General features: G+C 40.4%; 1 protein-coding gene across 1 annotated transcript; it reads left to right on the forward strand.

Annotated features, from left to right (window-relative positions):
- Positions 1 to 26,957: 26,957 nt before the first annotated feature.
- Positions 26,958 to 27,617, forward strand: LOC138883306 (uncharacterized mitochondrial protein AtMg00810-like). The gene has a single exon (XM_070163986.1). It carries the CDS (start codon positions 26,958 to 26,960, stop codon positions 27,615 to 27,617), a length of 660 nt encoding a protein of 219 aa, XP_070020087.1.
- The last annotated feature ends 44,472 nt before the right edge of the window (positions 27,618 to 72,089 follow it).

Consider the following 72,089-nt stretch of genomic DNA (forward strand, 5'->3'; position numbering starts at 1 on the left):
TCATGATTAACCTACTGTTGATAATCTTGAAACCTTCATAACTAGTGAATTAACCCGTTTTGCCAAACCGATTCATTAAAGACTAACTTATGTTATTTTCTCTTATTCCAATTATTATTTAGTAATACATGAAATAGCCTAAATACAATCAATAAAAGGACCAAAGAAAAAGCGAAATTAAAACTTCAAAATTTCATTCTTCATATGTATTCATGCTTCCACATTATTAGCTTGCGATAGCTAGTATTTCAGTCGTGTACATGATATTGGAAGCAAAAGAAAAGGGAGATCAACGAAAATTCAGTAGCATACAACCACAGCAACCCCAACAACCAGTAACAACCAGCAACGAGAAACCAGTGACAAATTTTAAAATCAAGATAAAAATCCAGAAACACCGACAACAATCAACGGACAGAAGCCAAAGGAATCTTTTCAGATTTGAAAGACTAATTAATGTTCAACCCTTAATTTCTGAATCCGTATATCAGAATATTTAAATTGTATATCAGGTGTATACTACTCTCTCTTTTAATTTCCAGAATGCTTTTATTTGTATTTCTTGGAAGTCTTAATATTTTCGGAATTTTTCTCTCTTAAATATTCAGCTCTTTTTTTTTTTCTCTCTCTCTCTCTCTATCTTCTCTTCTTTCTCTCTCTTCTTCTCTTTCTCTTTTCTGTCTGTTTTTTCTCTTTTTTCTGTCCATCCCCTAAAAATCTGATCAAGTCTCTTATTTATTTCCCATCCCAAATCCTTTAATCAATTAATAAAACAACCACTTTCTCCTACCAAACCCGCTACTAGTTAAAAAATACAATTATTATTTATTTAAATAACTTTTCTTGAGCCCCGCAATCCCACTATGTCTTGTTCCCCATGCTTACATTAAACAAATACATTGTTCCCCACCATTATATCTTGTCCCCCCATTATTGATTATTTTAATATTATTTTAATCCTAATTGACAGAACACTCAAAATAAATAATTGTTCAGAATTTTAATTCCAAAAATACCCCCTCTAACCTTACCGAAATTACCATTTTACCCCTGAACATACTACAAATTACCAAACTACCCCCATCAGCTATAACCAATTCACCTAATTAATTTCAACCAAAATACAACAAATATGACCAATTTCTAAACAATTTTCAACAACAAATTCAAACTAAATGATGAACAACAAAGAAACAACTAAAATTATTTTGATTGAACAATATTTTTTAACAACAAACAAACCTACTTTCAGATTCAACAACAACAACAACAAACAAGTATATTCAGATTTCTAAATTCAATAATCATTTGAACTTAAAATTAAATCTAACAACATTACAACCAACAATTTCTATATTAAAACTAAACAAGATCATGAAACAAACTGAAGAAATAATCAAAAATGATAATCAACAAACAAGAAGATCAAACTTATACTAATTTCGGATTCAAGAACAATCAAACAAAGTATGGACATAAATGAAAAGATTCAACAACAATAACAAGCAAGTTTTATTCAAATTCGAATTAAACTCGAATTAAGCTTAAACAAAACAAATAAACATATTCAAATCACTAAACTTCAAATAATCAATTGATCTTTTTAAATTAAATCCAACAAAATTATAACAAAGATACATTGAATCAAAAAACTAAAAACCAAAACATAACTTCACATTAAATCACTGAATTAAAAACGAACTTCAAACAAAATGAACACGAATTAAATCTATATTAAACAACAAATAACGGATTCAAGCGATTTAAACTAACACTCTTCTATATATAATGTAAATCCTCTTAAATTAATAAAACTGAAAAATAATTAATTGAATCTTCAACTTAAATCTAGCAACATTATAATTAAGCTAATCAATTTCTACCTAAAAATAAACAAGAAAAATGAATGAAAACAAACTGAAAAAAATAAAAAAAAACGATAAGCATGAAATTAATATCGAACATATCTAATTTTAGATCCGAAAATATCAAACAAAAATACGAAAGAAATAGAACTTTGAACAACTAACCATAAATGACCAACGACGAATTCGAACGATTTTAAACGAAACCAACGAAACTTTGACATAAACGGACTTGAAGACGACGAAGCAACAAGCAGCAGTCGAGGTGAAAGATGAAGAAGACGCAGCAGCGATGAGGTGAAACAGAAGTAGCAACAGGAGGAGAAGAAGACGCAGCAGCAGTGGTGGCAGAGCAGCTGCGTTGGGCAGCAATGGTGGCGGAACTGGAAGGAGACGAGAAGATGAAGCAAAAGCAGAAGCGTGGTCTGCTTGGTTGACGCAGAAGTAGCAGGAAGCAGAAGCATGGCGTGGTCTGCTTGGACGTAGCAGATGCATCGGGAAGCAGAAGCAGAAGCGTGGTCTGCTTGGTCGACGATGCGCGAAGACGAGGCAACAGTATTGAAGCAGTGGCAGCGGGGTTGTTCGTGGCTGCTCGTTGACGATGGGTTGTTCAACGACTAGTGAAGGGTGGTCGATGGAGGGGTTGTGCGCGTGTGTGAAGGTGAGCAGCCATTGTTGGCTAGGGCAGCCATTGGAAGGGGCTTGGGGAAGCTTTTGGAGAAGAAGAGAGGGGGTGGCAGATGGTTTTTGTTTTTTGGTTTTAGGGTTTTTTAGTTTGTTTTGTGAAAATGTAAGATATGGGGGTGTTGGGTATTTGGGTTATGGAGCAGACCGGGTCGACCCGTGTTGAGATGGACCGGGTCATGGGGAAGGTTGGGTATTTTTTGGGTCTGTGGCTTAAATTTGAAGAAGAGCCCACTTCCGATTTTCTTTACATTTTTTGCTCTCTTTTCTTCTTTTATTTTTCTAAAACTAAATTCTAAAAATCCTTAAATTATCATATAGAACTAAATTAAGTTATGAAATCGCAAATTAACTCCCAATAATAATTAACACACAATTAAGTAATAATTAAGCATGAAATTGTACAATTGGACATTAAATGCTAAAAATGCAAAAGATGCCTATTTTTGTGATTTTCATTTTTTGTAAAACAAACTTAATTACTAATAATTGTAGGATTAAATCCTAAATGCAAATGCGACATATTTTTGTATTTTTTATTAATTTAACAAATAAACATGCGCAGACAAATGCAAATAATTATCCAAAAATACCACAAAATTCAAAAATTGCACACCAAGGAAAATTGTTTTATTTTGAATTTTTTGGGATTAATTCTTTCATAGGGCAAAAATCACGTGCTTACACCTAGTTTCACGATAGGTGCCATCACGACCGGGTCGGTTTATGGCTCGTGACAAGTTGGTATCAGAGCCTAGGTTACATAGGTCTCGCGAGTCACGAACAGGTTTAGCAGAGTCTCGCGGGTCAGTACGGAGACGTTTGTACTTATCCTCGGGAGGCTACAAAACCTTTAGGAAAAAATTCACATTCTTGAATTTTTATCGTGGGACATTGATTCATCTTGAAATGTAACTCTTGAAATTCCTTCCACGCGTTTGTATGCGCGCTCGGTATCAGTTGTACATCGATGGTTTGTAATTCCCTGATTGAGGGACAAGATGTGATTTCTGTATGTTCATGTTGGGCCAATCTGGAGGACTTAAGGCCGGGCTCAGCTTGTAGCTGGAGCACTAAGGTGTTGATTGTGTGAGCGCGTGCTTTTGGAGTTATATGTTCGATAGTGTCCCTATTAGGGGAAGTCATGACTAGATAGCTACGTCGTGAGTATGATGTGATTGCCAGATGTGTTCGTATGATTTAAAGGTGACGAAAAGAGTTTGCTTGAGGGTAGAAAGAACTATCTAGTGCTCGAATTTCATCGTGTTTTGATTCATAGACCCGAGTTGTGAGTGTGTTGAAGGGCCTTTTCGTGTTGTCTAGTTGGGAAGTAAAGTTGATTTTATGTTGTGATATGAGTTCAGACTCAAGAAGGTTAAGTGATTGTATAATGATTATGATTATGGAAGAGTATAGAGAGATACCGGTTTGAGGCTAAGTAGGTGGGCTATCTCCTGCAGGGTGTCCTGAGGGTGTGTGATCCCTATGTTGTTTAGTAGTGAGTTTTCCTTTACCAGTGAACTATGTGTAGTACGATTTGAGTTTGGATCGCTTATGAGAATGGGTTTGACTGTTACGAGGGTGAATGCAAGATTTGCAGATGATTGGAAACACTAAATGGTTTGTGTTGCATGAGCTTATGAAGGATATAGTTGAATCTCACTATGGTACTATGGCAGTAATAGAGTATGGACATTGTGAGTTTTGTGTATTTTGATTTATGGCTTTGAGCCAAATAGGGGAGTCTACTATTGATCTGTTGATTGCACAGTTATGTGCTATGTTGGTTCCAATTTGAGGCATACTGGTAAATTAGTTATGGCTTACAGAGGTTGAGATCGAGGATGACCTGAATAAGGGAAATTTTTGATAGGGGTTGTGTTATGCTTTACGAGCATATAAGAATTTATGAAATGACTTGAGTTGTTATTGGGGAAGGATGTAATGTACATGGAGCAGGAATTTATTTGGTTGCATTAAGGTGGGGTTACTTTCTGCGGTGTCAGAGTGTTAATGGAGCACATGTCGTTCGGTCCATTTGATTAGTATAATTGAGGTTTCAGCAGAGTGGATGACTCTCGAGAATGGTTCTAATGGGTTCAAGATTTTACATGTAATAATTGGGGTTTCGAGTGTGTATTTTACTAGAAACTGAGGTTTACATTAGAGGATGACAAGACTTGTGGCATTTCTGCATCATTATGGATTCTACATACCAGTATCAGGAAGGCAAAGGTAATGGCTTTAGATTCGTAGAAGGTCTCTTTCGAGTGGGTATCTCGGTTGTGGTACTTTTGGGGGTGCTTCAGAAGAATACAATGGTTTATGAGCCTTAGGGCGGTGTAGTTTTACGCTTGGGTCTCGTGTGGTGAGTCTGGGTTGAGGACTTCAGTATCATGGCAAGGAGAAGTATCAATTCGAAGGTAAATCAGAAGAAACTTGGGGAGGATAAGACATCTTGGTAGTAGTTCGGATCGCATGGTAAGGGATATGATTAGTTCTTTGGATGCTTATGAGGTAATGAGTTTCTACAGGTATTTCATGGCAATGCTGTTAGGTTTTTTATGGCTTGTGTAGCTTGGTTGAGATTAGAAGATTCATCCCTATCAGTTTGGTTTTGTGCAAATGGGATTCAGGGAGTTCTTGATGATTTCTACCACGGTTAGAGATGTATATTTTCTACCGGCGTGAAGAGCATGTGATGTATAGTGATTTCCTTCTAGATGGGATCAAATGGAAAGTTCTTGGCTAGTTGAGTACGTAGTATATTGTGGCTCGGAATGGATTATGAAGTACTCATAATTGACATGGGATGGCATGGTATATACGGTATATTGTGTAGGGTTGAGATTGCATGTGTAAGGTTACAGTTCAATTCTGAAAGGAAGGTCATAAATTCTTAGGCAGCAGGGACATTTTTAGATGACTAGATAAATGAGATCACTGATTGGTGTGTCTTGATGAGGGTATACATTTCGGAAAGGGCGAGGTTTTTGAGTTATGGATATTTCCTTGGTATTGCGGCACTCTCTTGTTTGATCTATTGTTGGAGTTCAGATTTTGCCTTGTGGTACAAGAAAATTTCAGGAGTATTCCTCGTAGGATAACTGTGTAATCGGAGAAGTGTGGGTATTCAAGCGGTGGAGTTGAAACCAGAAATGGTGATTCGAATGTCCTAATGGATTTGGGGACTGAGAGTTTGTGTGAGTAGATGGTTTCGTGGTTGTGGACTATGAAGATGTGGGCAAGCTGGTCAGATGATAGTATGTGCTATGATTCAGTCGTGTGAACTTTCGTAGAGTTGGTTATCTTTTATGGACGACCAGAGCTGATTTGGGGTCCATTGGTAGGCCAATATGGATATGCGTTCTGCATCGAGTCGGATAATTTGACTCCAAACTGCTATTGTCGAGAGATATGGCATCTGATTGTTGTTGAGCTTATTCGTGTTTTGGGGTGATCTATGAGTCACTCTTCTATGTTACGAGGAGTTGTGATTTTTGGTTATATGCACATATGGTGCGGTTCCATTTGGGGATTTATAGTAGAGTTGAGTGAGACGGGTATTTGGGTGTTGCATGAATGATTGCGCATTGGATATGTTATCTCGAACTGGTATGACATTGCATCGTTTGCTCTCCGTTGTTATGGTGATTCACTGTTGGTACTAGACACCAAATTGCACGTGGTTATTGATTTTGAGCATAATAACTTGAGGTGATTCATGTGGATCGGTGTTTGGATAGGATCGCGCATTGTAGCAAAGTTATATGGAGGTACGATCCTTTGGGTTAGACTCGAGTGATCTAGTTCTATAGTGAGTGACGGGTTCTTAGCATCGTGTTGTAATGGTACTGGTGAGCTTGTGGTACAACTATCTCATTTGAGTCATTTTTTAGGATTTGAGTACGTTCGGATTGTTGCTTATTGGAGTGAGGGTTACACGGGTTGTGGCTTTAGATTGTATTGATGTGTCAAGTCACCAGAGTAGTCGTATTGGATGAGGTGAGGTCATTGGACCTAGAATGGATACTAACTGATTCGATTTCAGCATATTGGAAGGATAATATCGATATTCGGCTAAGAAATTGCTGAGGTCCTTGCCGAAGGAGAAGGAGCTTCATGAATGGTTGATCTGAGGAATGGTTATGAATTTATGCATGTTTCATTCATCGTTGGCAGTATGAAAGTGTTGGAATGAGGCTTTATTTGATAAGAGGTTTATTATTGGTATTCAGTTGTTTTGAGCAGTTGTTGTGATTTGAAGTTTTCGCTATGAGTGTCCGAGTGGTATGATATATCCTCTGATTTCAATCTTGAATATATGGTTATGGCTTGATACAATGTGTTCAGATTTATTCAGTGTGTAAATGTGAGATTATGATCTTATAGATAATTTCGGAAGCGAAAATTCGGTTCAAAGGTTTATGGGTTAGGTTGGATTGTGAAAGTTCAGTTATGTTGTGCTATCAGACCTATATGAGATAAGGTGATGTGGGATCACCCGCGGGTGTGTGCATAGTTAGGGTACAATGCGATTTGATGGCTTTTGAAACAACTATAGGCACGTTCGAGGACGAATGTATGTTTAAGTGGGGGAGAAAGTAACGACCCGACCGGTCGTTTTGAGCATTTATACTTTGCTCGCCAGTTCTCAGGCATTACTAGCCCCGTATGATGTATTACGACTGATGCAACTCGTCGGTTTTGGTTTTTGGGGTAATCGGAATGGTTTTGGAAGAAAGGTTCTCAGTTTGAAGCTTTAAATTTGAAAGGTTTCACCAAGCTTTGACTTTAGTATTCGATCTCGGATTTGGACTTTTATGATTTGGTTAGCTCCGTTAGGTGATTTTGGACTTGGGAGTGCATCCGGAATGTATTTTGGAGGTCCGCGGTAGATTTAGGCTTGAATTGGTGAAATTGCAAATTTGGCATTTTCCGGTCGGTAGTGGAAATTTTAATATCAGGGTTGGAATGGAATTTTGAAAGTGGTGATAGGTCCGTTGTGTCATTTGTGACGTGTGTGCAAAATTTTAGATCATTCAGATGAGGTTTGGTAAACTTTTTGATTGAATGCAGAATTCGAAAGTTTTGGAATCCTTAGGCTTGAATCCGAGGGTGTTTTGATGATTCGATGTTGTTTTGAGTGTTCCAAAGATTGGTATAAGTTCAAATGGTGATATGTTACTTGTTTGTATTTTTGATTGAGGTATCGGGGGCCTCGAGATGATTTCGGATAGTTTTTGGAAAGGTTGGACTTGAGAAATTTCAGCTGATGTTGCTACTTCTATCATATCCGCACCTGCGGATTAAGGACCGCAGGTGCGAGCTCCGCATGAGCGGAAGAGAGGCACATGTGCGTGGAGGACCGCAGGTGCGGCTTGGTAACCGCATCTGCAATGCCGTAGGAGAGGTGAGGCAACCGCAAATGCGAGGCCTGGTAAGATTAGTGAAATTCTCAGAAGCAGATGCTGTTCCGAATAAGCGGAAGCGCAGGTGCGCTTATGGGATCGCAGGTGCGAAAGTGCTGGGCAGAATGTATAAAAATTCCCCTTCGCGATTTTCAGTCATTTGTTCATCATTTTTGTGCAATTTTGGAGCTCCAAGCTGTGATTTCAAGAGGGAATCAAGCGTTGATAGAGAGGTAAGCTACGTGGGCTTGTATCTTGTGTTTATGGTGATTATTTCATTGTTTAATCGTGAAAATTAGTGGGAAAAATGAGAGAAAGAGTTGGGAAATTAGGGCTTGAAATTGGAGAGTTAAATTGGGGGTTTGAGGTCCGATTTTGATGATTTGGGTATGTATAGACTCGTGGAAGGATGATGATTCTATTGATGTGATTTTTATCGGGTTCTGAGATGTGGGCCCGGGCGTCGGGTTTGACCAATTTCGGGATTTTTTATTTGATTATTTTTGCGTTGTCTTTGTCCCCTTAGCATATATTGATGTTATGATTCTGATTTTGGATATATTCGAGGCGATTTGTGGCCAAGTCGAGCGGCAAGGGCATTGCGGAGTTGATTTTCATCCGGTTTCTAGGTAAGTAATGATTGTAAATGTTGTCCTGAGGGTATGAAACCCCGAATTTCACATCGTTGTGCTACTTTGAGGTGACGCACATGCTAGATGACGAGCATGGGGTCGTGCACCATTGAAAATTGTGACTTCGTCCGTCCCATATGACTGTTAAGTCGCGTATGTGATTGAAAACTGTTTGATATCATTGTGTTTGGAAAGTATTGCTATGTTTTGGGCAGAAAGCCATATTTGGGACTCGTGCCAACTGTTTTGGACCCTTATGGGGCTTTTAACTACTATTCCTCACTGTTTTGACTTAATAATTATGCTCAGTCATGCTGTGTTTTGCTGATTCCCTAACTCAGCCTTATTTACTCAATTATGATACTATAAATGATATTTTGAGTTGAATGCCCTATTTTACTAATAGTTTGAGTGGCTTGTGAGGTTGATGGCTGAGAGAGGCCGAAGGCCTGATTGTGAGGTTAATGACTGAGATAGACCGAGGGTCTGAATGTGAGGTTAATGACTGAGAGAGGCCGAGGGCCTGGTTGTGAGAATTATATATTTATGGATCGGGCTACACGCTGCAATATATATATATATATATATATATATATATATGGATCGGGCTGCAAGCCGCAGCGATATATGGATTGGACTGAACGCTGCAACGATATAGCGCTTGTGTTGTAGGAGCCCCTTCGGAGTTTGCACACCCCTAGTGAGCGCAGTCGACTATATATATGGATCGGGTTGTGTCGCTCCCACTTTTTCCTTCGACGAAATCGGGTTCAAGACATTTGGTTGGGACAACTCTTTCCTTTTGGGAAAGGGGTTTTGTAATTTTGAAGAGTCGCCACCTAACGATTTTAAGGTGCGTTAGGACACCTATAGGGTTCATTCATAACTATGTTGGGTAACCAGAGATAGGGTAAGGGCTTCAAATTATCCTAAGGGGAAGGTATTAGGCACCCTTCAGGATCCACTAGTATGGTTCCCCGCCAGACAATTTTTTGTGAATTTGTGCAATTAGCAAATAAACAAGTATGGATCAAATAGTAGGGGATTTAAGTTTAAATACACAAGTGTTTGAAAACAATTAGTGAAAGGTGAAATTTTGAAAAGAATTACAATCTAAAGCATGCTTATGAATTTAAAGGAGCTTGTTTGTAATATGGATCACATCAATGCAATACCTGGTATGACACTTCTCAAAGAGGGGCTACACGTGCTATTAACGCACCGATCATCATATCCATATCTACTCTTCCCGCCCCATAAAGGTAATTAAAGCGAGGGTTGGTCCCGACCCCTATTGCATATTGTTACTTGTCCCTTCCTATCAGTCCCAAAGGAATTTAGGACTTCTATCCTATGAGGGAGGTTCTAGGAAGACCCTCAGGTTTAAAGGCGAAATGCTAGGCGACAAATAAAAACATATAGGACTGCATTTAAAAGGAGCATGGAAGACAAACGAAATGCTCAAATATACCTCCACATACAGTGCATATAAACAGCATGACTCATACACAGATAAGGCCTGAATTCAGAATTCTAAAGCATGGTATCTAAGTGATAACAGTAGAACCAAATTTATTGCATGACTCAGAAAAGAAGTTCGAATTAGGCTCGCCTACTAATTTTAGCATGCTGGTAATTAAACAAGGATAGTTCTGTTTTTATTTAAGCAATCACCTAAGGCTTGCCTAGGCGTAAAGCAATATGCAGCTGTTATCCAGAATTATTAAAACAGTTTGGAGATGGTTTTTACCTAAGAGCATGTTGTTCTAATTGATACGAATGCGGAGATTATTACCAATTTTATTCGGAAAACATCACAATGTGAGATTATTTTTATTACCTTTTTATGAATCAGTAATTAACAAGGCGTCTTAAACAAAAATGCAAACATGATCCTAGGACATGATATCTAATATGCATATGCAAATGACAGGATTGTCAACAAAACAGAACACCTAAGGCATGATTTCTAAATGCGCACAAGAGTTGCAGAATTATTGAAATATGACTTCTGAAAGTACAAGAGTAACAACTTTTATGCCAATGTTGTTATTGTCCTAGGATCAGGATTTATAAGTGATAGACATAAAATATGGATTAGTGATGGATGAGATGCTGAAGCAAGAAACATGGGTCCTAAGAGCATGATTTCTAATGCATGTATGAACCCTAAGCATAATTTCTATTGCGCAATTAGGAATATAAACCTAATAACATGTTTTCTATCCTTTAACAACTATAGCATGCATATTTACCACATCCCTTTTCATTAGCCAACCCCATTACTTATTTGTAACAAGTTATTACAGACCAACCTTGAAATGAATTACATAAGTAGCAATGAAAATAAGAAGTTACACTATAGGAAGCCTGATTAAACTTCCTCTCTGAGTTGTGCAATCAAACACCTTAAGTGCCAAGGTTGTTTCATAGCTTTTCCTCATATCTAGGTGTGTCAGAGTTTACTAAGGACCTCAAGGGATCCCTGGCAATGCTCACTCCCAGATTGCATAACCAAGACAGAGTAAGTGCAGTGTGGAAAGGCCAACTTTTATGTGTCTAAGTTCAAAGGGAGCTCAAGGGTCTCAAGGCAAGGCTCACACAAAAGGGGCAGAACCTAGTGGTCTAAGAATATATATGAGAGTGCTTGACATAGATTTAAAAGAGTTGAGTTAGAAAACAATTTTGAAATATCATGTTTGAAATAAGTTTGCAAAATAACAGAACAGTTCTGAAAAAAGGAGAAGGGAATAGGAGCAACAATAACTTGGAACAAGACAGCACATACATAGCAAGTTCGAAGGATAGTACAATTTCAACAGTCACAAGCAGGGGAGTAAGGGGTTGGGGACATAGAGGCCCAAATCAGAAACACATAAAACATGGATGAGAAGAGAAGCATTTCGACCAGCAAGCACAAAAACAAGTAGCAACTGATTGACCTACAAACTACTACTTCAAAGAGTTAATAGGGGAATCATGCTTGAAATTAGAATAGTAACAAGACATAGGGATAGGGTATGGGAGTAGTCATGCAGGGGTCTATTACACATAATTAGTCATGACTTAGTGTTAATCAAGTACATTAGGAGGCATACTAGTTGAGGGACATAAACATGAACTCAAGTAGACATGCTGATTACATTTGAACAAGAGACGACAGAACTTAAGCATGCTGAATAAAGCAGTAAATAAGAAGTGCAATTAAACAACATGAGCCATTAGGTCATTGCAGAAAGAGACAAGGGTTGGCAAACAATAGAGCACATAGAGTTGAGTTTCAGAATTGACCTAGAAACATATCAGTTAAGGAAGCAAAGTGCAGAAAAGTAAAGCAAGTAGAGTTCCACAGTCTAACCTTGGCTTTCAGCCGGCTAGACAAGCAGTAGCACAAGTAGTAGAGAAAGAAGAGAGAGTTTGAGTGTGTATGTATGTGTTCTGAACTAATTGTTCGTGTCTTATGCTAAAGAGAGCGTAGAGTATTTATAGTTTGAGAACAGGCAGGAAAATAAGGTAATAAGTACCGGCTAAACATAATTATAGAAATAATATAAATCAGAATCAATTAAAGACCCAAATTCCCTTCAATTAGGGAGTCATAGTTCAAACGGGTACAAGTTGTGTCAAAAGCAGGAAAAAGAATTGATTTTACCATAATAGGAGTAGTAAAGCATGCAACATGTAATAAGGACTAAGTATGGAATATTTTTAAGTAAGGAAAGTATATCAACAACATATTGGGTATCTAAATAAGGTAGATGACAATTTCAATTTTGAAAGTCAGTTCAAAGAATCACGTATGAGATGGAAAATCATAGGGAATCAGCACTAACTAAGAAAAGTGTAACAAAAAAAATAAGGAAGCAATTTCAAAAAATCAGTACAGAATTACAAGAAAAATACACAAAATCACAAATGTAGGTTTAAGGAGATTACACAAAATCAACATAAATTATTTGAACAATCAATAAAACAAATAATTGGACCTATTAAACGATAAATAACACGTGTTTGGACAAAATCAAAGAAACCTTAAGAACAAATTAGAGCAGGAAGCACAAGAGCATATAGAACACACATGAAGCCTAGAATGTTTATGATAGTCCTGCAAACACATCGTAAACAGACTCAAACTTCGAATCGAACCTAGACGTATTAGGGTTTCTTGACAAAAATGAATCGAGCAAAAAGGAAAGACTCAGGTGATGTTTAAACATGCTAAAAATCAAAGTAATTGCTAAAATCACAAAGAAATCATTTTTGCAAAAAGGGTTTTGAAACCCTAGTCTGGAAAATGAAGAAATCGTTTGAAATCGGAGAAATATTTTGAGAAAAACAGGTGAAAACCTAAAAAAACCCATAGATCCATCACAGATCTAAAAAGATCGGAGGATTTATAGCTAGGTTTTTCAGAAAATAGTAGAGATGAAGAAAAAATCGGTTAAAAACTCATGGATATCTAAGACAGATCTAAAAAAAAGTAAAAAATCTAAAGAGTTAGGGTTTCAGAGAACCCAAATAAGATGAGAGGACATTAAAATGTTACCGGTTTTGGCCGGAAAAGTCATGGATATGACTCGAACAGAAATAGATGGCCGGAAAATGGCATAAAAGACCATGTATAGAAGTTGAACAAGATCTAGACTAGATTTCTTCGAGATCTTTCCACTAAATCACAGAAACGAGCAACCAGGAGACGTAGGAGACAAGTATACGTCTCAAACAGCCATGAGAATCTATGGATTGAGTGAGGATCAAATGGATTAGGGCTGGTTTGGGTGGCGGCGACTAGCTTTAGGTTTAGGTCTCAGAGAGAATTGGAGAGGAAAGGGGATTTCTAGGGCGGCGGTTTGGTAAGAATGAATTAGGTTAGGGGGGTCGTTCAGGTTAAAAATGGAAGGGAATAATGGGGACCGTTGATCTAGGAGATTAACGGTCGAGATTAAATAGGTAGGTGGGATTCTGATTTTTGGGTATGGGTTAAAAGGGTGTGGGTCTGGTTTTAATTTGAAATTGGACTAGGAATTTGGGTCCTGATTTGGGCTACAATTGAAAGCCAATTTGGCTATATTTTAATAGCCATTTTTCCGTATTTGATTTATAAAAAATAGTAAATAGTTTTCTGAAAAATAATTTAAAGTGCTAAAATGCTTTATAACACATGATTAGTAATTTAAAAATACAGGATCCAATTTGCGTATAAACATAATTAAATCTTAAAAGGGGTAATATTACAATTATGTGCAATTTAGCTTTAAAAATACCAAATGTAATTATAAAAATATTTAATAATTACTTTAGCTATATTTTGGCATAAATATAGAGATAAAATAGATGAATTATCAAAATAATAATTTTGGAAATAATTATTGGAAATTTTATGGATAAAAAGGGAGAAAATAAATCAATTTAAACCTTTAAAATTATGGAAAAATAATAAAACCCTTGGATATGCTTGTATATGCATATATATGCTATTTTAAAGGTATTTTGCATATTGAACATATATAGGAAAAAATTGGGCATCGACAACTGCCCATCTTCATCCGGGAAGGATGAAAGAGTTTTCGAGTAAAGAAATGATGGCCAATTTTGACCGAGCGAAATGGTTTGGGAGGATTTAGGCCACACCCTGACTTCTGAGTTGCCTACATATCCCTGATTTTATAGGAATCAGGCCGTAAGTTGTTTAGGATCCATTGTCGGAGTATACCGATGAAGACCTTTCAAGAACGGACGCAATATCTAGGGTTGGGTGAGTGAAAGGTTTACGAGAATGGTTAGGTTTGATATGGCTGAAGGAACTGGAGTGGGGATCGCTCCTGCTGGGGTAGCCGTTGCTCGCCATCTTACCTGCAAATAAGCAATACAAGCATATATTGTGCGTAAATTTAAACATGATGCAGATTCCCGTTGGACCATGAATGTTGTCTTTGGACGGTTAGGAATGGCGTCCTCAGACCATGATGTCCTGGTCCATGAAGCGTATGATAAAGGATTCACAGGCCATGAAATGATGTTCGCGGGCTATGGGGATGGTGCCACCGAACGATGATGCCTTTGAATAATGATATGATAAAGATCGAAAGAGATCCTAAGGCCATGACATGGTGTTCTTGGGCTATGAAGATGGTGCCTTCGAATGATGACGCCTTTGGATGAGTTGGCGATATTTCAGCCCATGAAGGATGCAAGAGTATGGTACAAACAAGACAGAGCTTAGTCTTACGAATTCAAGGGCAGAGCTTAGCCCGTAAGAGAAGCGAAATAAATAGTTCTTGGGATAGCGCTTAGTTTAGAAGAAAATAAGAGGTAGAGCTTAGCCTCGGAAGGAAGAATGGTAGCCTTATGCAAGTTGGAACGCAGAATGGCAGCCTTATGCAATGCAGATGCAGATGGAGACATCGTTTAGTTTCGGAAGAAATAAGGGTAGCCTTATGCAAATTGGAAGGCAGAATTGTAGCCTTATGCAATGCAGATACAGATGGAGACAACGTTTAGTCTCGGAAGGCAGAAGGGTAGCCTTATGCAAATTGGAAGGCAGAATAGTAGCCTTATGCAATGCAAATGCAGATGGAGACAACATTTAGTCTCGGATGACAGAATGGTAGCTTTATGCAGATTGGAAGACAGAATGGTAGCCTTATGCAAATTGGAATATAGAATAGTAGCCTTATGCAAAAAAATAAGATTACAATGACAATAGAGTTTTCTTAGCTGACAACAGATTGCGGCGTTGTGATTACTGGGAGCATTGTGACATACGGGACATCACTGGTGTGTGCTGATGGCAGATGTTGGCAAGTGCAACGGTTCTGAGAATCGTATTTTGAACAATGTTCGTCCCGTGGGCGTATAGTATGTTTAATGATTTTGCAATCCTAGTGCCTACATCCAAAGAAAAATCGTGAGTTTTGTAAGGGGGGAGGTTAGTTCGTATCCCCGCTGGCTTTTGCTTGACTCGTTCGGCTTTGATCTAGTGATATCGTCTGTATCATTGGGGTAGCATTGCTAAACAAATTACTTTAGCCATATTTTGGCATAAATATATAGAGATACAATAGATGAATTATCAAAATAATAATTTTGGAAATAATTATTGGGGATTTTATGGATAAAAGGGGAGAAAATAAATCAATTTAAACCTTTAAAATTATGTAGAAATTATAAAACCTTTGGGCATGCTTATATATGCATATATATGCTATTTTGAAGGTATTTTGCATATTAAAAATATATAGGAAAAAATTGGGTATCAACAGGCTGCACGCCGCATCGATATATGGATCGGGCTGCATGCCGCAACCGTTATTATAACGTACATGTTGAGCTTGAGTGTTGAGTGTGAGTGTTGATTGATGAGAGTTGAGTCATGGGTGCCCGAGAAGCTTGCCTTAGGGGATATAAATACATACATACGAGTGATGCTTTACCCGAGGGGCTAGTTTTGTGAAATTACTATTTTCACTCCTCCTTAAGTGAGTCTGTATTGAATATGCTGATTAAATTACTGATTTCACTCATCTTTATGCTGAGCCTCTATTGAAAATGTTAAACAAATATTTTAAACAACTTTCGTTTAAACTGGAGTTTTTACGAGATGTTCGGAATTTAATAACTGATTGGGTTTTGTTATTTCCACTGAGATTTTAAGTTATGAGATGTTTATGAATTCCTATTTGTCGAGGAACTGTAAACGAACTATGTTTTTGCTCGAGGGGCCAATTATGATTTTCATCACTTTCACTATAAATTACATTGAACCTCTACTGAAACGTCTAGAAAGACATTTTTCAAAGGATTTGGAAACATTCTATACTTAATGTGGTGCTATGACGTGGTTTACGTGATTTCTTACCGCTATGTCTTTATTTACTTTTATTACTTACTGAGTTGACATACTCACATTACTCCTTGCACCTTATGTGCAGATTCAGGTATTTTTAAGCTCGGTGGCAGGTTCATCGGAGTTAGCAAGGTAGCTGCCTGGCGATCACAGCCCTGCTTTTCTCCCTCCTTATTCTTCCTTAATGTATTTTTGTGATTTCCCCGGCCATATTTATCTTGATGTTGTTAGACAGTTGTAGTAGATGCTCATGACTAGTGACACCCCGATGTCGAGCTTGTGTATTTATTCCGCACTGTTCATTTAGACTTACATCATGAGATTATTGATTAATAAATGGTATAAAAATGACTTTTACTGAATAATGGTTGATTCGGGGATTGTATCGGCTGGCCTAGTTTCACGATAGGCGCCATCATGACCGGGTCGATTTTTGGGTCGTGACAGGATTATCTCCAAATTCCTTATAGATTTCAAGATATAAGTTTTCAAAGTCAGGTGAGTGACATCGAAAATTTCTCTACGCAATCGTGAAAAGCCTTCCGTGATCGCAATTCACAGGTCAATTTTTCCCATTTTACTTATCGGGATTGCGGCCAATTCTATGCGATCGCAATGCACACTGCTGTAGCCAAAAACTAGCAACTTAAAATGGCCTAGAAATGGTCCCAAACCATCCCGAAACTCACTTGAGCCACTCGGGACCCAGTCCGAACATACCAACAAGTCCCATAACATAATATGAACTTATTCAAGGACTCAAATCACACATAACAACATCAAAATGTAGAATCATACCACAGTTAAAATTTAATGAACTTTCGATTTTTCGATTTCCAAAACTCATGCCGAACTCTAACTATTCAACTCAGAATTAACTCAAATTTTGCATACAAGTCCCAAGTGACATAACAAAGCTACTGAAATTTCCGAAACCATAATCCGAACTCGATATCATCAAAGTCAACTCTCGGTCAAACCTATGAACATTCCAAACCTTCAAATTTCCAGCTTTCGTCAATTAGTGCCCAAACCTTCGAGAAAAATCCAAATATAATTCTGGGCATACGCCCAAGTCCAAAATCACCATCCGGACCCAACGGAATCATCAAAAATCTGATCTGATGTCAAATACTAAAAAGTCAAACTTGATCAACTCTTCCAACTTAAAGCTTGAATCATGAAATTTGTTCTTCCAAACTAATTCCGAAATACTTGAAAACGAAAACCAACGATTCAAACAGTCACAATGCATTATATGAAGCTACTCAACACTTCAAATAGTTGAACAGAGTGTCATTGCTCAAAACGACCAGCCAGGTTGTTACAAATTATCTCCACTTAGCACAACGATACAAGATTCTCTTTATTCCTACCAAAAGAAACCTAACTACTCTCGGTTCAAGTAAAAATTTATTAAGAAGAACCGCAACACAAAGAAAAATCAAGGGAAAATTGTTAAACTGCCTACAAAATTAACAAAACTAAAAGACATATTTTTGTATTTTTCAATTTTTTTGTTGTCGACTTTAATCCCTTAAGAAAACATGTAGGAGATCAGTCAATTTTTTTTCTAAAAATACTAACAAAAAACACAAAAGATAAAAATAAGAAAAAAAACACATATATACATATTTACATCCTTCACCCCATGATTTAAATTGTGGTGTGTCCCTATGTCAGACAAGTAAAAAGCAAGAGGTAAATGAAATTCCCCTAAATTTTTCCGTTTTCGAGAACTTATGAACTCAATGGCTAATTCTGAATTTACTCTTTGTTTTCGCTCTTGGGATTCTTTATAGAACTCATTAGGACAAAGTCCTCTAAGGATATCTCTGCAAGACCCGCTCTTTTCTTTGTTTCTTGGCCTCTATTTGAGCAGTATATTATTCCTACAGGATTATCCTCAACTTGTTCCTGCTTTCTTTCACAGGATTAATCCATGTATATTTTTATAAGTTCCCTAAAATAAAATCCACATGATCAATGATAGAATAATAAATCAAAGAAGAAGGGTCATGTGAATATTCCTTTGATATGTTCAAGACCATTTTTTTCTCTTTCTCTTCTACTATAGGTTGTACATGTGAACATGTACATAGGGGTTTGAACTCTTCTTTTATTGCTTCACAATCAACCAAAGCTTCATCTTCGATCACCTTAACTGAATCAGAGTCTTCTTGTAGAGTGAAAAGTTCTATCTATAGATGCTCATCCTCTTGAGTAGGCTCATTCTCACAGGGTATCTCCTCCATATATTCACCATTATAATGCAATGTGCTTTTTGAAAATATAATATCTATTTGATTCACTTGCATTGTTAAGTTCTTAATGGCTTCATCATTTTGTATAAGTCTATCTTCAACACAATTCATAAACTAATAGATAAGCTCTTGTAAACTACCATTCTTCTCTTGAGGTGGTTGTATCGCTTCGCTGTCATTCCAGACATAATAAGGGTATTCATCTCAACCAGAGTTAAAATTGTGCCTATATAAAACGCCATATCTGTCGGACTAGAAACAAAGTGAGACTTTTCAAAAGATGAACCATAGGAGGAATACTTAGACAGTCAACCCATATATAATTTCCTATACATTTAAAATAAATAGAAGACTTGTGATAGTGCTCAACTTCTAACTGTGCTACTGTTTTCATAGGCTGGTTGTACTCCGTCTTCAACAATAACTAGAGTTCAATATCAAGAATAATTCTTGAAACTTTCTCCCTGACACTTGTTAGGTGCTAAAAAAATTATGAAGACAAGTTAACTAATAAAAATATAAAAAAATTTAATTTCCGAATTAGCACCAAAAATTATTTTGAACACTATTGATTACCAATTTTTAATAACGACGTCAAAATTTGACGATCGCAAAACACAACATAAAATTGATGTTCGCTAGCCAAATATAGTATAGTAAAATTATCATATCTACTGTGATTGAATTTAAACAATGTTCAAATAAATTATGATTTTCTGTTATTTAAGATGATCAATAATTGATTTGAGGTAATTACGAACTATATTAACTTCTAAATTAAGATTAGGAATAATTGAAATTGATCACAGAGAGGAGAGTTGAACTAAATTGAATTGTAAGCAATATCATAAATAAGAGTTGCGATAGGATAAGTGTAAGATAGTTATTCAGGATCTAATTCTGGTTGAATTCGCTTCTAATGTTCTTGTGATTCTCACGAATTCACTCGATGATTAGCTTAAACTTAATTCAAGATTCATCTCTCGATTAAATCTGAAGTCTATAAAATAAACTAATATGAAGCACTGTGAAGATATGCATGAACACGTTAATGGACTAGTCTTTAGGAAAACGTTTCTTGAGTATTCCTCTAACTTGGGTTGATCAACAATTCAAAAAGCTCTCTCCATTACTTAGAAGAATTACTAAATTTAAACAAACCAAATAATGCAAATATAATCACCAAAATATTTCTCTTTCGATTAAATAAATCAGTGAATAATTTTGCAATCCAATCAATGCTCCATAAATGTATTCAAACAATTACACTTGAGTTAAATCTACAAATAACACTCAAAACACCATATCCATCAAAATCCTAGGGAAGAACTATTCCATAGATATGAATAAAGTCATCATAAATAAGTTTAAGAACATACAAAATATCAAAGATAACTTACCGTACAACGAAAGAATTGATGAAATCTTGTGTCTTCAAGCTGTGGTAGCTTTCCAAAACTATCCAGGTCCAATGCCATTCAAAAATCATTTTTACAATGTATTTATATGGAATATGGGCAAACCCGGACTAAATACCCTTTCTGAACCGAAATGGGATTAACTGGGCAAACAATTATACAGACGCACCGCACTGGGCGACGCGCTGTGCGTCACGTTAGTAGCCTTTTTCAGAGACTTGGCCAATTTCATTTATGCTACTTTTTTCTCTTGCCTAATGATAATTTGGCAGCCACCTAGTGTGGACACGTCAACTTGCATGTCACAATTTTAGAGGATTCAAATCCTTAACATGATGAGAATTTTGGAAGCCACCTCGTGTGGCATCTTGCTTGTCACGCCATGATAGGCTTTCTAATTGGCCTTGAGAAATTTCTGCACTTTTTTTCACGTATGTACACGGTCCTCGATCTCCGTAATTAATCTCGGCTACACTTTCAAACTTCTATTCGGACTTTAAAGTTCTCTTCTATTAATTCTAGCTCAAAAAACTATTCTTTACTCGGAATTACGTCCTACATAACAAAAAATACATAATGAGTATAAATTTCCCATATTTTAGTTCAAACAAAATTAAATTGTAGGGAATAATAGATGCAAAGTAGCAAAAAATTCTTAATTGCAGCCTACCATCAAAAGGTCGTAAATGTGAACAAGACTTCACAATTGCGATAACTGCAGTTGGGTAAAATAAAAATAGGACTTAACTCATTTTATATTATCTTTCAACTCTAAACAGTTTAGAGGCAATTTTTCAAGAATTTCTTCTTCCCAAATATATTGGTAAGCAACTCTAATCTACTTTCTTTCAATTACCTATTATATTTTATGTGTTTTTAACATCAAATCTAGGTTTTTATGGTAAAAATTAGGGATTTGGGTAGAATTTAGGGACTTTTTAGACCTCAAATTAAGGGCGAATTTCGAAACAAATCACATAATCAGGTTCGTATGTGAATGGGTAACTGGTTTTGATCTGAATCTCGGGTTTTGACCAAGCGGGCTCGGGGTTGACTTTTGTTGAATTTTTCTAAATTTATTAAAGGTTGAATCTTTTTAATTTTTGAGTAGTTTCTAAAGCTTATTTTGAATTATTTGAACTATATTTAGCTAAATTAGGTTGGTTTGGAGACTTGTTCAAAAGAATCGTAGATGATTGTTGGGTTGGTTGCACAAAGAGGTAAGTGTTGTGTCTAACCTTGAATTGAGATAATTAGGAGGTTTTGAACTATTTGTTATGTGAATTATGTGGGGAAGCAGTGTATATGCAAGGTGACAAGTGTATATCCGCCGTCATGCGATTAAGCATGCGGGATTGGGCTATATACTTCCATGCCTTCATTTATTCCATGTTATTTCTTGTTGCATGTTTTAATTGCTACATGTTCTTACTTGATATCTATGATTTACTTGTTAATTATAATTTAATTGTTACTTGTTTTGAATTGTCCATGTTCACTCTTTTACCCGAAAAGGGAATAAGGAGTTTTTCTGATTAAAGTGACAATAATCGAAACGGGATTATTTATTCAAATTCATAGTCGCCACTTGGGATAATTTATGGTGTCCCAAGTCACCGGTTTAAAATCCCAAATCGAGGAAGTTGACTCTTATTTATGGTCTGTGAACATAAAAATCCGGGTAAGGAATTCTGTTAACCTGGGATAAGGTGTTAGGCATTTCCGAGTTCCGTGGTTTTAGCACGATCGCTTTAATCACACTTGGCTTAATTAAATTGTCTAATTGCATGTTTAAGAACCTATGTACATTTTTACCTTTTACCGCTTTTAATTAAGAAATTATCCTAAAGCGAGTCACGCGTACGTGTACTCATTTTGTTTGGCGCGTCAAGAATCATGTCACGCGTACGTGTCCACAATTAATCACGCTTTATTAATATTAAGAATGTTTGGCCGAAGTTGCGCGAACGCATACCTCGATTTATTTTTAGAATCATAATTATGTCACGCGAATGCGTACACAATCACAATGGTAGATTAATTAAGGGTGTGCCTAAAGCTCCTACCACGTTCAATATAGCTATTAAACATATAACCCAAAGATACTTTTAAATTCTTGCTAATCTCAACCAATCCAAATGCATTGTTCAAACTAATGCCAAAAAGACCTCTAAACCAACTTTAAACTCTCGTACAGAGCCAACATGCATCCAAATCGGTGTATATTCGTAACACTAGATTGCCTCTTCTTTCGCTAACTCCTTAATATGAATAATGGAAGTATGAAAGTATCCTTATTATTGAAAAAAAAAAATTCCATTAGCTCAATAAAAATTCTAGCGTGAACCACTAACTTGCTAAGTTAATTCATCTAACAGTTTTAATACATTAATTCAAGAACAGAGGTCACATACATCACAAATGTCTTAGTCAAAATCACAAATGAACTCAAACCACTGATTAGCTTTCGTATTCAAACCTTATGAAACTAAACAGGGTAAATGAAACCCATGCCCCTCAAATTTCGTTCCATCAAAAGATTTTACATAAAAAACGTTATACTTTCTTTAATAAAGAATTGATGCCAATATCTCATAAAACCAACTACAACTAATAATATTAAGAACTCAAAGCAGACACACATGAAAAATAAAATATTGAAGCAACAATGACATGGATCTAAAATACTCGAATCATAGAGAAATGAATTGGAGTAGTGAAAGAGAGAAAGGGTTAGACCTTAAGTGATAAACCTTCCAATTTATATAGATAAGAAAATCCCAAAATAATCAGCTCGTACAGTAGAGGGGATCAAACCCAATCCAAAACAGAGAACCGGAACTGAAGCTAATGAACGAAAACTCCGACGACCTCGAACTCGACGGCAATCGAACCTTTGAACAATGAGTTTTGCCTCAAACAATGAGAAGTGGAGTTAGTAAACTATGATTAGCTAGATATAGTTAGTTAATCTAATTAATGTGGTTAGTTAGGAAGTTAGTGTATGTTAAAGTGTACAAATACACAATATGAGCTAATGTACAAAGAGGACTTTCATTTTTTCAATAGAACGGTTAATCCCTTTCTCTTCTTATCCTTCTCTCTAAGCTAACCTTCGATCTGAGAACTTCCACAACTATGGAAGCTAACATGGTATCAGAGCTAGTGTCTATGATCAGAGCTTAGTTCCTCGCTCATCTGTGTGTATGTGTGTTACTGAAGTTCAGCTGAAGTGTCTGAAGGTAACAACACCTCTGAGCTAGGGTTTTGCTCAAATTGACCTCTGAAAAGCTTCATCAATGGCGATAGAAGACGAAACAAACGAGAGTGCTCCTAGACGTGCGAATGTACCAGCTGCTCCAGCTATTTTCCCTACGATAGATCACAATCACCCTCTATATCTTCAACCAATAGATACTCCAGGTAGCTCACTCATCTCTCTTCAGCTAACTAGGTCGGATAACTATGCTTTATGGAGTCGATATATGAGAATAGGTCTATTGGGTAAAAGCAAACTAGGATTTGTGGATGGTAGGTACCCAAAATTGAAGTTCGAACCTGAATTTCATGAACAATGGGAAAAGGTAAATGTTGTAGTACTCTCTTGGATTATGAATGCTGTGCGTCCAGGTTTGTTAAGCACTGTAGTGTATGCCTCCAATGCTCACAAGGTATGGGAAGATCTGAGGGAAAGATTTGACAAAGTGAATGGATCTAGGGTTCTGTACTTGCATAGAGAGATCCATACATTAACACAGGGAACAATGAATATAGCTGATTATTTCTCGAAATTAAAAGATCTATGGGATGAGTTTGATGCACTCATGCCTTGTCCTGGTTGTCCGTGTTCAGAGTCAAAGAAATATGCTGAGCACTTTGAATATCATAGGTTGCTTCAATTCCTTATGGGACTGAATGACTCTTATTCTCAAGCTCGAAGTCAAATAATGATGATGACACCAGTACCTAGTATCAACAAGGCATATTCTCTCCTTGTGGATGTTGAAAGTCAGAGAAATCTGGCAAACTTCATGCAAATGATGCAAGTAACAGAAGGTAATGATAGCACTGCTATGTATGGCAACAAAAATCCAAATCCTGGCACTGGACAGTTTAGAGCTCAGAAGAAGACACTAATTTGTGATTATTGTAACTACAAAGGTCACACTAGGGAGAACTGTTAAAACTAATAGGATATCCTCAAGACTTCAAGTCCAACCTTAAGATGAAGAAGAAGGGAAGCAACTCAGGAATATATGCTAATCATGTCAATACCAATTACAGTCCTACTATGCAAAATGCTCATATGCAGATGCAATTTGGAGGTTTGCAGTGTGGGACTTCACCTACATCTGGTTTCCAGCCTCAACAAATACAGATGAATGTTGTACCAACTGGAGTCCAGACTCAGCAACAAACAGTTCCTTACTTTACATAGGAGCAATATCAGCAGATAGTGCAGCTACTTAACAAGGGAGCAGATGAAGGCTCTTCTGCCAGAGCTACAACTGCAGGTAAACTAATAGCTCTGTTATCCAAGGCTGTTAATCTCAATTGGATAATAGACTCTGGAGCTTCAAATCATATGACATCCACGCTAGAAATGCTAAGTTCATGTCAGTCAATTCCCTCTCAAAAGGGAAGTAAAGTTCACTTGCCAACAGGTGATGTTGCCTTTATTACACATATTGGAAAAGCAAGTGTTCTTAACAATCAGGATATCAACAATGTGTTGTACATTCCAGAGTTTAAGTACAATCTACTGTCAGTATCTAAACTGACCAAATAGCTGCAGTGTCTTGTGGCATTCTTTCCTGACTTCTGTATCTTCCAAGATCTCTACAATGGTCAGGTGAAGGGGATTGGTAAGGAGGACAAGGGACTGTACCTATTACAAGGCAAGACATTAGTCGGTGGTATATTCAGTCATGATTCAACTCAACAAAGGAATAAAACTGTGCAGCAAGTATCTGAGGTAAACTCTGTATATAAGTCTACTATGCCTGAGAATAAGTCTGCTTGTATGATTAGTGAACACTTTGAATCTAGTGCACTGTGGCATAGAAGACTAGGTCATGCACCTATAGATATAATCAAGAAGCATACAACTCTAAGTAGTTTGAAGTATAATCACACACATTGCACTATCTGCCCTTTAGCCAAGCAATCAAAGTTACCTTACAAGCTAAGTACTACTACCTCTAATGCTGCATTTGAACTGATTCATTGTGATGTATGGGGGCCATATAGAGTGCCTACATATGACAGTAAAAGGTTCTTTGTTACTATTGTAGATGACTTTTCCAGATTTACCTGGGTTTTCTTACTTGTTTTTAAGTCTGATACAATGATTGTCCTTAAAGAGTTCCTAACAAAGGTGAAAAATGTATTTTCCACAACAGTTAAGACTCTGAGAACTGATAATGGTAGTGAATTCTTTAATCAAGAAGTTCACAGTTTATTGTCATCCTTGGGCATTATTCATCAACGTACCTGCACCTATACACCTCAGCAAAATGGAGTTGCTGAGAGGAGGCACAGAACTATATTAGAAATGGCCAGAGCTTTGAGGTTTCAAGCTGCTGCGCCTTTGAAATTCTGGGGAGATTGTATCTACAGCTGTTTACTTGCTCAACAGACTTCCTTCAGGGGTTATTGGTGGCAAGTCACCCTTTGAGATGCTTTATTTGCATGCTCCCAACCTCACTCATCGCAAAGTATTTGGCTTTTTGTGCTATGTAACTTCACCCAAAGAGCTGGACAAATTTGCTTCCAGAGCAGTACCTGGTGCATTTCTAGGATATTCCTCAACTCAGAAGGGATATAAGGTCTATGATCTTCACTCAAGAACCTTCCTTGTAAGCAGAAATGTGGTGTTTAAAGAAGACATCTTTCCATTCAAATGCTCACAAACCTCTGGCACACCTATGTTCCCTGTTCTAGATCTTCTTCCTGCAGTTACTGAAGTTCATCCTGCACCTCTATCCTATGATACACCTATGAGAACACAAACTGACACATATCCAATTGACATACACCCTTCAGAGGAACCTCTCTCCTTAGTTCCTTCTCTTCCTTCTTCTCCTTTGACAGAAGAACACAATACCTCAGAGGACTCTCAGGCTCCCTCTGTGAGTCTGAGAAGATCATCAAGACCTAGCAAAACTCCTTTGTGGTTGCAAGATTATGTGACTCCTGCTTCCTCTCACACCTGCCTGTATCCTATCTCCTCACATGTATCCTACAATGCTCTCAAACCTGCTCACCTTCATGCCCTATCCTCCTACTCCTCTATTACTGAACCACAGTCATTTAATGGAGCAGCCTCAGATCCCAAGTGAATTGCAGCTATGAAACTTTAAATAGCTACTCTAGAAGCCAATCATACATGGAGTATTGTGGACATGCCTGTTGGAAAAGATCCTATTGGATGCAAATGGATTTTTAAGATAAAGTTCAAGGCTTCAGGAGAAATTGAGAGATACAAGGCAAGACTGGTGGCCAAGGGCTATAGTCAGAAAGAAGGCCTTGACTACTCAGAAACCTTTTCTCCTATAGCCAAGATGGTTACTGTGAGGTCCATCATTGCCTTAGCAGCTGCTAAACAGTGGGTTATCTATCAAATGGATGTGCACAATGCCTTCCTCAATGGTGACCTAGTGGAGTATATCTACATGCAGATACCTGATGGGTTTGCCAGACAAGGGGGAGTCTTACAAGGTCTTCAAACTACACAAGGCCTTGTATGGGCTCAAACAGGCCCCAAGACAATGGAACAAGAAATTAACAGAAGCATTACTACACATGGGCTTTCAACAGAGCTACTTTGACTACTCTATGTTTACCAAACACAATGGCAGTGATCTAGTTGTTGTGCTGGTGTATGTAGATGATCTACTGATCACATGCAACAATATTATGCTATTAAATCAGACAAAAACTGATTTGCAGAAGAATTTCAAGATGAAAGATCTAGGTGAGCTAAAGTTCTTTCTGGGCATTGAAGTTGCTAGATCAAAAGAGGGTATAGTTATATCTCAAAGGAAATATGCCTTGGAGCTTATCTCTGAGTCAGGTCTAGGGGTAGCCAAGCCAGCAGGCACACCTCTAAAAGTGAATCAAAAGCTAAAATCTCAGGAGTATGACAAAGCAATAACAGGCATAGGAAGCTCAGAAGAATCAGATGTTGCACTTAAGGATCCAGGCAGCTATCAAAGGCTTGTAGAGAGATTACTCTACTTAACTATGACCAGACCAGACATAGCATTTGTGGTTCAAGTCCTGAGTCAGTATATGCACAACCCAAAAGTCTCTCATATGGAAGCAGCTTTGAGGGTAGTGAGGTACATAAAAGGAGCTCCTGGGCTAGGACTCTTCATGCCAGCACAGAATGCAAATGAGTTATCTGCATACTGTGACTCTGACTGGGGCTCTTGCCTACAAACTAGGAGGTCAGTCACAGGTTACATAGTAAAGTTTGGAGATGCTTTGATCTAATGGAAATCAAAGAAGCAGGAGACTGCCTCCAGAAGTTCTGCAGAAGCTGAGTTTAGGAGCATGACATCATATATTGCAGAAATAGTATGGTTAAATAGGCTGTTCAAAGAGCTTGGAGTTCATCTAAACTCACCTGTAAAGCTTATGTGTGACAGCAAGGCTGCAATTCAAATTGCAGCAAATCCCAATTTCCACGAAAGAACTAAACATATTGACATAAACTGTCATTTTGTTCGAGAAAGGATACTGCAAGGGGTACTGAAGACTCAGCATGTATCAACTAAGGAACAGTTAGCAGACTTACTAACAAAAGGCTTGGGCAAAGCCCAACATGACTATCTTCTGAACAAGCTCGGAGTGAAGAATCTCTTCAAGCCTTCAGCTTGAGGGGGAGTGTTGAGAGAAGTGGAGTTAGTAAACTATGGTTAGCTATCTATAGTTAGTTAATCTAATTAATGTGGTTAGTTAGGAAGTTAGTGTATGTTAAAGTGTACAAATACACAATAGGAGCTAATGTACAAAGAGGACTTTCATTTTTTCAATAGAACGGTTAATCCCTTTCTCTTCTTAGCCTTCTCTCTAAGCTAACCTTCGATATGAGAACTTCCACAACTATGGAAGCTAACAGTTTTGTATGAAACTAGCTAGTTTTAAGGGTGTTTGCTCATCTGGGTTTCCATGGTTTCATGAATATTATGAAAGAAGAAAGGGCTTTTATTTTAAGGAGAAAAAACCAGTAATTTTTGCTTGAGATTTTCCTATAGCAGCACTGAAAATAGATGTAGTTTATGATGATTTCATGGCTACCCTTTAGGTTATGAGTATAAGAATGTTAGGAGAAGAGACTGTAAAAAAATTAAAGAAAGGTGCGGCCGACTCCTCTCTCTTTTTCTAAATATGTTCGTTCTTTCTTCCTTTGTCTGCTCAGATCCGTTCTTTATTTTCTGCTCTTTGCCGTTTTTTAACCTCTGTTTTTCACTTTTTTTTTGCCCAGCCCCTTTTCTCGTTACTCTCTCTGTTTTTCGTTTGTCTTTCCCCTTTTCATTTTTTGTGCAAAGAAAATCCTCCCCTTCTCTTTTGTTTCTCGTGTTCCCCACTCCCCTTTTTGGTGTGTTCTCCTTCTATCCCTAGGTCTCTTGTGTGCTATCTATATAGGAATATTTGTACAATATTTTTACAGAGGGTCAGGAGTGATGCATGAGCTAGCTTTGGCCAGCTGATAAGGACGGAAAAAAATCGGTTTAGGGAATTCTTGGGAGGGAATCCAACGTGAATGTGCACATGTGGGATAATATTGTTGTGCCCACATGCAAGTGCAAAGTTTGTTATTAAAAAATAATCTTTGTAACTTGGGTCATTTTTAATTGGCTCTTTTTTTGTTTTATTTTTAAATTCCTTTTTTTAGTTATTAATAATATAAGATACTACTTCTACTTGATTAACATAGAAAGATAAAAAAATGCTAACTACTCCCAATTCATTTATTAAAATTCTTAACTTGAAAAGGATAAAGTAGACCCGTATATTTTTTGGAACCTTTTTCTTTCTTTTGAGAATAAGAAGACAATTAATATGTAAAATTGTGACTATTTTTGTTGTTTTCAATTTATCTAAAATAAACATATAAAAAGGTGTAATAAAACTAAAATATTAAGGTTAAACTTAAGAACTATTCAAATACTAAAAAGTGAGTGGAAAAACCAAACATAGTAAAAAATTAGGTACTCACACACTCAATATCTACTTACCTGCTACATGTTCCTACTTGTCATAATTGTATATTCTCATTGTCATATTTCTTTTTGTTTTTATTGTCCTTATATTTCTTGGTGCATTCTATTATATTATTTCAATTACGTGAGCCATTTAGTTATTCTTATATTGATGGATCATCAAGGTTAGGGATTTTAAGTTGTTGGTTATTTTCCATCTATATTGGTAGTTCTTAATGTTCCGTATATTTTTATTCTCTTATGTGTTGATATTTTGTAAATAGAGATGCTGAGTCATTTATGTTAATAAATTGATATTTGGGGATCGGGTTGCACATCGCAACAATATTAAATGGAATTGATATTGGGGGATCGAGTTGTACGCCGCATTAAAACGGGAAAAGATATGATATTGGAAATGAGTTATATGCTGAGAAAGATATTGTGTTAAAATTTGAGATGGGGTTGCACGTCACAACAGATTTGATGTGTGTCACGACCTTAAATCCAGACTCGGTCGTGATGGTGCCTCTCGTGAAGACAAGGCCAGCCTACACTTACCCATTTTAGTTTTAAGCAGTTAACAATGAGAATTAAGTCTAAAACATGATAAATGACCCAATATTTAAGCAGTCAACAGTACAATATGTGGAAAAATAACCCAACACAGCCTGATACCGAGGTGTCATTAGTCATGAGCATCTAAAAATTTGGAATAAGACAAGAAAGTCTACAGAGTTCAATACAAATCCAAAACAAAGAGAAGTAAGTCAAGGGAAGAAACTCTGGGCTGCGAACGTCGGCAGCTACAAAGAGAATCTTCGGATCCGCCTGAGCTGGAATAATCAACACTCGGTAGCGGGAACAGATGCGCCTGAATCTGCATACAGGGTGTAAGGAGTAAAGTGAGTACTCCAACTCAGTGAGTAATAATCATAAATAAACGACTGAGAGCATGAAATCACGCGAGGAACATTATAGGCTATAATGAAGCAGTAAAACAGGTAAGAACAGTGATTCAGTAAAGATATGTAAAATCATATAAGTTCAGTTTAAACTTCAAGATATGCCTATTCAACAATTAAACATGTAAATGACAGACAAATAAGACAGATAAGCACATAAAGGATTGCCCCTCGGGCATAATGTCAACAATACCAGCCCATCGGGCTATATCTCACATCACAATGGGTGTGCAAACTCCTGGATGGGCCCCTTACGGCCCAAGCGCAATATCAAGCCATCTCATGGAATCATCACTAGGCTTTCGGCCTCATATTAACAAGCCACCTTGTGGCGTACACATCTCAGGCCCTCGTCCTCATAATCATAATCAGTGTTTCCTCACAACATAGGCCCTCAGCCTTACTCAGTCAGAATCTCATAGCCACTCGGGCAACATTAAAACATATTGCTCAACCCAAAATATCATTTAAGTGTTAAAGCAGAGTAAACATGGCTGAGTTATGAAACCAGTAGAATACAACATGATTGAGTTCAAGTATAAAGTCAAAACAATGAGGAATATCAATAAAAATCCCCTAACGGTTTAAATAGTTGGCACGAAGCCCAAATATGGCATTCAACCCAAAACAAGATGATAGCAAATAGATTTCAGTCAAATACGTGGTAAAATAGTCATTCAGGACGGACTAAGTCACAATCTCCAACAGTGCACGACCTCACGCTCGTCATCTAGCGTGTGTGTCACCTCAATATAGCACAACAATGTGCAATTCAGGGTTTCATACTGTATGCGGTGAAATCAGAGGGGTCTATTTCTCACCGCTAAGGTGCATTCGGGGAGTCATATCAGCACCTCGAGGCTGCAGGATTACGATCGAGCTCCTTCTTTCGAGATTTGTCCGCGGCCCAGCAAAGATTCCAAGGATGGGGAATTTGTCCGTGACCTAATGAAGGTTCCATGGATGGGGGATCCCCGAGGCGGGCAGCTATAATCAACAAACACTAGCACTGTGCCTAGCCGTCCCATCCTCGTATCTTTGCATTTAATGCACTCTATACTATATTGTATCCCCTCTCCTATATAAGGGGAATCCATGCCACTTTGTAGAGGGCTGATGTTGCTCCAACTATTCCTCCACAAAATCAATAATATCTCTCTCTCTCTTCTCTCTAACTTGCTTGCTCTCACTGGCTCGAGACCACTTTAGCATTTATCGCTTTCTTACTTGTTCTTCATTTATTGCTTGGCCTTGGCCATATAGAGCTTTGTTTGATCATAACCTATCTGTTATCCCTTTCCCGAATATCCCCAATAGCTCGAGCTCGACCCAGATATCGACCCCGAGGTCCCCCATCGACTAGTCCTATACCCGGACAACAGGCCTCTCGGTTTGATTACTGCCTCGTTTTAGCTTGCATTTCATCATTAAACTTCATGTTCCTAGCATCATCTGCTCTAACAGCTAGCATAAAAATAGATCACGTATTTTTAGAATCTCATTTACAAATTTAATTGTTGTTACCATTTTTACGGTAAACAGTTTAGCGCCCACCGTAGGGCTAAAAATAATAGTGATTATTTTCTTGCTGGTTTCATTGCACAATCGCAAGTTACCTTTCACACTTTTTCTTGTCCAAGATATCTTGATTTTAGGTCAAAATATCTGGCTCGGTAAACAAAATCGAGAACGACAACCTCAAAAACCACGGGGAAAATAGTGTGTCTGTCCCGACAGCTCAAGCGTCACCACAGAATCTCGATAACGCGCCCAGACCGATTCTAGCGGAGGCAGATTCAGAGGACGCACAACAAGTCGACGAAACTCCCCACATCGATATGAGCATACGACACAACGACCGACAGGAAGCCCAAGAAACCCCAGCCCGGGAAGAACATAAGTTAGTCTTCATGTTATTTTTGAGATGTTTCAGGCACAACAGTTGGCTATTGCTTAGTTGCAAAGCCATCCGAAGACTCCCAGCACAGTAGCGCCGGAAACAGCTCCCCTCGCTGAGCAAGTGCTCGAAAGATCAAGCAATAACGGGTCCATAGCCGACCCTATCATAGTAAAGATGCTTGAGGACCTCACCAGAAGGATCGAATCGGGTGAGAAAATGATAGTGGCTAATGATAAAAAAGTCGAGACCTACAACTCTAGGGTCGATCAGATCCCGAGAGCGCCCCCGGTCCTGAAAGGTGTAGATTCGAGAAAGTTCGTGCAACGGCTGTTCCCAGAGGAAGCGGTTCTGAAACCCATCCTAAAGAACATCAGAATGCCAAACACTCCCAAAATACAATGGGACCTTGGATCCCAATGAACATATCACCGCCTACACGTGCACGGTGATGGGCAATAATATAAAGAACGATGAGATCGAGTCAGTCCTGCTGAAGAAATTTGGAGAAACGCTCTCGAAGGGGGCCATGATGTGGTACCACAACCTGGCTCCTAACTCCATAGATTCGTTCGCCATGCTGGAGGACTCCTTCGTAAGGGCGCACGCCGATGCCATCAAGGTAGCAACAAGGCAGTCCAAAGTATTCAAGATTAAGCAAAGGGAGAACGAAATGCTGCGTGAATTCGTGTCTTGTTTTCATACATAACGAATGGAGCTCCCCCAGTCTCCGACGACTAGGCAATACAAGCATTCACTCAAGGTCTGAATGAACGAAGCTCGGTGGTATCAAGGTGGCTGAGAGAATCTGATCGAGTATCCCACCGTAACCTGGTCGGACGTCCACAACCGATACCAGTCAAAGACCAGGGTCGAGGACGACCAGCTGGGAGCCCCTTTGGGCTCAGTATACCCGAGCAGGCTCTTGGCGAAAGAGTCAAGATCGAATAAAGAAAGGTACCAGCCATACCCCGATGATCAGAGAATGCTCCAAAGCACAATCTACCCTGTAACGGCCGATTGGTAAACCAAGGACAGAACCCTCAGGGACCCCTCAACAGGGGTGGCTTTGGCAGGTACGCAGGACCAACCGGGGCACCCCGCCTATCAAAGTATAGCTTCAACATCGATGTGTCAGACATCATGTTTGCCATTAGCAAAATCAGAGATGCCAGATGGCCCAGACAGGTACATTCAGATCATTCCTACAGGAACTACAATTCGATTTGCGAGTTTCATAACTCGCACGGGCATCGAACCGCAGATCGCAGGCAGCTCCGAGAGGAAGTGGCCCGATTGCTCGATAACGGGCACCTTCGGGAATTTCTCAGCAACCGGGCTAAAAATCAATCACTAGAAGGAGAAATAGCCAAAAGGAACAAAGCAGACGAGCCCCAACACGTCATCCACATGATTTTTTGATGGTCGCCCCAGACGCATTCAAATAAAGGACCACTTAGCAACCACCGAATAAAGTGCCAAAACTGAAGAAGCGCCGTCGCCACCAAGGTATAATCGCCCATCCCTCTTTCCATCCTCTACTTCACGATAACTCTTATGCAGGTCCACGACCAAAGTAATCAGGACGACACTCCGGCTCGAAGATCGTGAGGCTTCAAAGCGTCTACTGCACTCTTTGCCTTTGATAAGTTTTTTATCCCAGAACGGGTTTTTACTGGTAGGAGTTTTTAACGAGGCAACATCCACGCACTTCCCAAGGAGGATTCAGCGAGCCCACGAGACTTTCTTTACAACCAGCCCACTCCAGGAAATGACGAACGAAGCTCAATAAGAAATGATGCACCGGACTGAACGGTCCAAGGAGCCGAGCTCACAACAACAAAACAACATGTATTTAGGCCAAGCAATAAAGAATATATTTCGGCATCTCGTATTCCAGAAAAGGGGGTTTCAACATGCTCGCGGCAAGGGCCCCTCCACCGAATGTATCCCGAAATACTCGGAGACTTAGCGTCAACAATTTGGCACCCTGCACGGCCCGAGGGTCGGAACTCCAGGCTCATAAAGCCCCAGCAAGATAACTCCGTGCTCACGAATAATGGCCTTCGAGCCTAAGCAAACTCGATGACTCGGAGACTGTCGCCAATCGCCTTACACTGGTAAACCCGAGGCTGTAAGACCCCTAGCGGGCAGACTCGGTATGACCAGATCTATTCTGCATAGCAACACAAACTGTAAGACCTCAACAGGCATAACAAACTATAAGACCACAAAAGGCATGACAAACTGTAAGACCTCAACAGGCATGAAACTTAAAATCCCGAAGTTTAGGCTATACGTCGCATTTGTAAGAATACTGAAAGGGCATACCCTCGGTGTAGACACCTAAACTATCACTCAGGATCGAAAATAGGCTCCAACCAAACGCATATGACTACAGTCAAAACGGCTGGTCCAGCCAAATTAACGCGACTCGGGGACGCCCGACCGTCGCTAAACAAAATTGCAGGCCACTACTTCGAATATACTTCGGAAAAAAATAGTTAAAATAGGCTTCCCTCAACATGCAAATGAGCTTTGACCATGTCAGCTCCAAATCACAAGGCTTCAAGCTACTTAGCCTATGAGCTAAGAACCTTCCGAGGTGCTCGAACATCGCTGCTAACGACTTGAAATCGAGGTTCTTCCAGAACCGACGACGGGTCAGGCAAAATAATTTCAAAAAGACCTTAATGAGTGGAAAATAAAGCCTACAAAAAGCCCACGGGCAAAAGCGAAAGAGCCATTGTCGCCAGCCAAACGAGCCTCCGGTCCGCACATTAAAAGGTCTCAAAGACCAATCCGCGTAAGAGCCATTGTCGCTAGCTTAAAAATAGAAAACTCGAGGATTAAAATGAGCTCGAATCGTAACCTGATTCGGAGACTGGATACAAAACAGTTAACTACACTTGCCTAAGGGCCACATATATAGAAGGTCGCTCTGACCCGAGACATAAAAGCCACTATGTCCAGCCTATGCAAATGCAAAACTCGAGGGTAATTAAGCTCGAGTTGAATCCCGACTCGGAGACTGAACCTGAAGATGGTTAAAACATGCAAGCCTAAGGGCAAAAAATGAAAGCCGCTATCACCGCCTAATAAATATCGGGGATACATTGTAGGTTCGGAGGTTTCTGCCAATCCAAGGTCGAATCGACTCAATTGAAACCCCAAAGAGCGGAAATACAGAAGATACAAATTGCGGAATTCCCCCTCTTATTTTTACATATTGACGGTGGAGCGCAATCTCAACCTACAACAAATAATGAAAGCTATATACACAATGAAGGAGGCAGGGAATAGATGTTCCCCCTTTTCGGCAACTATGGCCCGGTGATCTCCTCCTCATCGTCCTTAGCATCGGACAGAAGGAACTTGGCATCATACTCCTCTCTTTTAGCTTGCTCGATCTCCCCCGAGAGATCAAAACCCCTGGCATGAATATCCTCAAGGATTTCCCTCCGGGTTCTGCACCTCACATACTCCTTGTTGTTTGCACGATCGAGGGTCTTCTTTAGCTCAGCTTTAGTAGCAGCAGTGCTTCTTGAATAAGCCGCCATTTTCTGTCCCTCCCTAGTATTGTTCATCACAACCTTGGTTGGAAATCCACCACCTTGATTTTTGCCCTCAAAAGCTCGGATGAGAGTTTTGCGATCATCTTCGCCCGAGCCAAATCATTCGCGCAGGCAGTCTGGATTTGCGCCTCAAGAGTTGAAGCCCCATCACGAGCCCTCTCTTTGTCCACAAAGTGGGTATTCACATGCGCTTGCAGCTCGGTGAATTCGCGTTTGGATTTGCCAACCTTACCTAGAGTTGTTCCAGCTCATCCGCCTTATCTTTCAACTGAAATAGCAAAACATCAAGGCGACAAGACAAAAAGGGAATCAGGCCAGCGTGAAATGTAGGGTATCTGTTTCTCCAAGAGGGCCTTCTGGGCCCGGCTCTGTTCCAGCTCATGTCGTAAAGAGACAAGCTCGCTTTCCTTTGCCGCACAAAGAAGCTTGAGGGATTTCTCCTTATCCCGAGCCTCCCGCAACAAAGCCTCGCAACGAAGCAGTTCGGCTTTAAGCCTATCAAAGGCCTGAGAAAGGAAGCCAGATAAAAAAAAGGGGTGCGCAGCGCCAGAACATTCTTACAGTAGTCGAAACTCACCATAAGGTCAAAACGCTGAGCCTCGCCGAAGACCGAAGCAATGTCCGATCGTGTACCACTCTCGGAAGGTTGCCGATCGACCGAATTGCTCCTCCTTAACTGCAGCGAAGAAGTCGCCTCACTAAAAGCCTTCTCACACCCCGGAGCATCTTTCCTTTTACCGGCACTCCTTGACCACGGGGCCAGCAACCTCTTCTCCTCCCCCGGAGGACTCGGCCTCGCCTCGAAAGAACTCCCAGCACCTGCAGCAGATAAATCAGATGAACCAGCAAGAAGGAAGCCATCTATTAGGGGGCAGAACACCAGGCACCTACCATGATGCTTCGCCTCCCATCTCCCTTTTGATAGGTCTCGCCACCGGTGCCTATCATAAATCGAGCAAGCTGCCAACTTACGAGACCACTCGACAAAATCAAGGACCTCACCGAGCGACCAATGAGTTGCTATGAACAAAGAACAGAAGGATATTGTTATGGGGCCAACCTCATGTTAAGATAAAGGCAGTTCAAACGAAGCACTTACTTGTGAAGTTCCATTTCTCAGGAAATGGCAAAACTTCTCCAGGGATAACATTGGTCGTTTGGATTCGAACGAACCGATTCATCCATCCATGGTCCTCATCCTCCTCACTGCCGATTACAATATCTCAGGTGGATCTACGCTGAAGAGCAATCAGGCCCCGATAGCGCAATGGCTGGTACAACCTCACGAGGTGGCTGAGGGTAAATTCTATCTCGGCCTTGTCAGCATAAAATCTCATCGTCTGCACTATTCTCCAAAGAAAGGGATGAACCTGCACTAACGTTACTTGATATCTTCTACAGAAATCAAGCACAACCCGGTCCGGGGAACCCGGCGCAAGAACATGAATATACACACTCAAGAATCCCTCAACATATGTCATGACACTCTCTTCGGAGGAAGGTACTTACAAAATTGCACCTTTCCCCCATCCACGTTCTTTTCTAATCATCTTGAGGTTTTCCTCCCTCACCGATGAAATAATCCTCGATACATGCTCTCGATGGCCCGGAACATTGGGAGGTTTCTCTGGTGTGACAGCCCTCCTCGAGGCAGGGTACCCCAAGCCTCTCTCTCCCGACATCGGAGGCGAACTGCTGGTGCCGTCCGAATGTGGAGCATAGGAGAGACTCCCCTTCGACCGATGATAAATCGAAGTAGCAGCCATGACTACGGCAGAATAAGGGGGAGAAGATGAGGATCCAGAAAAAAATTCACTGAAACATGGAAGAGGAAGGACTAGCACAAAGCGCCAGGATCTGCAGAGGAGATAGGCTTATCAAGAACTGCAAAATCACCAATTAATAGACAGATGAGCAAATATATAGAGGCAAAGCGACAACTGCCCGTTTACCCAAGAGGGCCAATTAATTCTGGCCACGTTAACGTCACCCTCTCCTAGGGGAGTGTACTGGCGGAATCACCCCGGCTCCCACATGTATCAGAAAACTGCAGGACCTCGGGAGACCCCCGACTCCATAAACATCGGTTCGAGAGGAGCTGTCGACTCAACCATGGGACATGGCCAGTTTCAGGGCCCCGGTTTGTCCATATAGAAGGCCCCGAAGGGCCAATGCTGGAACACAAAAGCAAAAAGCCAAGGAGAAGGGCTGACAGAATGAAAGCTCCTTTTATACATTGACAAAAGAAAAAACATCTTTACACTGTCCATTTCCAAGGTTGCAGCATACAAAGCAAAAGGGAAGTCATACAAAAAGGGGGGGGGGACTCGGAGACTACTCCTCATCACTATTGTCTTTGCCCTTATCAGGGGCAATCAAAAGCGCCAATCTTTCCTCTACTGCACGGGCCTCCTTAAGATTAGCTGATAGCTCAATGCCTCTGCCCTCGAGTTCCTCCATGGTCTCTCTCTTCGCCTCCGCTTTGTCATGCTCGATAGCTCGGAATAGTTTCTGCTCAGCTGCCATGGATATGTCACGAGCCATTATATGTGCTGTGGCCGCATCCTCTCGATAAGTAGCAGCATCTTGTTCGGCCTCGGACTTAGCCACGGCCAAAACAACAATCTCCTTGCGAGTATCCGTGAGAAGATCTAGGGATGTCACCAATTCCCTGGCCAATATTTCATTTTGCTCTCTCAGACTGGAGATCTCCGCATTCAACTGATTAATCTGCGAGCAACTCTGCTCGAACTACGGGAGAAGGGCAAGTCAATGAATATACGAATACAGAACGTGTGTGAATACATGGTAAAAGGTCGGGTACGAGCAAGGCAAAATACCTGAACAACAAGATTGGCCTTCTCCCGGAGCGCCGTCTCCAAAGCGGCCCAAAGCTCTCCCAGCTCTTTATCTCCCCGGGCAGAGCGGGCCTCCGAATCCTGCAGCTTCGAAATAACTTTCTTATGCTCCTTTTCGTGATAAGAAAGCTCCCTGCGAAGCCGGAGGATGGCATGGTCGTACATCTCCTTACACTGCGGCATAATGGAAAAGTTAGAAAGACGACGAATAATGCCTGAGGACAAAAGAAATGCGCAAGGAATGACTATCACCTGTTGTATGGACTTCTCCGCTGCTTTAACGGCTCCAGCAATATTAAGATCATCTCTGTCGATAACGCCATAAAAAATGTTGACAATAAAGTCTCCCCCTTGGGAGGAGTCCCAGCTGTGGCGCCGATCATCTCGTGGGCATCCCGCAGTTCCCCTGATGAAACCGGAAAGTTCGAAATGAAGTCGTTCAGTTCGTCGATTTCTCCAAGTGGAAACCCATATCCCTGGAAGGCCCCCAGCTCCGGCCCCTCAGGATCGACACCAACGGTCCCCCTAGAAGAAGCTGCATCAAATCCGCCTGCACAATTCGAAGCTATATCAATGTCTTCTTCAAGGACCCTCGGGCCACGAGCCCGGCCAGAGCCAGTCGTTCCGAACTCAGTAGCCTTCGATCGGGGTGCCTGAAAGTCTCTCGCACTTGACCTTGTTCTCCTCCTTAACGGACTTCCATCATCGTCCTCTCCTTCGGTATCAGGATTCAACGCTGAGGTTAGGGTAGCAGTCCCGACAATGGCTCGACGCTCAAGTGACCTAGTTTTTTTTGCCGCAGGACAGACAACGGCTGCCCTACTTTTCCTATTCTTGCTCGTTCCAGGCTTTAAGGCCCCTGCTTCACCATCAGGGGGCAGCCTCATTTGCATATTCTCGCCAAGACCTACGCCAACACAATAATCACGATACACGTTCACTAAGGGCTCAGAAGGAAACACAAAATACGAAGCATAGGCAGTAAAGGAACCTCACCATGATTCTTGGCCACCCAACGCTTCTTATCCAGGCCGGTCCAAGACCGAATGCAGTACGGGAATTTCTCGCTAAATCGCCCGATCCATCCCGACAAATCTAGGAACACCTCCGGATGCCAAGTAGCAGCTGCAGAAAGCACAAAGAGATTATTCTGTCAAATGGAAGAGTAGTCGAAAAGCGGCTAAAGGGAAAATCACTTACGTTGGGTGTTCCACCTCTCCAGAAAGGGCATCCTCTGGGCCGAGATGATATCTGAGGTCCTCACTCGGATAAACCTGCTCATCCATCCTTGGTCCTTTCCCTCATCGACGCTCGTGAAAAAAGATCTTTTAGACCGATGGAGGAGCTTGATTAAGCCTCGATACAGTCGAGGTCTGTACATTCCTATCAGATGATTAAGGGTAAAATCCTCACCTTCAACTCCTTTGGTGAAATGTCTAAGAATCAACACTATCCTCCAAAAAGAAGGGTAGATCTAACCAAGTGTCACCTGATATCGGTCGCAAAAGTCAAGAATAATCGGGTCGATCTCAAGGGGAGGAGACTCGATGGATTTATTAAGGCCCAGGGTGAATGGGTAAGTGTATACATAAAGGAAGCCAGCCTTGAAGTCAGTAATATTATCGTTGGGACCGGGAATCTCCACCTCTACTGCCTTGCTCCATCGGCAGTCCTCCCTCACCTTGCTAATATCGGTCACAACGCTAACGTATCGGAACACGTGCTCTCACAGGCCTAGCGTAGATGAGGTAGTATTGACATCGAAATCCCTTGACGTGTAGAGATTAGGTGGGGTATATTGTTCCAAAGTGGGAATCGATCTGGTTTCTTCCTTAGGTGATCGGGACGACGATGCAATGTCGTTCCGTCGGGGGACCGTCCTAGAAGTCCTAGCAATGTCAATGGTAAAAATCCTTCTATGAAAAGATGAAAGAGTGTCAAATACAAAATTCTAACTTGCGGGCTTGTAAATGGGGTAAAAATGGGAAGTATCTAGCAACCAGTGCATTTATAGGAATCGTTGGGGAAGCAGAAAGGATGAGCCGATGGCAGTTCGTGGGTTTTCTCGATTACCGCATCTGATGGTGGCCTTGCACGATTCTTTAGGGCATGGCATTTAATGCTCTTAGACGATTGACGTCACGTTAATGATGACCTCGAGACAACGATTCAATATCGTTTCCTATTACTTCACTCTAGGAAACGCAGAGACTATCTATATGCGGTGAAATAAGAGGGGTCTATTTCTCACCACTAAGGTGCATTCGGGGAGTCATATCAGCACCTCGAGGCTGCAGGATTACGATCAAGCTCCTTCCTTCGAGATTCATCCACGGCCCAGCAGAGATTCCGAGGATGGGGAATTTGTCTGCGACCCAATAGAGGTTCAAAGGATGGGGGATCCCCAAGCCGAGCAGCTAAAATCAGCACACACTAGCACTGTGCCTAGCCATCCATCCTCGTATCTTTGCATTTAATGCACTCTATACTATATTGTATCCCCTCTCCTATATAAGAGGAATCCATGCCACTTTGTAGAGGGCTGATGTTGCTCCAACTATTCCTCCACAAAATCAATAATATCTCTCTCTTCTCTCGAGCTCGCTTTCTCTCACTGGCTCGAGGCCACTTTAGCATTTATCGCTTTCTTACTTGTTCTTCATTTATTGCTTGGCCTTGGCCATATAGAGCTTTGTTTTATCATAAGCTAACTGTTATCCCATTCCCAACTATCCCTGATAGCTCGAGCTCAACCCGGATATCGACCCCAAGGTCCCCTATCAACCAATCCTATACTCGGACAGCAGGCCTCTCAGTTTGATTACTGCCTCGTTTTAGCTTGCATTTCATCATTAAACTTCATGTTCCTAGCATCATCTACTCTAACAACTAGCATAAAAATAGATCACGTATTTTTAGAATCCCATTTACAAATTTAAGTGTTGTTACCATTTTCACGGTAAACACATACCCATAAGACATCATTTAAAATCACTTATCACCTCAATCCGGTCAAATCTCTAGCCCGCGACACCTTTTCCCCTCAAATTGACCTCCACTCGCATCGAATCTATCCAAAATCAGAATCACGACGTCAACATATGCTAAGGGAACGAAGCCCAAGCGAAAATAATCAATATACAACACAAATCCCAAAATTACCTAAACCCGACCCCCAGGCCCACGTCTCGGAATTCGATAATTTTTACATCAATAGATTCCTTATCTCCCCCCGAGTTCATACATATCATAAGTTCTGAAATCCGACCTCAAATGTTCCTTCAAATCCTCAATCGAAGGTCTAAGTTTCCAAGCCCGTTTCCCCAAACTTTGATCCTTAAATTCCATTAATTACAAGTCTAATCCACGAAATAATACCATAGAAACGAGTTTTTAGGTCCAAAATCCTTACCTCAATGAAGTTCCCTTGAATTCTCTCCTCAAAATCGTCCAAAACTCCAGAAATTCGATTTTAAAATGATGAAACCCTCTGAAAATCGCGAAGGAATAAATATATACATTCTAGCCGAGACATTTTTGCATTTGCAGCCAATTTCTCGCTTCTGCGGTTCCGCTTCTGCGGTTCCGCTTCTGCGGTCAAGACCACCGCATCTGTGGTCCTCAGTTAAGTTCCCATTATCCGCATCTGCGATACAATATCCGCACTTGCACCATCGCAGGTCCGGTACGCCCAACTGCTTCTGTAGTTTTTGCCTCCCTAGATCCTTTCCGTTTCTACGACTCCCTTCCTCGCACCTGTGGTCCCCAATCCGCAGGTGCGGAAATACTAGAAGCAGAAAAATCTGCACCTTCAACAAAATCTCAAACTCTTCGTCAACCATCCGAAATCACCCCGAGGACCTCGGGACCTCAACCAAAAGCTCAAACATAACCCAAAATCTTATTCAAACTTATACCAATCTTCAAAAGACCTCAAACAACATCGAATCAACCAAAACACATCGGATTCAAGCCTAAGTTTCCAAAATCTTCCAAATTATGCTTTTGATAAAAACAACCATCCAAACCACGTCCGAATGACCTGAAATTTTGCACACACCTCCAAAATGACATCACATAACTACTGTAACTCTCAGAATTCCATTTTGACCCCTATATCAAAATCTCACCTATCAACCGGAAATCTCCAAAATATCAACTTCGCCAATTCAAGCCTAAATCTACTCCGTACCTCCAAAACTCATTCTGATCCCGCTCCTAAGTCCCAAATCACCTCTCGAAGCTATCCGAACCATCAGAACTCACATCTGATCCCTCTAACACATAAGTCAACATCCGGTTGACTTTTCTAACTTAAGTTTCCTCAAAAGAGACCAAGTGTCTCAAACCTTTCCAAATCCTTTCTGAACTTGAGCCAACCAACCCGATCACATATAGAACCGATAGACAAAGTAATAAGAAGTATAAATGGGGGGAAATGGTGTAGTAACTCATGAGACGGCTGTCCGGGTTGTCATATCCTCCCCTACTTAAACAAACATTCATCCTTGAACGAGTCAAGAAGCATACCTGAAGCCTCAAACAGGTGAGGATATCTGATTTGCATATCCTGCTCGGTCTCCCAGGTAGCCTCCTCAACGGGTCGACCTCTCCACTGCACCTTCACTGAAGCTATATCCTTTGACCTCAACTTTCGAACCTGACGCTCCAAAATAGCTACGGGCTCCACATCATAAGTCAAATCACCATCCAAATGGACCGTGCTGAAATCCAGAACATGGGACGGATCCCCAATATACTTTCGGAGCATGGAAACATGAAATAATGGGTGCACACTCGACAAGCTAGGTGGCAAAGCAAGCTCATAAGCCACCTCCCCAATCCTCCGAAGCACCTCAAAAGGCCCAATGAACTGCGGACTCAATTTCCCTTTCTTCCCAAATCTCATAACACCCTTCATGGGCGAAACCTTCAACAAAACCTTCTCGCTAACCATGTAGCACACATCTCGAACCTTCCTATTAGCATAACTCTTTTGTCTCGACTGCGTTGTACGAAGTCTCTCCTGAATCACCTTCACCTTTTCTAAGGTATCCTACACCAAGTCTGTCCCCAATAGCCTAGCTTCACCCGGCTCAAACCAACCAACTAGAGATCTACACCGTCCCCCATACAAAGCCTCATATGGAGCCATCTGAATACTCGACTGGTAGCTGTTGTTATAAGCAAATTTTGCAAGCGGTAGAAACTAATCCCATGACATTCCGCAATCAATGACACAAGCACGCAACATGTCCTCCAATATGTGAATAGTGCGCTCGAACTGCCCGTCCGTCTGAGGGTGAAAAGCTATGCTCAACCAAACCTGAGTACCCAACTCTCGCTGCATAGACCTCGAAAATTGCGAAGTAAACTGAGTGCCTCTATCTGAGATGATGGAATTTGGGACACCATGCAAATGAATAATCTCCCAGATATAGATCTCTGCCAACCGCTCTGAAGAATAGGTAGTACATACAGGAATGAAGTGCGCTGATTTGGTCAGCCGATCCATAATCACCCAAATAGCATCGAACTTCTTCAAAGTCCGTGGAAGTCCAACTACAAAGTCCATAGTGATACTCTCCCACTTCCACTCTAGAATATCCATCTGCTGAAGCAAGCCACCCGGTCTCTAATGCTCATATTTCAGCTGCTAACAATTGAGACACTGAGCCATAAATCCCACAATGTCTTTCTTCATTCTCCTCCACCAATAGTGCTACCTCAAATCCTGATACATCTTCGCGGCACCTGGATGAATAGAATACCGCGAGCTATGGGCTTCCTCCAAAATCAACTCCCGAAGCCCCCACATTGGGGACACAAATCTGGCTCTGCATCCTCAACACCCCATCATTGCCAATAGTCACATCTCTGGAATCATCATGCTAAACTCTGTCCTTAAGGATAAGCAAATGCAGATCATCATACTGGCGCTCTCTAATGTGATCATATAAGGAAGACCGAGAAACCATGCAAGCCAATACCCGACTGGGCTCCAAAATATCTAACCTCACAAACCGATTGGCCAAAGCCTGAACATTAACTGCAAGAGGTCTCTCCCCAATTGAAATATATGCCAAACTCCCCATACTCACCGCTTTTCGGCTCAAAGCATCGGCCAACACATTGGCCTTTCCCGGATGGTACAATATAATGATGTCATAATCCTTAAGCAACTCCAACCACCTTCGCTGCCTCAAATTAAGATCCTTCTACTTGAACAAGTGCTGGAGACTACGATGATCAGTAAACACCTCACAAGACACACCATACAAGTAATGTCTCCAAATCTTCAACGCGTGAACTATGGCAGCCAATTCCAAATCATGAACGGGGTAGTTCTTCTCATGGGGCTTCAACTGACAAGAAACATAAGCAATAACTCTACCCTCCTACATCAATACATAACCAATACCAACTCTTGAAGCATCACAATACACGGTATATAAACCTGAAGCTGATGGCATAGCTAACACTAGAGTTGTGGTCAAAGCTGTCTTGAGCTTATGAAAGCTCTCCTCACACTCGTCCGACCATACAAATGAAGCACCCTTTTGAGTCAACTTGGTCAAGGGTGATGCGATGGATGAAAATCCCTGAACAAACCGGCGATAATAGCCTGCCAGACCAAGAAAGCTGCAAATCTCTATGGCTGAGGATGGTCTAGGACAACTCTAAACCGCCTCTATCTTCTTCAGATCAACCTGAATACCATCATTGGACATCACATGCCCCAAGAAAGCCACTGAACTGAGCCAAAACTCACACTTGGAGAATTTTGCGTAAAGCTTCTCCTCCCTCAATCTCTGCAATACAACTCTCAAATGCTCTGCATACTCCTCTTAACTATGCGAATACACCAGAATATCATCAATGAAGACTATGACAAATGAGTCGAGGTAAGGCCGGAATATGCTGTTCATCAAATGCATGAATGCTGCTAGGGCATTGTCAACCCAAAAGACATCACCAAGAACTCATAATGACCATATCGGGTCCTGAAAGTTGTCTTAAGAATATCCGAGTCCCTGATCTTTAACTAGTGATAACCCGAACGAAAATCAATCTTGGAGAACACTCTTGCTCCTTGAAGTTGGTCAAACAAATCATCAATACGAGGCAAATGATACTTGTTCTTAATTTTTAATTTGTTCAATTGCCTATAATCAATGAACATCCTCATAATGCCATCCTTTTTCTTCACAAATAGAACCGGCGCACCCCAAGGTGACATACTAGGCTGAATGAACCCCTTATCAAGGAGTTCCTGATGCTGCTCCTTTAACTTCTTCAACTCCGCTGGTGCCATACGATACGGTGGAATAGAGATGGGCTGAGTGCCCGGCACTAGGTCAATACCAAAGTCAATATACCTGTCTGGTGGCATGCCCGGCAGGTCTGTAGGAAACACATCGGGGAAATCCCTCACAACTGGAACAAAATCAATACTGGGAGTCTCTGCACCGACATCCCTCACAAAGGCTAGATACGAAAGACAACCCTTCCCAACCATACACTGGGCCTTCAAGAATGAGATCACGCTACTGGGAACATAATTAGTCAAACCTCACCACTCAATCCATGGCACATCTGGTATAGCCAATGTGATTGTCCTAGCATGACAGTCCAAAATAGCACGATATGGAGATAGCCAATCCATGTCCAAAATAACATCGAAATCCACCATACACAATAATAAAAGATCCACTCAGGTCTTCAGACCCCCAATAGTCACCACACACGACCGGTACACATGGTCTACAATAATAGTATCGCCCACCGGGGTAGATATATACAGGTGAAGCAAGAGACTCACGGGGCATGCCCAAATAACGAACAAAATATGATGACATATAAGAAAAGGTGGAACCGAGATAAAATAATACAGAGGCATCTCTGAGGCAAACTGAAACAATAACTGTAATAACAACATCGGAAGCAATATCATCGGGTCTAGCTGGAAGTGCATAGAAATGGGCCTAACCGCCAACTGATCGACCTCCCTCTCTGGGGCGACCCCTAGCTGACTGACCTCCACCCCTAGCTGGTTGAGCGGGTGGTGATGAAGTAACTGGCGCTGAAGCCGATGACTGACCCCTTTGCTGACATGGACCCACAAGACAATGAGGGCACTGCCTCCACATATGACCCATCTCTCTACACTCATAACAACTCCCAGGTGCTGGAGAAGGGGATTGAAGGGAACCCCTCGCACCGGAATGACTAGCAGATGCACTCAGCATAGAAGAGCCCTGAATTGATGGAGCACGGGACGAACTCTGAGCTGGAAGGGCACTAAGTTATGACTATCCCTAATGAGAACTGTGAGAACCATGAACCAATGACGCTCCACGATAACCTGGGCGAGCTGGCTGAGCATGCCTGAATGGATGGCCTCTGCCGTGCTGAAACTGACCTCTCAAAGGAGCACCACTATAACTACCAAATCCTCTAGGCCTCTTGGCCTCCCTCTCCTCTAGCTACTAGCGACGAGCAGACTCAATCTCACGAGCAATCTCTATAACCTCCTCGAATGTAGCATCAGTCACCCTTTCCCTAGTCATAAGAATACGAAGCTGATAAATGAGGCCATTAACAAACCTCCTAATCCTCTCTCTGTCTGTCGAAACCAACCAAATCACATGACGAGCTAACTCAGAGAACCTCATCTCATACTATGTCACAATCATCTCTCCCCGATGCAACCACTCAAACTGCCTACGCAGCTCCTCTCTGCGAGACTGCGGCACATACTTTTCTAGAAAGAGAACAGAGAACTGCTGCCAAGTAAGGGGTGCTGCACCAACAGGCCTACACCTCTCAAAGGTCTCCCACCAAGTGAAGGCAGCTCCAGAAAACTGATAAGTAGTGAAAGCGACCCCGCTGGTCTCCAAAATACCCGTTGTACGAAGCATCCTCTGACACTTATCCAAGAAACCCTGAGCATCTTCACCCTCTGCACCACTAAAGGTCGGAGGCTGAAGTCTACCAAACCTCTCCAACCTATGCCGATCATCCTCTAGCATGGTAGGAACTACATAGTCCTGAGCAGCCGCAATCGACTGGGCTGGATGTGCCTCCGGTGTTTGAAGTCCCTGCACGACCTGCTCAGGTTTACGAGCGGCGGGAGTCTGATTGCCTCCCCCAGCTTGAGAAGTAGCTGCGGCTGTAGTGGCTGAGACCTCATAAGCTAGGCCGGTGCAAACTTATAGGATTTTAGCCAAGGCCTCCTGAAGACCCAAAATCACAATGGGCACAACTGGTGCCTGAGCTGGTGTTGCTGGAGTGTCCACAACTGGAACCTGATCCTAAACTGGGGCAATAGATGGATCTGCAGGTGTTGCACTAGCTGCTTTGCGGGCCACACCTCTGCCCCTACCGCAACCACAACTGCATCCTCAACCTCTAGTGGTCACAGCTGGTGGTACTGGTGGTCTTCCATCTTGGCCGGTAGCGCGTGTCCTCACCATCTGTGAGAGAATAGATTAAAAGAAGTTTAGTACTCGGATCAACAAATTCGCACAACATGAATTTCAAGGATATGAAGTTTATCCTAAAGGTTTTGCAGCCTCTCGAGGATAAATACAGACGTCTTCATACCGATCCGTGAGACTTTACTAAACCTGCTCATAACTCGTGAGACCTATGTAACCTAGGCTCTGATACCAACTTGTCACGAACCCTAAACTTGGACCTGGTCGTGATGGCGCCTCTCATGAAGACAAGGCCAGCCAACACTTACCCATTTTAGTTTTAATCAGTTAACAATGAGAATTAAGTCTAAAACATGATAAATGACCCAATATTTAAGCTGTCAATAGTACAATATGTGGAAGAACAACCCAACACAGCCTGATACCGGGGTGTCACTAGTCATGAGCACCTAAAAATATGGAATAAGACAAGAAAGTCTACAGAGTTCGATACAAATCCAAAACAAAGAGAAGTAAGACAAGGGAAGAAACTCTGGTTGCGAACGCCGGTAGCTACCTAGAGAATCTTTGGATCCACCTAAGCTGGAAAGATCAACACTCGGTAGCGGGACCAGATGCTCCTGAATCTGTACACAGGGTGTAGGGAGTAAAGTGAGTACTCCAAATCAGTGAGTAATAATAATAAATAAACGACTGAGAGCATGAAATCACGAAAGGCACATTATAGGCTATAATGAAGTAGTAAAATATGTAAGAACAATGATTCAGTAAAGATATGTAAAATCATATAAGTTCAGTTTAAACTTTAAGAAATGCCTATTCAATAATTAAACAGGTAAATGACAGACAAATAAGCAAATAAAGGATTGCCCCTCGGGCACAGTGTCAACAATACCAGCCCCTTGGGCTATATCTCACATCACAATGGGCACCCGCACTCACTGGGGGTGTGTAGACTTCTAGAGGGGCCCCTTACGGCCCAAGCGCAATATCAAGCCTTCTCGTGGCATCATCACTAGGCTCTCAGCCGCATATCAACAAGCCACCTCGTGGCGTACATATCTCAAGCCCTCGGCCTCATAATCATAATCAGTGTTTCCTCACAACATAGGCCCTCGGCCTTACTCAATCAGAATCTCACAGCCACTCGGGCAACAGTAAAACATAGTGCTCAACCCAAAATATCATTTAAGTGTTAAAGCAGAGTAAACATGGCTGAGTTATGAAAATAGTAGAATATAGCATGACTGAGTTCTAGTATAAAGTCAAAACAGTGAGGAATATCAATAAAAATCCTCTAAGGGTTCAAATAGTTGGCATGAAGCCCAAATATGGCATTCAGCCCAAAACAAGATGATAGCAAATAGATTTTAGTAAAATACGCGGTAAAATAGTCGTTCGGGACGGACTAAGTCACAATCCTCAATAGTGCACGACCCCACGCTCATCATCTAGCGTGTGCGTCACCTCAATATAGCACAACGATGTGCAATCCGGGGTTTCATACCCTTAAGACATCATTTACAATCATTACTCACCTCAATCCGGTCAAATCTCTAGCCCGCGACGCCTTTGCCCCTCAAATCGGCCTCCACTCGCGTCGAATCTATCCAAAATCAGAATCACGACGTCAAAATATGCTAAAGGAACGAAACGCAAGCGAAAATAATTAATATACAACACAAATCCCAAAATTACCAAAAGCCAACCCCCGGGCCCACGTATCGGAATTCGATAAATTTTACATCAATAGATTCCTTATCTCCCCACGAGTTCATACATATCAAAAGTTCTGAAATCTGACCTCAAATGGTCCTTCAAATCCTCAATCAAAGGTCTAAGTTTCCAAGCCCTAGTTTCCCCTAACTTTGATCCTTAAATTCCATTAATTACAAGCCTAATCCGTGAAATAATACCATAGAAATGAGTTTTTAGGTCCAAAATGCTTACCTCAATGAAGTTCCCTTGAATTCTCTCCTCAAAATCGCCCAATACTCCAGAAATTCGCTTTTAAAATGATGAAACCCTCTGAAAATTGCGAAGGAAGAAATATATACATTCTGGCCCAGGCATTTTCACATCTGCGCCCAATTTCCCGCTTCTGCGGTCAAGACCACCGCAGCTGCGGTCCTCAATTAAGTTCCCATTTTCCGCATCTGCGATATAATATTTGCACTTGCGCCATCGCAGGTGCGGTCCTCCTAACCGCTTCTGCAATTTCTGCCTCCCTAGCTCCTTTCTGCTTCTGCAGCTGCCTTCCTCGCATTTGCGGCATCGCACCTGCGGTCCCCAATCCACAGGTGCGGAAATACCAGAAGCAGAAAAATCTGCACCTTCAACAAAATCTCAAACCTCTCCGTCAACCATCCGAAATCACCCCGAGGCCCCCGGGACCTCAACTAAAAGCTCAGACATAACCTAAAACCTTATTCAAACTTCTACCAATATTCAAAATACCTCAAACAACACCGAATCAACCAAAACACATCAGATTCAAGCCTAAATTTCCAAAATCTTCCAAATTACGCTTTTGATAAAAAAACCCAACCAAACCAAGTCCGAATGACTTGAAATTTTGCACACACCTCCCAAATGACACCATGGAACTATTGCAACTTTCGGAATTCCATTCTGACCCCTATATCAAAATCTCACCTATCAACCGGAAATCGCCAAAATATCAACTTCGCTAATTCAAGCCTAAATCTACTCCGTACCTCCAAAACTCATTCCGATCACGTTATTAAGTCCCAAATCACCTCCCAAAGCTATCCGAACCATCAGAACTCATATTCGAGCCCGTTAACACATAAGTCAATATCAGGTTGACATTTCCAACTTAAGCTTCCTTAAAAGTGACTAAGTGTCTCAAACCTTACCAAATCTTTTACGAAACCGAGCCAACCAACCCGATCATATATAGAACCTACAGACAAAGCAACAAGAAGCAAAAATAGGGGGAAATAGAGAGGTAACTCATGAGACGACTGGTCGGGTCGTCACAATGTGTTGTAGTTATTTGTAACTGTAGAGCTCTTTCTTGATATTATGATACAAGGTTGGAGGTTATGTTATTCTGGGGCCTTCTGGTAGTTGAACTTCGGGTTCGGTTATATGAGTTTACTACTTTATTTCTATTCCTTTTTTGTTGTTACTATTTTGTACAGGTTATTTGTAAGTGAATCGCCATAGCCTCGTCACTACTTCGTAGATGTTAGACGCGACACTTATAGAGTACGTCGGGTCAGGTTTACTCATACTACACTTTTGCATTTCTTGTGCAGATCCTAGTGTTGGTCCCAGGGGCACGTAGCGGAGACTGTTAAGTTTTAACTATTTTTGGATACTTGAGGTAGAGTTGGTGGCATTCGCAGTCCCTGAAGTCCCCATCTATTCTGTTATTGTTGTTTATCTTATTTCAGAAAGTTGCACTCATTTCAGACCTTATTTGTAGTATTATAGGTTCTCATGTATTCATGACAACAGATTTCTAGAAGTAAATTTAATACTGTGTTATTTATATAAATATTTTGATTCATTTTCGGGTTTATTAATGTTTATCATTATTACTCTATTATGAATTGTTAAAAATAACTAAGCATATAGCTAATCTTGATTTGTCTAGAAAATAGATGTTAGGCTCCATCATGAACTGGAAGTTGGGAATCTGGATTGTGACAAGTTGGTATCAGAGCACTAGGTTTCCTAGGTCTCACAAGTCATGAGCAAGCTTAGTAGAGTCTGGAGGATCAGTACAGAGATGTTTGTACTTATCATCTAGAGGCTATAGAGCCTTAAGAAAATTTCACTTCTTTCTTTCTTTATTGTGCGACTTTATTCTATTACTGAAGTTTGAACCATTCCATTCTTGTTCTCTCATAGACAGTGAGGACACGCACAACATCTACTACAAGATCGGATCCAGAGCCCCGTATTGTAGCCACTACCAGGGGTAAGTGCCGAGGCAGAGCCCGAGCTTAGCCTAAAGCACATGCAGCAACACCCATTCTGGAGCCTCAGATCGAGCATGATGAGGAGATCTCTATTCAGACCCCACCAGGCAGACCTGCTCAAGTTCTGGAGGGATTCATTGCTACTCCCATACTTCAAGATGTCTTAGTCCACTTAGTGGGCCTTATGGAGGGTGTGGTATAGTCTAGAGTATTTCCTATGGCACCAGTTGTCTCTCAGGCTAGGGGAGGAGCCCAGACTCCCGCCACTCTTACTCTAGAGCATATGGATGCCCTGTACGAGACTCTGGCAGTGCCAATGGTTGGAGTAGTTCTGTTGTTGCTACGCAAATTGAGGAGAGCCCCGTGATGACTTCTGAGGGATTGATGAGGTTGGATAACTTCACCAAACTATTTCCTATTCATTTTGGTGGTACACCTTCTGAGGAGCCATAAGATTATTTGGATTATTTCCACAAGGTGTTGCGCAACATGGGTATTATGGAGTCTAATGGATTCGACTTTGTAGTGTTTCAGATGACCAATATTGCCCTGAGGTGGTGGAAGGATTTTGAGTGAGGCAGACCAACAAGATCACGTCCAATCACTTGGGATTAGTTTTAATAGCAATTTTTGGAGAAGTTCATTCTTTTTACTCTAAAAGAGGAGTAACACAGGCTGTTTGAGTGCCTCCAGCAAGGTAGCATGACTTTTACCCAGTACGAGACTAGATTTGTGGACCTATCTCGCCATGAAGCTATCTTGATTCCTACTGATAGAGAGAGGGTAAGAAGAATCATTGATGGTATTACTTTGGTATCAGGCTACAGATGACGAATGAGACGGGGGATAATATTTTTTTTCCAGTGGGTCGTAGAGATTGCCAGACGGATCAAGATGATTCATGGTTAGGGTAGAGATGCGGTATCTGAGAAGTGGCCTCATCATTTTGGTGGTTTCAGTGGTGCCTCATCTGGATGTAGAGGTCCATTTGTTAGATTCCATCCTCAACGTCCGATTTAGTCAGTGCTTCTGGTAGCACACCGTGCTTTGGGTAATCGTGGTTTTTATGGGTCTTGTCTTGAGCAACCAATATTTATTACCTTTAGCTCCTATCAGTGCACCACCATCACATAGTTACTACAGCGGTCATTTGGGTCATTAAGGATCATCTCAGACTCAGTAGTTATACCAATTGCGAGGTTACTTTGAGTGCGACGAGGCAGGTCACATCAGGAGGTACTATCCTAGGTTGATAAGCAACAGACCATAGCAAGGTACTCGTGTCATGATTCTAGCACCGGTTGATGCACCGCCCGCATAGCTAACTAGAGGTAGGGGTCAGGAAGCTAGAGGTAGTGGTCAGGCCGTTAGAGATAGAGACCAGCTAGTTAGGGGTCATCTGAGAGGTGGAGGTCAAAGTGGTGGGGCGCAACCCCATTTTTATGCTTTCCCAGCTAGGCCTGAGGCAGAGTCATCAAATGTCGTTATCACATATATTTTTGTTGAACGACCCGGCCGGTTGTTTCATGAGTTACCACTCTATTTTACCCATTTCTGCTTCTTATTATCTTGTTCAGTTGTATTATGTGATAACGGATTGGTTGGTTCGGATTCGGAGAGGTTGTGAAAAGGAATGAGACACTTAGTCTCTTTTGAGTAAGCTTAGGTTGGAAAAGTCAACCGAATATTGACTTATGTGAAAAAGGGCTCGGATGTGACTTTTGATGGTTCGGATAGCTTCAGGAGGTTATTTGGGACTTAGAAGCGTGATTGGAATGTGTTTTGGAGGTCCGAAGTAGATTTAGGCTTGAATTTGTGAAATTGGAATTTTGGCGTTTTCCGGTTGATAGGGGAAATTTTGATATAGGGGTCAGAATGTAATTTCGGAAGTTGGAATAGGTTCGTTGTATCATTTGTGACGTGTGTGCAAAATTTCAGGTCATTCGGATGAGTTTTGATAGACTTTTTGATCGAAAGCAAAATTTGGAAGTTTTTGGAATTCTTAGGCTTGAATCCGATGTTAATTTCGTGTTTTGATGTTATTTTGAGTGTTCCAAAGATTGGAACAAGTTTTAATGATGTTATGGGATATGTTGGCATGTTTGGTTGAGGTCCCGAGGGCCTCAGGTAAGGTTTGGGTGGTTAAACGGATCAAATTCATGTTTGAAAAGTTGCAGACAGTTGTTCATTGCGATTGCGTAGAGGGGTCCGTGATCGCGTAGGCTTTGTGGGGCATGTAGACACCGGATTTTTGACCCTCCCCGAGAATTTTCACATTTTTTGCGTGAATATGTGAAATTGGGTCTAGTATAGCTATTTTAACTATTTTTACTTTATTTCGTTGCAAAAAGAAAAATTACAAAAATATATATATAAATTTTAGTTTATGTATCTCTCATAAACTTGAAAAATACAAAAATTACACTTTATTTTTGTACTTTATATAATTTCGAAAATTACAAAAAAAAATATAATTCTATTAATGTTTTGTAGTCATTTTAATTTTGGAAAAATACAAAAATATTACTTTATATTTTGTCTTTATTAAAAAAACGAAAATTACAAAAAAATAGTTTTATTAATATTTTGTAGCTATTTTAATCTTGAAAAATTATTAAAAAGATGTAGTTTTGTTAAATATAAGTCTTATTTTGGTAGCTATTTTGCTTACGTAGGACTAGTTAAGCAACGTCGTGTTCTTATTCTCGGATCCGGGCAAAAGAATAATATTCGGGTTCAAACTACCGGTTTTAGGCCTAATTTTCGGACCTAGCCCATAATAAACCGAGTCCACGACACATGGGGAACCCCACCACGCGTGGGGGACACAAGTCTTGAACCCCACCACGCGTGGGGCTCATTTTCCTAGCAAAGTGATATTAAATAGACGGACTTTGGAATTTTTTTTTGGGGGGGGGGGGACTGATTTTAAAATTTTTGGAGGAAGAGACTATTCATCTCCTTCCTCCTTTGAAAGAACGGGAAAGCAAAACCCTACTGTGAAAAACCAAACCAACGTCGCAACCAACTCTCCCTCCCACCTTCACCACCGAGCAACCAGCCCCCCTCGTCGTCATTTCCAGATGACAACCAAACAACCCGTCACCTCCACGTCCAAACACCATCGCCCAAACACCACATCCATCAACACCCTGAAACCACCACCGGACAGTCCCGACCGTAGCGGCTTCACCATTTTTAGTCCGACGAGCAGCTGTTGCTACGTGCCAAGTAGCTGTGGCTGCATTTCTAAGCAGCTGTCGTTGCGCGTCTTAACCTTCCCATTGTGACCCATCTCCGACCTGCTGCATCGTCCAACCAGCTTCCCCCCGTTGTCTCTATCCTCCACCAAACAGACCACCAGACCACCACCAAACAGACCACCAAACATACCACCAGACCACCACCAAACAGACCACCAAACATACCACCAAACAGACCATCAAACAGGCCCGTCGACCCTACTGTCGACCACCTGCCCCGACGACCCATTGCCGCTGCCCAGCTCATAGTCCCGCCACTAGCTCCCTCCGTCGTCACTGCCTACAGGACCACTCCATCTCCTCCAAGCTCCATCACAACCGGAAGAACGAACGAAAAAAAAACCTAACCAAACCCTACCCCAAAACCACCTGCTTCACCCGTTCCAGCCAACATTTCGAAAAATCCAACAGCAGCAACAGTTTCTTGGTCCGAGCTCCCTGCTTCCATCGAGGTCGTCGTTGTTCGTCGAGGTCCGTCTTGAGATCCGTCGGGGTCGTGTTTGTCGTTCCGAGGTTGCCGAGGTTCAAAGGTTATTGTTCTTCATCCTTTGTTTCATTTCGTTCGTTTCGCATATTATGGTTCAAGGCGAATGAGAGTATTTGATATTGAGGAATGTCAATAATGCAACTTTTGTTGTTGTGTTAAAAATGCTTATTCTATGTTTAGTTACTGCATGTTTAAAGTAAATGTGAGCATATGAACGGTTTGTTTGTCATCTTTGTTAAATCATTTTTTTTCTCATTTTTACCATGGATATTATTACCTGTTAGAATCGTTGTTTTTGTTTAACCTCGGATGACTTCATTGGTAGAAAATCGTAGTTGCCTTAAGTTTGCCCTTAAATAATAAAAACGAGACGAGCTTCGCCACATAAAAAATGTACAGATTGCGGAGCCCTCACAAAAATATATGCATTAAATACTTAGATTCCGGGTCGGGCCGTTCAGCGAATTTCACGGCCCTACCCCAAAATAATAATGCGCTAGTTGCTTCAGGCGCGCCTTTAATAATTTAATTTTCCTAAACTCGGGTGCACATTTATGTGACCCAAATCTAAATCTCAACGGAATCGAAATGTGTCTCTAATCACGGGTATATTGATTATGGCGTGGCCCGAGATGCATTTCCATGACGTTGTAAATTCCTTTTAATAATAAATGAGACGAGCCTCGACAAACAAAAATGTAGAAGCTGCGGGGCCCTCTAAATGTATATATATTAAAAATACTTAGAATCCGGGACATGCCGTTTAGCAAATTTTACGGCCTTTCCCAAAATAACAATGCGTTAGTTGCTTTAGGCGCGTCTTAATAATTTATTTTTCTTAATTCAGGTGCACATTTATGTGACCCAAATCTAAATCTCAACGGAGTCGAGATATGTCAATAACCATGGGTGCATTGATGTAACGTGGTTCGAGATATATTTTCACGACGTTGCAATTCTCGTAAAAAATAATAATAAAAGCGGTCAAGAGTTTAAAACTTGCACATAGGTTTAACATGTACAAAATCAGATAATCAAGCCAAATATAACAGTTGAGCGACCGTGCTAGAACCACGGAACTCGGGAATGCCTAACACCTTCTCCCGGGTTAACAGAATTCCTTATCCGGATTTCTGGTACGCAGACTGTAATATAGAGTCATTCTTTTCCTCGATTCAGGATTAAAATTGGTGACTTGGGACACCCTAAATCTCCCAGGTGGCAACTCTGAAATAAATAAACAAATCCCGTTTTGATTGTCCTTTAATTGGAAAAACTCCCCTGCGCCCTCGCGGGTGCGGAAAAAGGAGGTGTGACAGCTCTGGCGACTCTGCTGGGGATTACAACCCAGAACCACTGGTTCAGGGTTAAGAATTCGAGCTTAGAATAATTGTTATTATTTGGCTTTGTTTATTATCTGATTTTATTACGTGTTTTGAGCCTAATGTGCTAAATGCTGCTTTTACCGCTTTGATATTATTTGAACTGTATATAAATTGTGCCGAAACCTTTCTCTTCTTACCTCCGGGGATGTGCTTACTGGTTGAGACTCCCTATTCTGTTAGTGTCATACCCTGAATAAAAGAGGCTCGGAAAGTTTCTAAGCCGGCTGGCCTTTTGGTTCCCGGAAAGGAGCTCCTTCCTCAGCTCGAGTTGTCCGCTCGGGTACACTGTCTAGAACACCGACCCAGGTTTTTGAACCTAGTATAACAAAGCCACATGCCGGATCCCTAGTAGGAACGTTTATTTGCATCATGTGCATTTGACTTAGGGGACTCAACATAGGGGTTGGGTCCGTCTAGGACAAGCAACCTGAAAATAATAGACCATCTTTCGGCATCCTATGTGCTACATGTTGTATTTAGTCAAGGGCGAATGAGTCATTTGGTCATTTCCAACATGGTGTTATTTTAATCAAAGCATGGGGAACATTTGTGGAATCCAAGAAGCCTTGGAATTCCCCTATGTCCCCCACGCTTCATTTTTGGAAAAAGCACATGGAGAACATTTGCGGAATCCAAGAAGTCTTGAAATTCCACTATGTCCCCCACGCTTCATTTTTGGGAAAAGCACATGGGGAACATTTGCGGAATCCAAGAAGTCTTGAAATTCCCTATGTCCCCCATGCCACATTTTTGAAAATATAATAAATATTAAAATATATATATATATATATATATATATATATATATATATATATATATATATATATATATATAAAAACATGGAGATTCAAAAAAGAAGATTGTGTATGTTTTCATCATCATCCACAAAATTAGAAAATAGTGGAAAAGATGAGAAAATAACAGTGTAGAGATATAACTACTTATTGTTAGAAAAAAAAACAAATGTCCAAGTAGTGTCGAAACTCTGCCGAAATTTTGAAAAATAAAAAATATGTCTTATTAGTTTGTTTTATTAAAAGCAAAGGAAAAGTAGGAAAAATCATCACTGCTTTGTCTTGTTTTTCTTAAAAAAAATGAAAAAAAGAGTCTTGTTTTGAAATATGTTTTATTTATTTGTTTATGAAAATGACAAATTTAAAATAATCCAAAAATATTTTCCATTATTGACTTCTTTAGAAAGTCTTTTTAATTGTTTTTAAAAATATATATATATATAAAAAAAAATAATATATAAAAAAAAAACAAATCCGAAAATATTTTGATTCTTCTTTCAAAATTGAAAAGAAAATTCAAAATTCAAAAAACATCTTGAGAAGCATTTCTTTTATTAAAGGTAAAATTACGAAAAATATTTTCTTCTTTTCTTTAGAATAAAAAAAAACGAAAATTCAAAAAAAAAATATCTTAGAAGTCTTTTCTTTAAAAAGAAAATCAATAAAAAAAAATACTTCCTTTCTTATTTTAAAGTAGTTCTTTCGCATATTCAAAAAAAAAAAAAAGAAGTTAGTTCATCTGTTTATTCCTGATTGCCCGAACTACGCGGGTTTGATTCTCACCGGATGTGAGATACGTAGGCAACCCTCATCGGGTCCAACCCCCTTTTGCTAAAAAGCCAAAAACAAATAATAATAATAAAAAAAAACATGTCAAGATTTTTTCATAAATAAGTCGGGTGATGTCCAACTTCCCCTTTTACAAAAAACAAATAGCAAAAATATATATGTCAAATTTCATAAAGAAGTCGGGTGACGCTGTTTTATCAAGACATAGCCGAATGTTCCCGAAAGGGACGCCGGAAGGCTGACTTTGCATAAACAGCCACTTTTGGGTCATTTTTAAGACTTGGTCCAGTTGACCCCCACAGCCTAAAAATCTTCGTCCCCGAGACGTTGAAAGGCCGTGTTTGCAATATTGACTTTTCTAATTTGAAAAACGATGAAAAAGAGTTATAAATAAGTCAGGTGATGTTGTTTTGTCATAAATAACCGAATGTTCCCGAAAGGGACGCCGGAAGGCTGACTTGGCATAAACAGCCACCTTTGGGTCATTTTGAGATATGGACCCACACAGCCTTAAAAATATCTTCGTCCCCGAGGCGCTGAAGGGCCGTGTTTGCAACACTAAGTTTTCATTATAATTTGAAAAAAAAAACAAAGAGTCAGCGGTCAGGTGAATACCGTTTGAATTTTGTCATAATAAGCCGAGCCAGCTTCGGCCGCGTCTTAAACCGTTCTTGCCGAAATAGCCTTAGAGTATCTTTCAGTTGTCGAAAGGTTGTTTTCGTAAAAGAATGGACAAGTTGGTAAAAGTGTCATAAAATAATCCTCCCCGGCCTCAAAATTCATGTGAGAATTGTAAGGGGCCACATTTGCAAAAAATACCATTTGGTTAAAATTAGCAAACGGAGGAAGGAAGTTGGCCATTTGTTTTGAAGTTTATAAATCTTTTGACTAGAATATGCGGGTTGTTTGATTCTCAAGTTTGTGGGTCATCTTTAAATCCTTGAAACCCAGTTTGTTTTAATTTTTTTTTAAAAAAATGTGTTTAGTATTGTTTATCTTTTATTGGTCCGAACTACGCAAGGTCTGATTCATGCGGGGTCATGATACGTAGGCAATCTCCATAAGATTCGACCACCACTAAAAAAAATAAAAAAATAAAAATAATAACAATAAAAAAGGAATAAATAAATAAAGGAAAGTGTGGGAAATTTTCAGAGAGGCACAATTGTCTGACTGCTTAGGTGCATTGTATCCCTGATATATGATTGTCTGTCAAATGCCCTAACACTAACGTTGATGGCTTCCCTTTGCTGTGTTCATATATAGAAAAGTGGTTGGTTGTGGTAACTCCTCCCTGCAAAGCAAAATCAAAGGACAATGGCTCAGAACCGCAGAACCGAGTGGGTCGGTACTGATGACCGACAACAATTGATCGAACGGAACAGCGGGTTGGTAGAAGAAGTGAGAATGCTGAGACAGCATGTGGCAGACATGTATCAGGCATGGATAACGGGAAAAGCACCACCCCCTCCACCGCCAAGTCTCTTGAGCTCGGTCATTTCCCAAGCACCCAACACCATAATGGAAGATCCCCCATACTCTCCATCCCAACCCACTTATGGCAGCTTTCCCAGCTACCCGAGTAGCTCCATCACTCCTCAATGCTTCTCCGCTCCCCAACACCACTTCTTTCCCCGCCATACTTCACTTTCCAGGCACCCGGCTCCACAAAATGCCTACCCACCTACACAAGCCTACCAAAAGCCACCTGGATCAGGTTTCCGGCCCTGTCAACATGCAAGAATGAAGAGGCTATTGAAACGAGGAAAGACTCTCACCCCTATCGGAGTATCTTATGCCAGTCTGTTTGGAAGGCTAAGGCATGCTGGCTTGATTGAGCCACTCCCCGCATGTACTCCAGATCCACTTGCAAGGAACTTTGATCCGGCAGCGCGATGCGCATACCACTCCAATGTCGTAGGGCACAACGTTGAGAGCTGTCGTACTTTGAAAAGGGAAGTGGAGAAAATGATCCAAGAAGGGCGGATTGTGATTAATGACAGTGACATGGAGCACTCGAACCCCTCGAGAACTGGCCGACGGAGGTTGATGAGGTTGAAGCTGGTAATGGTCTCGGCAGTATTGATGCAAAGCTCAGTGGCTAAAATGCCAATTTTGATAAAGTGGGAGGACGTTTCGTTACTTGGTCAGCGAGAGAAAAGCTTGTGGTGGCTCATTTTGTTGTCATTTCTGTTGTTCGGATTATTAGGGTTATAAGTCGGATGTTGTCTTGTCCAGTTTGTTTTAGGATTTATTTCTGATTTGTTTTGTTTGTTTCGTTATTTAAACCATTTCACCGGTAGTCTAATACGAAATCCGGTGTTTTATTATTTCCAGTCATCTTTCTGTTAGTCCTTTTATCATTTTTGTTCAAAGCCGATTCTAGGGACATGACATGCGCACCCAGTTTGGGCCTAATCTTAAAAGTTAATCATAAAACCCTGGGAAGGTGATCAAAGCATTTAAAGGAAATAAGAACGGTTCAAGATTATTTGGAGCCCGAGTCATGTGGAACTGGGGCAAGTAAAACATAAAGAAAACCGTTAAATGCAAGATTCGCCAAATTGGCATGAGGGTCGTTCATAATAATGAGAAAGAGAGTGTCGCCCAACGGTGCTTTAGAAGTGACAAATGAACAAACAGATGTTGAATATAATTGTCAAGTCCAACACCATCGGAAGAGACTATAAATCTATTGTTTAATTGTGTTGTTTGCACTTGGCATCTTTTAAAGACTGGAATGACGAAGGCATTTTGTTCTGCTACCCAAACACTCTATCCTTTGTACCCCTTTTGAGCCTTATTTATTTTCTTTCATACCCCTCGTTCGGAATCAGTAGCAACGAAGAAAAAAAAAGAGAGAAAGAAAGAAAACAACAAAACGAAAAAGAGAAAAAATAAAGAAAAGAAAATGATAACAAAAAAAACAAAAGAAAGTCGGAATGAAAAGAGGAATTGGGAACTACGTTTGACCTGATTCCTCAAAGAGGATACGTAGGCGCTTCACGGCTCGATCATAGTTTTGAAAAATGAAAAGAAAATCAATTAAAATATCCCCAAGCAAGAAACTGGGGCAAAAGTTGCGTTTGTCGTAAATAAATCTAATTCCGAAGGGTGTAACTAATAACCCAAAATTAATGCATTTTTTAGCCTTTTATACCTTTTCTTTCTAGCCTATCCAAAACTCACATTACGGTCCAAAGAAAGACCTTCTGATCAGTCTTCAAAAGATGCCAAGTCAGACAAATGAGAGTCTCACCGGTGAGCATAACATTCTGTTCCACAGCAGAAAGGACTCTGATCCCCAGCGGAAAGAGTCATACCGGCGACACTCCAAACCCCCAGCTGGAAAGTGATACAAATGAGAGAGTCTTATCGGTGAAAACCTTCACAGGCACCATAAGGCGATGAAAGCTGAGAGAAAAACCAGAAATGAGAGAGGCTTGATAGTGAAAACCCTTCGGGCACTACAAGTCGAATAAGATTGAGAATCAGATGGGGAATCGCCAATTGAAGATCTTGAAAGATGATTGACGGTAGAGGATAGGCCACATACGCATGTCATGGCCATTAGAGTCGGTATCTGCATTTGATAGGTTTTTATTTATAGTTTCTTTTGTTAAAGAGTCATTTTTTTCCTTTGTCTTTTTATTCTGTTCCCTTTTATCTTTTTCCTTTCATAGAAAAATCCCCAATAGAGTCTGTCTGGTCAGAACAAGTGAATTGACTTCAAAATATGCCATCAGCTTTCCAATTATGCCAGATGAGATCTGACTAGTACCTCCAAATGGTATAGTCAGCAAAGAACAAGCGCGAGGCCAGTGTCAAAAAAGATATCCCCAGCAAAGGGAATTGACAAAAGGATTGACAAGCGTCAAGAGGGATATCCTTGCCAAAACCAAGGTTATAAACCTCAAAGACAAGGCCCGTGAACAAAGCAAGGAGAGCAGTGAGCATGATTTGGCGAAATCCATACTAGACTAAAAGGTCGGGGAAATGCCAGTTTCCAAGCTATGCCACAAAAGAAGAGGGATATCCCCCAGCAGGAAGGGATTATCCCCAGCACATAATATCATCCCCAACAAGTTGTTGAACGCAGAGCAAGGAAGGAGAAAGGGAAAGCCATCCCAGTAGGAGTATCACAACCAACCACCATGTTTTAAACTAACAAATTTTGTTTGATTTGAAACAGGTAAAGGAAATGGCATTGATGCAGAAACGCATGCCACAAGGGATATTATCAAACTGGGGCAGAAAATTTTCCTTCCATTTAGAAAATTTTCTGGAAGTCAGGTACCCCCAGCTGATAACATTTTACCCCCAACAGGTAAGTAAATAATTCCTCAACAGTGTTATCCCTAGCAGTTGCGAGGGGTCCAACACAAGGTTGGAAAGTCGGTATCCTCAGCGGTTCCTTTCGGGGAAAGGCAAAACGACTCTCAAGGGAGGTAGTATTTGAAGGAAGAAGCTATGCAAAAAAAAAAAGAATAAAAAAAAAGAATAAAAAGATAATAATGAAAAAAAGGGTAAAAAGTCATCCCCATCTAAATAATCCCCAACAGTTTCGAGGGAGGACAACACAGGTAAGTAAATAATTCAAAAAAAAAAGAAAGCGAAGGTTTCATTAATAGGAGACGCACTTCCTAGTTTGAAATCATTAGAGTTCTACCCATAGGAGATGCATTTCCTCCTAAGTTCGTTTTAGTTTCACCCATAGGAGATGCATTTCCTCCTAAGTTTGAGTTTTACCCATAGGAGATGCATTTCCTCCTAAGATTGTTTTAGTTTCACCCCATAGGAGATGCATTTCCTCCTAAGGTTGTTTTAGTTTTACCCATAGGAGACGCATTTCCTCCTCGGTTTGTTTTAGTTTCACCCATAGGAGATGCATTTCCTCCTAAGTTTAAGTTTTACCCATAGGAGACGCATTTCCTCCTAAGTTTAAGTTTCACCCATAGGAGATGCATTTCCTCCTAAGTTTGTTTTTACCCATAGGAGACGCATTTCCTCCTAAGTTTATGTTTTACCCATAGGAGATGCATTTCCTCCTAAGTGGTTGTTAAAGATAAAAAAAAAACAAGACCTAGTCTGATGAACCTTCTCCTAGGATCAAAATCTTAGTCCGATGAATCTTTCTCCTAAGATAACCAAAAAACAAAAAATGACCTAGTCTGATGAACCTTCTCCTAGGATCAAAATCTTAGTCTGACGAATTTTCTCCTAAGATAGAGACCTAGTCTGACGAACCTTCTCCTAGGATCAAAATCTTAGTCCGATGAATCTTTCTCCTAAGATAACCAAAAAACAAAAAATGACCTAGTCTGATGAACCTTCTCCTAGGATCAAAATCTTAGTCTGACGAATTTTTCTCCTAAGATAGAGACCTAGTCTGACGAACCTTCTCCTAGGATCAAAATCTTAGTCTGATGAATCTTTCTCCTAAGATAACCAAAAAACAAAAAATGACCTAGTCTGATGAACCTTCTCCTAGGATCAAAATCTTAGTCTGACGAATTTTTCTCCTAAGATAGAGACCTAGTCTGACGAACCTTCTCCTAGGATCAAAATCTTAGTCTGATGAATCTTTCTCCTAAGATAACCAAAAAACAAAAAATGACCTAGTCTGATGAACCTTCTCCTAGGATCAAAATCTTAGTCTGACGAATTTTTCTCCTAAGATAGAGACCTAGTCTGACGAACCTTCTCCTAGGATCAAAATCTTAGTCTGATGAATCTTTCTCCTAAGATAACCAAAAAACAAAAATGACCTAGTCTGATGAACCTTCTCCTAGGATCAAAATCTTAGTCCGATGAATTTTTCTCCTAAGATAGAGACCTAGTCTGACGAACCTTCTCCTAGGATCAAAATCTTAGTCTGATGAATCTTTCTCCTAAGATACCAAAAAAAAAGGAAAAGAAGAAAGGAAAAAAAAAGAAAAGAAAAACGTTTGAAAAAAAAAGTCATTTTCCTAAACCCAGGCGCCCACCTGTATAACGAGAGGAATAAATTTCAGTATTTGCATTTCTTTCCAGGTGCCCACCTGTATAACGAGAGGAATAAATTTCAGTATTTGCATTTCTTTCCAGGCGCCCACCTGTATAACGAGAGGAATACATTTCAGTCCTTACTTTTCAAGTGTCGAAATTGGGAGCCCGCCCATAATAACAGAGGCATACATTCAGTTTTTACTTTCAAGTGTTGAAGTTGGGAGCCCGCCCATAATAACAGAGGCATACATTTCAGTCTTTACTTTTCAAGTGTTGAAATTGGGAGCCCGCCCATAATAACAGAGGAATACATTCAGTCTTTACTTTCAAGTGTTGAAATTGGGAGCCCGCCCATAGAACAGAGGCATACATTCCAGTCTTTAAATTTCTTGTCAGGCGCCCACCTACATAACGAGTGGAATACTTTTCAGTCTTTAAATTTCTTGTCAGGCGCCCACCTACATAACGAGTGGAATACTTTTCAGTCTTTAAATTTCTTGTCAGGCGCCCACCTACATAACGAGTGGAATACTTTTCAGTCTTTAAATTTCTTGTCAGGCGCCCACCTACATAACGAGTGGAATACTTTTCAGTCTTTAAATTTCTTGTCAGGCGCCCACCTACATAACGAGTGGAATACTTTTCAGTCTTTAAATTTCTTGTCAGGCGCCCACCTACATAACGAGTGGAATACTTTTCAGTCTTTAAATTTCTTGTCAGGCGCCCACCTACATAACGAGTGGAATACTTTTCAGTCTTTAAATTTCTTGTCAGGCGCCCACCTACATAACGAGTGGAATACTTTTCAGTACAAATGTGGTCTGCTCAAGAACTAGCACCTACAACTAGCAAGTATCAAGGTTCAGATCCAAAGTCTGTATGAAGCACCATTCAAGACTCAAGACCAAGTTTCAGAAGACTTAGAGATAGGAATCCTTGTAACTAGTAGCTGATAGGCTTAGTTAGTCTTTTTCAGTTTTCATTTTTGTTGTAATGACAGGACCGCGGACCGGAACCTCAACTGAATGGCACCTCGATCGGCTCTTCACCTCGGTACACTTCACTCTCTCTCTCATTTCCGAACTACACGTGGCTTGATTCCTATAAAACCAAGGATATGTAGGCAGCTCAGATACCAGGGCTCGGTCACATTCCCTCCCTTTCCTTAGTGTAGTCCGTCCAAGTAATGGTCGGGTCAAAAACATGTCTAGTCGTTCTTTGTCGGAAAACTCTTCGTGTTTCCAGTCAAAGAGGGGCAGCTGTAGACACCGGATTTTTGACCCTCCCCGAGAATTTTCACATTTTTTGCGTGAATATGTGAAATTGGGTCTAGTATAGCTATTTTACCTATTTTTACTTTATTTCATTGCAAAAAGAAAAATTACAAAAATATATATATAAATTTTAGTTTATTTATCTCTCATAAACTTGAAAAATACAAAAATTACACTTTATTTTTGTACTTTATATAATTTCGAAAATTACAAAAAAAATATAATTCTATTAATGTTTTGTAGTCATTTTAATTTTGGAAAAATACAAAAATATTACTTTATATTTTATATTTATTAAAAAAACGAAAATTACAAAAAAATAGTATTATTAATATTTTGTAGCTATTTTAATCTTGAAAAATTATTAAAAAGATGTAGTTTTGTTAAATATTAGTCTTATTTTGGTAGCTATTTTGCTTACGTAGGACTAGTTAAGCAACGTCGTGTTCTTATTCTCGGATCCGGGCAAAAGAATAATATTCGGGTTCAAACTACCCGGTTTTAGGCCTAATTTTCCGACCTAGCCCATAATAAACCGAGTCCACGACACATGGGGAACCCCACCACGCGTGGGGGACACAAGTCTTGAACCCCACCACGCGTGGGGCTCATTTTCCTAGCAAAGTGATACTAAATAGACGGACTATGATATTTTTTTTGGGGGGGGGGGACTGATTTTAAAATTTTTGGAGGAAGAGACTATTCATCTCCTTCCTCCTTTGAAAGAACGAGAAAGCAAAACCCTACTGTGAAAAACCAAACCAACGTCGCAACCAACTCCCCCTCCCACCTTCACCACCGAGCAACCAGCCCCCCTCGTCGTCATTTCCAGACGACAACCAAACAACCCGTCACCTCCAGTCCAAACACCATCGCCCAAACACCACATCCATCAACACCCTGAAACCACCACCGGACAGTCCCGACCGTAGCGGCTTCACCATTTTTAGTCCGACGAGCAGCTGTTGCTGCGTGCCAAGCAGCTGTGGCTGCGTTTCTGAGCAGCTGTCGTTGCGCGTCTTAACCTTCCCATCGTGACCCATCTCCGACCTGCTGCATCGTCCAACCAGCTTCCCCCCGTTGTCGCTGTCCTCCACCAAACAGACCACCAGACCACCACCAAACAGACCACCAAACATACCACCAAACAGACCACCAGACCACCACCAAACAGACCACCAAACATACCACCAAACAGACCATCAAACAGGCCCATCGACCCTACTGTCGACCACCTGCCCCGACGACCCATTGCCGCTGCCCAGCTCGTAGTCCCGCCACCAGCTCCCTCCGTCGTCACTGCCTACAGGACCACTCCATCTCCTCCAAGCTCCATCACAACCGGAGGAACGAACGAAAAAAAAAAACCTAACCAAACCCTACCCCAAAACCACCTGCTTCACCCGTTCCAGCCAACATTTCGAAAAATCCAACAGCAGCAACAGTTTCTTGGTCCGAGCTCCCTGCTTCCATCGAGGTCGTCGTTGTTCGTCGAGGTCCGTCTTGAGTTCCGTCGGTGTCGTGTTTGTCGTCCCGAGGTTGCCGAGGTTCAAAGGTTATTGTTCTTCATCCTTTGTTTCATTTCGTTCGTTTCGCATATTATGGTTCAAGGCGAATGAGAGTATTTGATATTGAGGAATGTCAATAATTCAACTTTTGTTGTTGTGTTAAAAATGCTTATTCTATGTTTAGTTACTGCATGTTTAAAGTAAATGTGAGCATATGAACGGTTTGTTTGTCATCTTTGTTAAATCGTTTTTTTCTCATTTTTACCATGGATATTATTACCTGTTAGAATCGTTGTTTTTGTTTAACCTCGGATGACTTCATTGGTAGAAAATCGTAGTTGCCTTAAGTTTGCCCTTAAATAATAAAAACGAGACGAGCTTCGCCACATAAAAAATGTACAGATTGCGGAGCCCTCACAAAAATATATGCATTAAATACTTAGATTCCGGGTCGGGCCGTTCAGCGAATTTCACGGCCCTACCCCAAAATAATAATGCGCTAGTTGCTTCAGGCGCGCCTTTAATAATTTAATTTTCCTAAACTCGGGTGCACATTTATGTGACCCAAATCTAAATCTCAACGGAATTGAAATGTGTCTCTAATCACGGGTATATTGATTATGGCGTGGCCCGAGATGCATTTCCATGACATTGTAAATTCCTTTTTAATAATAAATGAGACGAGCCTCGACAAACAAAAATGTAGAAGCTACGGGGCCCTCTAAATGTATATATATTAAAAATACTTAGAATCCGGGACATGCCGTTTAGCAAATTTTACGGCCTTTCCCAAAATAACAATGCGTTAGTTGCTTTAGGCGCGTCTTAATAATTTATTTTTCTTAATTCAGGTGCACATTTATGTGACCTAAATCTAAATCTCAACGGAGTCGAGATATGTCAATAACCACGGGTGCATTGATGTAACGTGGTTCGAGATATATTTTCACGACGTTGCAATTCTCGTAAAAAATAATAATAAAAGCGGTCAAGAGTTTAAAACTTGCACATAGGTTTAACATGTACAAAATCAGATAATCAAGCCAAATATAACAGTTGAGCGACCGTGCTAGAACCACGGAACTCGGGAATGCCTAACACCTTCTCCCGGGTTAACAGAATTCCTTATCCGGATTTCTGGTACGCAGACTGTAATATAGAGTCATTCTTTTCCTCGATTCGGGATTAAAATTGGTGACTTGGGACACCCTAAATCTCCCAAGTGGCGACTCTGAAATAAATAAACAAATCCCGTTTCGATTGTCCTTTAATTGGAAAAACTCCCCTGCGCCTCGCGGGTGCGGAAAAAGGAGGTGTGACAGCTCTGGCGACTCTGCTGGGGATTACAACCCAGAACCACTGGTTCAGGGTTAAGAATTCGAGCTTAGAATAATTGTTATTATTTGGCTTTGTTTATTATCTGATTTTATTACGTGTTTTGAGCCTAATGTGCTAAATGCTGCTTTTACCGCTTTGATATTATTTGAACTGTATATAAATTGTGCCGAAACCTTTCTCTTCTTACCTCCGGGGATGTGCTTACTGGTTGAGACTCCCTATTCTGTTAGTGTCATACCCTGAATAAAAGAGGCTCGGAAAGTTTCTAAGCCGGCTGGCCTTTTGGTTCCCGGAAAGGAGCTCCTTCCTCAGCTCGAGTTGTCCGCTCGGGTACACTGTCTAGAACACCGACCCAGGTTTTTGAACCTAGTATAACAAAGCCACATGCCGGATCCCTAGTAGGAACGTTTATTTGCATCATGTGCATTTGACTTAGGGGACTCAACATAGGGGTTGGGTCCGTCTAGGACAAGCAACCTGAAAATAATAGACCATCTTTCGGCATCCTATGTGCTACATGTTGTATTTAGTCAAGGGCGAATGAGTCATTTGGTCATTTCCAACATGGTGTTATTTTAATCAAAGCATGGGGAACATTTGTGGAATCCAAGAAGCCTTGGAATTCCCCTATGTTCCCCACGCTTCATTTTTGGAAAAAGCACATGGAGAACATTTCCGGAATCCAAGAAGTCTTGAAATTCCACTATGTCCCCCACGCTTCATTTTTGGGAAAAGCACATGGGAAACATTTGCGGAATCCAAGAAGTCTTGAAATTCCCTATGTCCCCCATGCCACATTTTTGAAAATATAATAAATATAAAAAAAATAAAATATATATATATATATATATATATATATATATAAACATTGAAAATTCAAAAAAAGAAGATTGTGTATGTTTTCATCATCATCCACAAAATTAGAAAATAGTGGAAAAGAGGAGAAAATAACAGTGTAGAGATATAACTACTTATTGTTAGAAAAAAAAACAAATGTCCAAGTAGTGTCGAAACTCTGCCGAAATTTTGAAAAATAAAAAATATGTCTTATTAGTTTGTTTTATTAAAAGCAAAGGAAAAGTAGGAAAAATCATCACTGCTTTGTCTTGTTTTTCTTAAAAAAAAATGAAAAAAAGAGTCTTGTTTTGAAATATGTTTTATTTATTTGTTTATGAAAATGACAAATTTAAAATATTCCAAAAATATTTTCCATTATTGACTTCTTTAGAAAATCTTTTTAATTGTTTTTAAAAAATATATATATATATATATAAAAAAATCTAATATATAAAAAAAAATCAAATCCGAAAATATTTTGATTCTTCTTTCAAAATTGAAAAGAAAATTCAAAATTCAAAAAACATCTTGAGAAGCATTTCTTTTATTAAAGGTAAAATTACGAAAAATATTTTCTTCTTTTCTTTAGAATAAAAAAAAAACGAAAATTCAAAAAAAAAATATCTTAGAAGTCTTTTCTTTAAAAAGAAAATCAATAAAAAAAAATACTTCCTTTCTTCTTTTAAAGTAGTTCTTTCGCATATTCAAAAAAAAAAAAAGAAGTTAGTTCATCTGTTTATTCCTGATTGCCCGAACTACGCGGGTTTGATTCTCACCGGATGTGAGATACGTAGGCAACCCTCATCGGGTCCAAACCCCCTTTTGCTAAAAAGCCAAAAACAATCAATAATAATAAAAAAAAAACATGTCAAGATTTTTTCATAAATAAGTCGGGTGATGTCCAACTTCCCTTTTTACAAAAAACAAATAGCAAAAATATATATGTCAAATTTCATAAAGAAGTCGGGTGACGCTGTTTTATCAAGACATAGCCGAATGTTCCCGAAAGGGACGCCGGAAGGCTGACTTTGCATAAACAGCCACTTTTGGGTCATTTTTAAGACTTGGTCCAGTTGACCCCCACAGCCTAAAAATCTTCGTCCCCGAGACGTTGAAAGGCCGTGTTTGCAATATTGACTTTTCTAATTTGAAAAACGATGAAAAAGAGTTATAAATAAGTCAGGTGATGCTGTTTTGTCATAAATAGCCGAATGTTCCCGAAAGGGACGCCGGAAGGCTGACTTGGCATAAACAGCCACCTTTGGGTCATTTTGAGATATGGACCCACACAGCCTTAAAAATATCTTCGTCCCCGAGGCGCTGAAGGGCCGTGTTTGCAACACTAAGTTTTCATTATAATTTGAAAAAAAAACAAAGAGTCAGCGGTCAGGTGAATACCGTTTGAATTTTGTCATAATAAGCCGAGCTAGCTTCGGCCGCGTCTTAAACCGTTCTTGCCGAAATAGCCTTAGAGTATCTTTCAGTTGTCGAAAGGTTGTTTTCGTAAAAGAATGGACAAGTTGGTAAAAGTGTCATAAAATAATCCTCCCCTGCCTCAAAATTCATGTGAGAATTGTAAGGGGCCACATTTGCAAAAAATACCATTTGGTTAAAATTAGCAAACGGAGGAAGGAAGTTGGCCATTTGTTTTGAAGTTTATAAATCTTTTGACTAGAATATGCGGGTTGTTTGATTCTCAAGTTTATGGGTCATCTTTAAATCCTTGAAACCCAGTTTGTTTTAAATTTTTTTTTTAAAAAAAAATGTGTTTAGTATTGTTTATCTTTTATTGGTCCGAACTACGCAAGGTCTGATTCATGCGGGGTCATGATACGTAGGCAATCTCCATAAGATTCGACCACCACTAAAAAAAATAAAAAAATAAAAATAATAACAATAAAAAAGGAATAAATAAATAAAGGAAAGTGTGGGAAATTTTCAGAGAGGCACAATTGTCTGACTGCTTAGGTGCATTGTACCTCTGATATATGATTGTCTGTCAAATGCCCTAACACTAACGTTGATGGCTTCCCTTTGCTGTGTTCATATATAGAAAAGTGGTTGGTTGTGGTAACTCCTCCCTGCAAAGCAAAATCAAAGGACAATGGCTCAGAACCGCAGAACCGAGTGGGTCGGTACTGATGACCGACAACAATTGATCGAACGGAACAGCGGGTTGGTAGAAGAAGTGAGAATGCTGAGACAGCATGTGGCAGACATGTATCAGGCATGGATAACGGGAAAAGCACCACCCCCTCCACCGCCAAGTCTCTTGAGCTCGGTCATTTCCCAAGCACCCAACACCATAATGGAAGATCCCCCATACTCTCCATCCCAACCCACTTATGGCAGCTTTCCCAGCTACCCGAGTAGCTCCATCACTCCTCAATGCTTCTCCGCTCCCCAACA

Source organism: Nicotiana sylvestris, chromosome 12 (genome assembly GCF_000393655.2).
Source record: "Nicotiana sylvestris chromosome 12, ASM39365v2, whole genome shotgun sequence".
Taxonomy (NCBI): domain Eukaryota; kingdom Viridiplantae; phylum Streptophyta; class Magnoliopsida; order Solanales; family Solanaceae; genus Nicotiana; species Nicotiana sylvestris.

Excerpts from the sequence above, each read along its gene's own strand:
- LOC138883306 (XM_070163986.1), top strand. The coding sequence starts at position 26,958 with ATGTTTACCAAACACAATGGCAGTGATCTAGTTGTTGTGCTGGTGTAT.